At 46.6% G+C, this 71,889-nt stretch overlaps 1 protein-coding gene across 6 annotated transcripts; it reads right to left on the bottom strand.

Moving 5' to 3' along the window:
• Window positions 1-22,452: 22,452 nt before the first annotated feature.
• On the bottom strand, window positions 22,453-70,934 carry GMIP (GEM interacting protein). 6 transcript variants are annotated; one of them, XM_050924769.1, is made up of 21 exons: window positions 70,795-70,934; window positions 51,410-51,503; window positions 49,728-49,794; window positions 44,786-44,849; window positions 43,120-43,245; window positions 42,648-42,712; window positions 41,770-41,880; window positions 40,265-40,345; window positions 39,422-39,610; window positions 38,488-38,625; window positions 35,572-35,762; window positions 34,240-34,364; window positions 33,020-33,106; window positions 32,758-32,856; window positions 32,040-32,179; window positions 31,471-31,659; window positions 30,873-31,010; window positions 30,094-30,290; window positions 28,862-29,150; window positions 25,689-25,809; window positions 22,453-25,053 (listed from the first exon to the last, which is right to left on the bottom strand). In XM_050924769.1, the coding sequence occupies exons 3-21, from the start codon at window positions 49,782-49,784 to the stop codon at window positions 24,722-24,724; spliced, it is 2,739 nt and encodes a 912-aa protein (XP_050780726.1). In that variant the 5' UTR covers window positions 49,785-49,794; window positions 51,410-51,503; window positions 70,795-70,934; the 3' UTR covers window positions 22,453-24,721. The 6 variants fall into 6 exon arrangements, with proteins under 6 accessions (XP_050780726.1, XP_050780724.1, XP_050780729.1 ...); XM_050924767.1 differs by lacking the exon at window positions 70,795-70,934 and adding an exon at window positions 68,029-68,239; XM_050924772.1 differs by lacking the exon at window positions 49,728-49,794.
• Window positions 70,935-71,889: the final 955 nt, after the last annotated feature.

Genomic DNA, 71,889 nt, shown 5'->3' with positions numbered 1-71,889 from the left:
CAGTTAGGCCACCATGAAGTAGTTGGCGGCAGACCCAAGTTGGAAGAGCTGGGATAATCATAATGAAACAATTATTGGGACACTGGTGACATCAAGGCTGTAAACCAAATTAAATACTTTATTGCAAATCAAGGGGGGATTTTTATCCCAAGAACACTGGCAGATCTCCAGCTCTGGACAATGCATGGGTGATCCCCTTTGCCTTGAGGGCCCTTTAACAAGACTCAGCTCTTCTGATAGGCTTTTCCACAGCAGTCAGGGTGTATGCTGAGTGACATTCCAGACATGCTAGTTCTGCAAATGTTCTTTTCTTTAAAGTGTTGTAAGTACTGCTGTAACACTGACAGACCCTGGTTGTCGTCGGGCAGGATTGAACCTGGGGCTTCTGGCACTTAGTGCATGAGCCTCTACCACATGAGCTAAAAGCCAACTGGCTGTTAGCCAAGGCTGTAGAGCAGACTCATTTTCCCTCCCTCCCTAAGTGGTCTCAATGCCATGACATGGGACAGAACCCCACACCCAGGTGGTGTGTGGGTTACACAGTATTTCATGAACAGTTTAAAAAAAAACAGGAACAGCTTGGGGGTGAATTTAACCAAAAGTACAAACTCAGAATCCTCCAATTATAAATGGTCTGCCCAAACACATGAAAGAGAAACCTGTTTTACTGAGTATTTACATGTTGGAGATACACCTGGAAGCCTGCTGCTTTCTTCTAGACAGCTATACATCTTAGGGTGTTGTCTTGTTGTTTCTAAATAATTTTTATAATCTGGTGCTTCCTAAATGGCCTTTCTTCAGAAACCATGTTTACCCTGCTAGCATTTCTGCTTTGCATACCGAAGCACAATAAAAAAAATATCAGAAAGGTGTGTTCATTGCAAATTTCCTCCAGTCCATAATGATGGAGATGAGCCAGGATCTGGAGTCATCTTGCTCTCTAAAGAGAAGGAAGGAAGTCCGCAAACCAAGCAACAGCAGAAACAGTGTAGCAGACATGCCAAACCAGCGGAGAAAAAAAAACAACAACGCAGAAGATGGGCTTGTTTTTGGCTTAATTGGCTTGTGAGTTGCTTGTTGGCTAGTTTCTGGCTTGTAGCTTTTTTTGGGGGGATCACCTCTTGGCAAGCAGGGGCAATGGGGGGCAAGCAGGGGTGCACAGCAGGCCTACCACAGTCCCAGGCTGCACGCTGGGAGGAGTGCGGGGAATCTAGTCACAGAGGGTTGGGGTTCTTAGGGATTGGCTTGTTTCAACCTTGATTTGAAAAGGGATTAGCTTGATTTTTGGCTTATTGTGAAAGTCAGGGTGCTTATTTACCACATGAAAGTAGTTATATGTGCAGAACGTGGGCTGCTCTGGAGAAAACATTGCAGCTTGGAATCCTAATGTGGGTAGGGTGACCAGATAGCAAGAGTGAAAAATTGGGACAGGGCTGGGGGGTAATAGGAGCCTATATAAGAAAAAGACCCCAAAATTGGGACTGTCCCTATCAAATCAGGACATCTGGTCACCTTAAATGTGAGACCCTCGGTAGCTTTGATTACATGAAGAGGTAGGGGGAGTGGGGTGGGAGCATGTCTTGTAAATTCCATTGCAATCAGCAAAAACTACCCAGCATGACTGGTTTTAGTTGACCTGTCAATGTCTCATGACAACAGAGCCACACCTTGGACATAGACCTGAAGAGTATATAAGGGTCAGGAGTGTGTTTGAGGTCCCTCCCGTCTGTGTCCACAAAGAGTTTTCTGTACAAAGAACAGGACCATAGGAATTAGACTGGCTCACACTATGTGTCCAGGTAGACCTCTGGGGGCTTGTCTACTCTTGAAAGTTAATTCAGGTTTGTTTAAAGCACAATAGCTATTCCTGAATAATGCCATACATGGACACTCTTATTCCAGAATAAGAGTGCCGTGTTCCTGTTTAGCTTGACCCAGTTTCAGCTATACCAGAATAAGGCACTCTTTACTCTTACCCACAAACGGAATTATTCAGTACTAGTACAATTGCAGAGTAACTCCAGGTCTAGACACACAGTGACCAGGGCCAGTTCCTTCATAGAAAGGTGTAAAGATATTTAAGAACTCAGTGCTCTGGCTTTTATAATACAAACTAATATCATAGACCATGTATTTCTCTACTCCCTTTGTCAGAGTCTCTTAGACAATAGTTAACCAACCCTCACAAGCCGCTCTGTGAGGCAGGGAAGTCTTATCCCCACTTCGCAGATGGAAGTTGGGATTTTCAAAAGGAACCTGACTCTTGAAAATCCCAGATGACGAAACTGAGGCATGATGAGCTCAGGTCACTTACCAACGTAAGTAAGGTCTATGACAGACCCAGCAAAGAACCCAGCTCTCCCGACTCCCACTCCTGAGCCCCAAGGCCACTCTTCTTCCCAAGGGCTGCATTTGAAAATCTTCCACCAGTTTCCCATCATTTGTGCAAGCTGTAGTACCTACAGGGCTCCAGCATTTTCAGCTAGCACACTTGAGATCCTCGTTTGCACCACTGCTAAAAAAAAAAAAAAGGATGCAAAATCATTTAGTGTAGACAAGGCCAAGAAGACTAGAGGGACATTACAGTCTGTTCCACAGATTGCACCATTTTAGGCTGATGGATTATTCCGGTTTCACTGGCTCAGGGCAGGTTTTTAGTATGTTATGTAGTTTTTCCCCATAGCCTACACAAGCAAAGCCGCTCAGTCAAGAAAGGCACTCAGTAACCTGATCTCAGAGTGGACTGCAGAAGTGATCACATTCTGGTGCCCAGCAGAGAACCGGTGGAGAAATGTTTCCAAAAATAATAGATGTTTGTATCCTTTTTATTACTCTCTTATTTTTAAAAGCAATGTTAGTTGTTTTAATAGATTTTTGCATTTTCAAACAACCTTAAAATCAAGATTTTTGTTCAACCCTCATAGCTGTGATTGTTCCTGTTCATGGCAAACTGCAACTACTTACCACCGAACCCCTCTCCTGGAATCCTAGGAATGTTGGAAATCTCCTGTAAGAGACACCCCCCCACTACAACTCTCTGAAAATAACTGCTCAAATGAAAGCTTTCCAAAGTCCAATGGCCCTGGGATTCCCAACTCTAACAGGAAGTCACAAATGCTCCTTTCCTCCTTAGGATAATAGCCAACCTTTATATCACCATCCATCTGAAAGTGTTTTAAAAGTATGGGAATCACAGCATCCATTATCATTGAAATGCAGCTGCCTCTGGGGTGGAACACAGTGTGATGCAGTAGGGACTGTCTGTGTGGGGAGTGGGAGAGCAGGGGAGGACTTTAGGGGATGGACGATGCCAGGGCCTGTAACCTGAGCTAGGTAAGGGAGGGGAAAGGTCAACACCTTTGCCCGGGAAGGGGACAAAGGAAGGGAGTGGCAGGAGGGAAGCAGTTTGAGTTTGGGCTTGGGGCTGTGTGGGCGGAATTCAGGGTATCCTAGCTAGGATCCAAGCACCCTGAAAGCCCAGAAGGACTCGGTGGAGGGGTCCTGACTGTGCCTGCAAGCTCTGCTGTAACCTGTGTTCCTGTTGTCCAATAAACCTTCTGTTTTACTGGCTGGCTGAGAGTCACTGTGGGTCCCAGGAAGAGGGGTGCAGGGCCGGACTCCCCCACACTCCGTGACAACTGGTGGCAGCGGTGGGATATACTGCACCCCGTGGACGGCGCTTCCTGCAGTAAGTGACTGGGGAGCAGTAAAACGAAGGGGTGGTTAACCCCTGGGAGTGTGTGCCCAGTGAGAAGGACTTTGCAGTAACAGGGTCCCCCGGGGGATTGCAGCGAGCGGTCCCAGGGGTGGAGGAGTCTGCAGCTCGACCCTGGCAGAGAGGTGGTGACCTCAAGAAGGGCTGGTGCACTAGGGGTCCCCCTGGAAACCGTGGGGAGCGGCGAGCACCCCGGCCTGTGAGTGGTCAGCAGGAAGATGTATGCCAAGCGGCGCAAGTGTGACCTGGTGGAGCTGTGCAAGCAGAGGGGGCTGCACCCAGGGAGACGCACCAAGGACCAGCTGATTGCCCAGCTGGAGGAGGGAGACCGCATGAATGAACGGAGCCCTGTCTCTGAGGGAAGCAGCCGAGCAGATGCAGTGCAGGCACCAGTGTCTGTCCCCGCTGGGAGTGGTCAGCCGGCGGACGAGGGCTTCCCGAGACCCCCCCTTCCTAGGCGTAGAGGAAGGGCGGGGAGGAGCCCAGTGTATACCGAGGGCACCGTGACACCCCCGGCCAGCAGGGGATCTGCCCGGCGAAGCCCACCCCCCAGCAGGGGATCCTCCCGGCAACGCTCGGCATCCGTGGAGCGGATGCGGCTGGAATATGAAAGGGACCTGAGACGGGAGGAGCTCGAGTTAAAGAGGCGAGAGCTGGAGGAGAAGGCGAAACAGCATGAACATGAGGAGAACCAGCGTAAACATGAGGAGAACCAGCGCCAGCGTGAGTGGGAGGAGAAGGAGAAACAGCGTAAACATGAGCTGGACCTGGCCCGGCTGAGGAGCAGTGAGGCTCCGGCTGCGGTGAGTGAGGGGGGACCCAAGCCTACAAAGAGCTTTGATAAGCACTTGCTGCCCCGGCGTAAGGAGGGGGAGGACATAGATACCTTCCTGACGGCCTTTGAGAATGCCTGCAAGCTGCACAGGGTTGACCCTGCAGACAGGATCGCAGTTCTCACCCCTTTACTGGACTCCACAGCCGTGGAGGTGTACAGCCGACTGAAAGGGGCGGAGGCAGGGGACTACGAACTGTTCAAACAGGCCCTGCTCCGCGAGTTTGGGCTGACTCCTGAGATGTACCGGAAAAAGTTCCGGAGCCAGCGTAAAACCCGTGAGGTCACATACCTACAACTGGTCAACCGGGCGCAGGGGTATGCTCGCAAGTGGACAGCTGGGGCCCAAACTAAAGAGGACCTGCTTGACCTATTCATACTGGAGCACCTGTACGAGCAGTGCCCGTCCGACCTGAGGCTGTGGTTGATGGACCAGAAGCCGGAGAACCCGCAGCATGCAGGCCAGCTGGCCGACCAATTTGTGGACAGTCGGGCAGGGGATGGCAGGGAGGAGTCTCGAAGGAGCAGGCCTGCCTCAACGCAGAGAGAGAGTCAACATGGGACCTCCCAAAGGGGGCCTATGGAGAACCCCCCCAAAAGGGGAACATCCAGCGGCAGGTCCCTCCGACCCACTCAAGGGGACCCACGAGATATGGGCTGCTATCGCTGTGGCCAACGAGGTCACATACGGGCCCAGTGCCCCAAGCTCAGGGACAGACCAAGCAGACCCAACCCGCAGAGGGTGGACTGGGTAAAAACCCAATCGGAGGAGGGGCTACATTCCCAGGAAAGGGGGGTTGGCAACATACCACCTATGGATGCTCCCGGTTCCGGGTTTTTGGTTTACCGGGTGGGCGCGGGGCTGCCCCTCTGGAAAGAGTGCATTGTTTCCCTGGAAGTGGATGGGAGGAAGGTCACTGGGTACTGGGACACGGGCGCAGAGGTGACGCTGGCCCGGCCCGAGGTGGTGGCCTCAGATCGGATGGTGCCCGACACCTACCTGACCCTGATGGGCGTGGGCGGGACCCCATTCAAGGTACCCGTGGCAAGGGTACACCTGAAATGGGGGGCCAAGGAGGGCCCCAAAGATGTGGGGGTACACCAATATTTGCCCACTGACGTGTTAATGGGAGGGGACCTTGAGGACTGGCCTAGTAACACCCAGAGTGCCCTGGTCGTGACTCGTAGTCAGAGTCGGCAAATGGCACTGCACCCCGAAAACAGGGAAGGTACTCGACCTGAGGTGCAGGACCCTAACTCAGGGAGTGGGGAACGCCCAGGGGCACGGTGCAGAGAGGCTGCGGCCTCAGACCCAGCCAGCAAGAGAGAGCCGGTCCCCATTCCTGTCCCAGCTGCTGAGTTCCAGGCCGAGTTGCAGAAAGATCCCGACTTGCGGAAGCACAGGGACCGGGCTGAACTTAGTGCGGTACAGACCATGAGGAGAGGTTGCAAGGAGAGGTTCCTGTGGGAGAAGGGGTTCCTGTACCGAGAATGGGCTCCCCCAGGGGAAGTAGAGTCATGGGGGATCAGGAGGCAGCTGGTGGTTCCCCAGAAGTTCCGTCACAAGCTGTTGTACCTGGCCCATGACATCCCTCTCGCAGGGCACCAGGGAATCCGGCGCACCAGGCAGAGGCTGCTACAGAACTTTTACTGGCCTGGGGTCTTTACCCATGTCCGACAGTACTGCCAATCCTGTGACCCCTGCCAGAGGGTGGGGAAGGCCCGGGACAAGGGGAAAGCGGCTTTGAGGCCTTTACCCATCATAGAAGAACCTTTCCAGAAGGTGGCCATGGACATAGTGGGACCTCTCAGCAAGATGACCCGGTCAGGGAAGAAATACATCCTGGTGGTGGTGGATTTTGCCACTCGCTACCCCGAGGCGGTGGCCTTGTCCTCTATCGAAGCAGACACAGTGGCAGATGCGCTGCTGACAATTTTCAGCCGGGTGGGGTTCCCCAAGGAGGTCTTAACGGACCAGGGGTCCAACTTCATGTCGGCCCTGCTCCGGTCCTTATGGCAGAAATGTGGGGTCCGCACAACTGGGCCTCAGCGTATCACCCCCAGTCCAACGGGCTGGTAGAAAGGTTCAACGGGACGCTGAAGATGATGCTAAAAACATTTATGAACCAGCATCCGCAAGATTGGGACAAGTACTTACCTCACCTGCTGTTTGCGTACAGGGAGGTACCCCAGGAATCTACCGGGTTTTCACCTTTCGAACTGTTGTATGGAAGGCGGGTGAGGGGGCCCCTAGACCTGATGAGGGACGAATGGGAGGGGAAGGCCTCTCCCGAGGGAGAGTCAGTGGTGGAGTATGTCCTGACCTTCCGGGAAAGACTGGCCGAGCTCATGGGCCTGGCCAGGGAGAATCTGGCCCGAGCCCAGAGGAAGCAGAAGGTCTGGTATGACTGCACGGCCCGGGCCCGTGCCTTCGCCACCGGGGATCAGGTGATGGTTCTCATCCCCGTGAGAAGAAACAAACTCCAGGCCGCCTGGGAAGGGCCCTTCAAGGTTATCAAGCAACTGAATGAGGTAAACTATGTGGTGGAGCTGTCAAACCGGGCACATCACCGTCGGGTGTACCATGTGAACATGATGAAACCATACTATGACAGGGGGAATGTGGTGTTGGCCGTGTGTGGACATTGGGAGGGGCAGGGAGATGACCCCTTAGTGGATCTATTCCCTGGGACAAAAGCTGGTTCCCCCTTGGAGGCGATTCCCCTCTCTGAGCAACTGACCCCGGGCCAGCACGCTGAGATCAGAGGGGTGCTGCATCTGTACCGACAGCTGTTTTCCAACCAGCCTGGACGCACTAATTTGACTGTCCACCGGGTGGAGACGGGGTCACACCCCCCTATAAGATGCTCCCCTTTTCGGGTCACTGGTAAAACTGCCCAGGATCTTGAAAGAGAGGTCAGGGACATGCTGGCTTTGGGGGTGATCCAGCCATCTTCCAGCCCTTGGGCCTCGCCAGTAGTGCTGGTTCCCAAGAAGGATGGGTCAATCCGGTTCTGTGTGGACTATCGAAAGCTCAATGCCATCACCGTATCTGATGCCTACCCTATGCCCAGGCCTGACGAGCTCCTAGACAAGCTGGGAGGTGCACGGTACCTCACCACTATGGATCTTACCAAAGGCTACTGGCAAGTGCCGCTGGACGCAGATGCCAGGCTGAAATCGGCCTTTATCACCCCTCTGGGGCTCTATGAGTTTTTGACCCTGCCCTTCGGCCTCAAGGGAGCACCGGCCACCTTCCAGCGCCTGGTGGATCAGCTACTGAGGGGGATGCAGAGTTTTGCCGTGGCGTATATTGACGACATCTGTGTCTTCAGCCAGACCTGGGAGGACCACGTGTCCCAGGTTAAACAAGTCCTGGACCGACTCCGAAAGGCTGGGTTAACAGTAAAGGCTGAGAAGTGCAAGGTGGGGATGGCTGAAGTATCTTACCTGGGCCATCGGGTGGGGAGCGGCTGCCTGAAGCCGGAACCAGCCAAGGTGGAGGTGATCAGAGACTGGCCTGCTCCCCAAACCAAAAAGCAGGTCCAGGCCTTTATTGGGATGGCGGGGTACTATCGAAGGTTCGTGCCCCACTTCAGTGCCATAGCCGGCCCCATCACTGAACTGTGCAAAAAGGGGAAGCCAGACAAGGTGATCTGGACTGAGCAGTGCCAGGAGGCTTTCCGGGCGCTGAAGGAGGCTCTGGTTAGCGACCCAGTTCTGGCAAACCCAGATTTTGACAAACCCTTTATGGTGTTCACCGATGCCTCAGACACGGGACTGGGGGCGGTGTTAATGCAGGAGGATGAAAAGGGGGAGAGACACCCCATCGTGTACCTGAGTAAGAAGCTGCTACCCTGGGAACAAAGCTACGCGGCCATCGAGAAGGAATGCCTGGCCATGGTGTGGGCCCTTAAGAAGCTAGAGCCATATCTCTTTGGGCGACACTTCACCATGTACACCGACCACTCTCCCCTGACCTGGCTGCACCAGATGAAAGGAGCCAACGCCAAGCTCCTGAGGTGGAGCCTGCTCCTGCAGGACTATGACATGGACGTGGTCCATGTGAAGGGAAGTGCCAACCTGACAGCGGATGCGTTGTCCCGGAGAGGGGACCCTGAACTTCCCCAGGTCACTGGGCAGAGTGACCCCGCTCAGTTCAGTCTCGAAGGGGGGAGAGATGTGATGCAGTAGGGACTGTCTGTGTGGGGAGTGGGAGAGCAGGGGAGGACTTTAGGGGATGGACGATGCCAGGGCCTGTAACCTGAGCTAGGTAAGGGAGGGGAAAGGTCAACACCTTTGCCCGGGAAGGGGACAAAGGAAGGGAGTGGCAGGAGGGAAGCAGTTTGAGTTTGGGCTTGGGGCTGTGTGGGCGGAATTCAGGGTATCCTAGCTAGGATCCAAGCACCCTGAAAGCCCAGAAGGACTCGGTGGAGGGGTCCTGACTGTGCCTGCAAGCTCTGCTGTAACCTGTGTTCCTGTTGTCCAATAAACCTTCTGTTTTACTGGCTGGCTGAGAGTCACTGTGGGTCCCAGGAAGAGGGGTGCAGGGCCGGACTCCCCCACACTCCGTGACACACAGCAACTATTTGCCAGAGTACAACAGCACTGCATGGCAGTTTAGGACGGGAAGTGACAAAGAATGGTATGCCCAACTGTAACCTTATCTGCAATGGAAATTTGCTTCAGTTCCAGCAATCAACAGCCTCCCATTGCTGTAGTTACTCCAGGACAAAATCCCAAGGAAAGATGTGATTAGAAATTGCCTTGCCTGCACTTGGGGTTAGCACTGCTATAGCTGCATCAGTGGCTGGGTTTTGGTGGCTAGAATCAGGACAAATTCCCATTATAGACAAGGCCTAAAATTCCAGGGGGAGTGAAGTTCAGCAGAACATGATCAGTCCAGACTGGAATCCAATCAAGATGACCTTGTTAGAGAAACTGTTGAAAGCACAAGGAATAAATGAGCACGAGAATGGACTGGACTGGACACGAGTGACTCAAATGCAGCTAGATTCCTGACCCAGCACCTTGTGACGTCTGTTAGGTAACTACCCTGGGAGTGATTTGAAAAGGTGCAGCAATTTAATAGCACTTTGCACAATTCCTGGATACCCTGGCACCCTCTACGCAGAAAGCATTTGTTCTGCAGCATCTGAGAGGAAACAGAGCAGGGACGGAAGAGAGGGTTATTAGTGCAGCTGTTTTGTTTGGAGACAGGATGGTCCGGGACCCCTGCACCTCTCCTCCTGATTCACACAGGAAGGAGGAGATTATCCTCTAAGGGAGGAGGCATTTTTGCAAGCAGATGCAGCTCTTTGGAATAGGAGGGTAGCCTGGCCGCTGCGTGATGTCATGTTATGGGAAGCCACATTAAGGTTAAACTCAAGTTGAGTCACTGTGTTTATGAAACCGGACTCGGCCTCATTTTTATCCGAAGACAATTTTATCTGGCGCTTTGCACTATTGTCAATACAAACAAAACGAGGTGGAAGCTCCCTCCCCACAAGCTGCATGTGGGCAGCCCTGGCACCGTCTCCTTTCACAGGAAGGCTGCACCCTGCTTCGCTCTGGACGTGGCTGCAGCCCCAGGAGATGAAGGCTCCCTGTTTAGTTTGCACTCGCTGGAAAGGAAGGGAACCACACGCCTCAGTCTTTGCCTTTATAGGAATTCTCACTGAAAACCCATTTCCCCCAGGTCTCTGTTCAGTTTGGAGTCAGATGCCTGTAGCTTATGGCTGGAGAGTCACAAGAACTGTTTAGCATGCCTTTCTGCTTAAGTCTGGAAATAAAAAAACAAAACCAATTCCCAAAGGCCTCCAGCTTGAGGCTACGTGGCTACAGCAGGACTGCAGCTTTATCCTGAACAAAGCACCTAACTCTAACCCAAAGTGACTTCTTGCACCAAATTGCCTTAGGGCCAAATCCTGACCTCTTAACTCAGGCAATGCTCCCGGTGAAACCAACAGGATCTTTGCTTGACTAATAATAATACCTTGTTCTTATATAACACTTTTAATCAGTAGATCTTAAGCCACTTTACAAAATACCATTATTCCCATTTTATAGATGGGGAAACTGAGGCACAGAGCGGTGAAAATGACTTACCCCAGGTCACTCAACCAGACAGTAGCAGAGCCAGAAACAGAACCTCGGTCTCCTGAGTTGGAATCTAATGCTCTAGCCACTATACAGCACTGCCTAGTGTACAGATGTAGACTTCAGGATCTGGCCCCATCAGTGGCAGGTTTCACTAGCACGTGTCAAAACATTTCACAGCATTGCCCACTCCATGCTATAGCCCTCTCCCCACTTACAGGGCAGGCATCAGGGGGCTGCAGCAGGGCAAGAGCCTCACCACAGCATCTGCCTGGAAGCAAACATTTTACAAAAGGGTTTGGAGTCCATCATGAAACCTTCTCACTTGGGTCCTAAGGTTGCCAACCCTCCAGGCTTCTCTTGGAGTCTCAACGAATTAAAGATTAATCTTTAATTAAATATTATGCCATGTGGTGAAACCTCCAGCGATTCGCCGAACCAAAATTGGCAACCCTATTGGGCCCTGATCCTGTAATTGGATCCTCGGTGCTTGGTATAGGGGTCTGTTCCAGAAGATCCAAATGCAGGAATCAGGGTCCAAGGCTTTTTGTTTTTCACAAGACAAGATTTCCAGGGGGCAGATTCTGATCTCCATAGTACATGGAGAAAGGCAGAGTTGTGTTAGCGTCAATGGAGTTACTCCATAGCTGAGACCTCATCTGGCCCTGTGACATTTAGGGTTTTTTAATAAAAAGTCAGTCTGTCACCTGGTTTGCAACTCTCTCTCATTCATTTTTACATATTTGGTTCTTTTCTGTGCCATTTTGTTAACATTATACTCTTATAAGCTTTGACATCAAGCATTTAGCCCTTTTCCAATGGAAAATAAACGTAATCATAATTAAAAACATTACAGATCAAGTCATTTTCCCTTTTTTTAAAGCTTTTTTTGGGCCACAAAAAAGCTCTGATTTTTACCCTGACAAACACCCAGCCTTACTTATAACTAAGCCCTTCACGTCTGGAGAGTAGGAAGCCTGCCAGTTGCATTTACGGAACTGTCATATATTAAAAATATTTAAATGTATTTTAAATTGGTTTAAAGGGCAACAAAGCTGACGGTAATGCAGGCCCTCACTGCTAAATATCTCAAACTGACTGTTTAGGCACAGACTGAATTACAGCTCTACAAATCTTTTTTTAAAATAAATGATAGAGGAGGGCAGCCAGTGCTCTGAAAGTATTCCAGCCACAAACAGTTGATCTAAATGCCCAGACGTGCACATTTAATTTAATTTGTTCCAGATTTCCTCTGTTGCATACACTTGACTTGTGTATATTAAGGTGTGCAACACCCAAGGGCGTGTCTGGGCCATGTTGCAAATTAAAGGGCAGAAGCAGATTGTCAACCACTGTCTGAGCATTCAGTCCAGTGAGCACAAGTCTTCTAAAGTTTGAAACGTGCAAGGCTTGGCGAAACATTTGATATTCATATATTCAGCGAATTCATGCTCCTGCTCTCTCTGTTGCTACAAGCCCCGTTGGCTCCATGTGTCCACAAGAGAGGAATAAATCACTATAACATAAAGCTTAAAAGAAACAAAAACAAGTATAGAAACCACATCATCCATTTCTGTGTTTTTTGGACCCAACAAGAAATTCGGAGAAACACTCACTTTCCACTGCATCTTCCACCCAGCACACTTCCTCCTCTGATCTGCTAGAAGATAGTTAAATGTTCTGTTCTAATAAATACAAAAATAAAATGATAACACTGTCAATATATTGCATTCATATAACACCCTGCAGGATCCCAAAGTTGGTTACAAGCTAATATACAAACCATAGCTACAGATCACTTCACTGACCACTGAAAATATGTGGCCACCTCTGGTACGAAAGACAGCAACCATGGGCGGCTCCAGGCATAAGCACGCCAAGCGTGTGCCTGGGGCAGCAAGCAGCGGGGGGCGCCCTGCCGGTCGCTGTGAGAGGGGCAGGCAGGCTGCCTTCGGGGGCTTGCCTGCAGGAGGTCCACCGGTCCTGCAGTTTCGGCGGCAATTCGACGGCGGGTATGCTGAAGCCATGGAATCGGAGGACCGCCCGCAGGCATGCCCCCGAAGGCAGCCTGCCTGCCGTGCTTGGGGCGGCAAAATACCTAGAGCCGCCCCTGACAGCAACACACAGCAGCGCTACACAACAGTTTAGGACAGGAAGTAAAAGTGAATATTGTAACCAATGGAAACTGGAGGAGTAATTTAGGGAGGTAGAATGTAATTTCTTGAACTGGTATTTGCTAGAGCTAAGGAACTTGAAACCAAGAAAGCATGGTGCATAAGAGTGACATTAGCAATTTTTTTTAAAAGGTAAAGGGACAAAACTACACATATACCAAGTACCGCATCCCGCATTACAGTTATTTCTACATCTGTTACCTGGCATAACACCACTGCCCCTTCTTTGGGCACCTAGATGTAACTTGGAAATTGAGAACTGATCCACCACAGTTCATGAGCTCTGCAGGAATTGCAGTGCACAGAGACACATCTTTGTGTAATCCTTTGGCAGTGCTTAGGACCCTGGAATGGATTCCGCTGAACTCATGGCTGCAGCAAGAAGCCTGTAGAAGTTTATTACACTCATTTCAAACAAGTCAATAAATACATTTAAACATCAAATAGAAAACATCTGGGCTTACGTATTTTACTGTAGAGGACATTCCACTTTCTTTAATAATTGTAACAGCTTTTGAGAACCCCATTTCCTTCCCACGTTACCCCCATATTCTCCATCTTTAAACTAGAGAGAACAACATGCCCCTGTCTCAATGCTGAATTGGGCTCATTTAGTTCACATTTGCAGAATGCTTTAAGTTCCTCAGATGGGAGGTGCTAAGTGACTGCATCATCCCTGAATCTGATCCTGCTCTAGCCACACTGAAAACTGAGAACTATCACTTAGTTCCTCTTCACATCTGTAGCCTGCAGGGAAAATGAAACTGGAGCAAGTTGATGCATTTCCCAGGGAGATCAACTAAAGGAGCATCCCCATGTGCAAGCTCCAAGATGGGCAAAGAGCAGACACAACACAACACATAAAAGGATTAATGTATCAAACTGGCAAGCTCGGGGCTGCTATTGGTGGTACTGGGTCAAGGGTTCTCAAACTGGGGGTCAGGGCCCCTCCGGGGGTCACAAGGTTATTACATGGGGGGTCATAGAATCATAGGCTATCAGGGTTGGAAGGCACCTCAGGAGGTCATTCTAGTCCAACCCCCTGCTCAAAGGAGGACCAATCCCCAGTTGTTGTTTTTTAAAGCCCAGTTCCCTAAATGGCCCCTTCAAGGTTTGAACTCACAATCCTGGGTTTAGCAGGCCAATCCTCAAAACACTGAGCTATCCCCTTCCGAGCTGTCAACCTCCACCCCGAGCCCTGCTTTGCATCCAGCATTTATAATGGTGTTAAATATGTAAAAAAGTGTTTTTAATTTATAAGGGGGGGGGTCACACTCCGATGCTTGCTATTTGAAAGGGGTCACCAGTACAAAAGTTTGAGAACTGCTGTACTGTTGCATTCATTACTTGAGAGGATTTGGCCATTTGCTGGGTATTTGGGGAAATGCTTGTGAATTCTGAAATATTATATTTGGGCAAATTATTATTTAATGAACTGTGGCTGCATCCACACAGATACCATGGATGTCAGGAAGGACTGAACCCAGGGCATTCATGACCAAGGATGAAAGTCACCCCTGTACAGCACAAACCTCAGGTACTCCTTAGCATTCACTTGCTTACCGTGAAATCCAGCATACTAATACACACCATAATAATCAACTTCACTCCGTCACTGGGTACAGTGGAGTCACCATTAGAGACTGACTCATCTTGGCCAGCCAAGATGACAGAGTTAAGATTGCTGGGTGTAAATGAGACTTACAAAAAAATCACAACACCCTAGCAGTTCGTTTAAAAGAGTAACTCTGTTAGCTATGAATACATAGCAAGTTTGACTGGGACAGTGCATTACAATTATTAATCCAAAATGCATTTTATAAGTGTATTATTTGTTATCCATTAATCCCCAGTTTTAAACACATCAGACATGCACCCAGAGAGCAGAGTCAATACCCCATGAGTCAGGTGACCAGACACACATCAAGAATAGTGATTAGTCAAAGAACAATTTTCGAGAGGCTGGAAATTATTTGCATGAACTATCTGGCAAAGTATGAATAAGAAAGTCTGGATCAAGTTGTAAATTGCTTGCAAAGAGAAAAAAGGTCGACATTTTCAATGCACATTCAGCATGATGCTGTACCTTTGGAGCCAGCGGGAGGATTGCCATTTATTTCAATAGGAGCAAGATCATTATTCCACAGCAAATAATTCAACCAGCTCCTGCAATAACCATTTAGCCTTGCCCACAGACTTCTAGCTATAGTGAGAATCAAATATCCCTGGGAAGAAGAAAGTGTTCCTGCTGTTCTAATGGGGTGCTAGGCGGACTAAAGGTCTTATAAAGACTTCTAAGATTTTCTCTTTTGTGGCAACAGTAAGAGAGCTGAGTCCCTCATTGCCAAAGAATCCACGAGGGAAGAACTGCTAACTCTTTGTCTCTACAAATAAACAAAGTGAACGCTGCAGTTGGCACCTTAGCTAAGAATCTACCACCATCTGAGTATTTAGAAGCCTCAGCTCTAATGTTCTAAGTTCACCTTTATTGCAGGAGGAAAACCTTCTGGGACATAATGTTACATTAATGTCTCAATGTTAGGATCTTTTGTGCAGGACATTCTCATAGGCGTTTTAAACATATCCTAGGGAGAGAAGAATATGGGGGGGATCCCCCATTTCTTCTTCCTTACCCCTCATTATTGCTTATTGCTACAACAGTCACCCAAAGGTGGTTGCTCCCTTGATCTCCTTCAGGTGTTGAGCTCTGTTTCTGAAAGCAGAGACACCAAGAGATGATGAAGGTTAAGTCAGCAAACTCTGACTGAGTTTCCCTGATCCTGCCTCAGTTAACTCACCGATGCGCCTTCCAGAACAGGAGGCAGAGCCTTCATTTATTTAAAAACAAAATGCCAAATAATAAAGAACAAAGCAGTAGGCAGCAAGACCATGAGAAACTACAAATAAAATCTCATTCTGAAGTGTTCCTGCCTGCCCCACTTAAGCTGAGAGTGAAGAGGGAAAGATGGTGACATTCAATCTGATGCTGAGACATTTAAAACTGGACTGGAAAAAGGGTGGCCCTGGAGAGGACCTTGTCTGGAACACTCCTGCAGTGGCTCCTGGCAGGAGAATGTGATTTTCAACCAAGCCTAAAGGATTTAGGTGCCCAATTTTAATGAAAGTGGGTGGCTAAGGCTCCTTCAAAAATCCTGGCCTACATGCCCTGCTAGATCCTTCCCATCTAGCTCTAGTTTCTATGGGATTCTGTTACTGGTTTAATGTATGTGACTCTAGTTCAGTGGTTTTCAACCTCTGGTCCACACACCCTAGGGGTCCTCAGACTATCTCTAAGATTTCCAAAGGAGTCTGCAAGTACATTTGAAATTTTTGAGGGGTCCATAAATGAAAGAAGGTTGAAAACCACTGGTCTGGTTGATATTCATGGAAGATGGAAATGTGTAACTGAGGGGAGGATTTGACCCATAACCTACATTTTTCTGCTGCACACAGCAGCTATTAATGGAGTATTAAGTTTAAACGGTCATTAATCTGCATCAATCATGCACAACACAAAAATACTGATCCCAAAGTCAAAATAAAACAACACAGGCCCTTTTTGGTAACAGCTTGTGGAGTTGCTTCACATTTACACTGGTTTCAATGAGAGCAGAATTTGGCCCTCTAGGTAGGGGAAAATAGATTTAGGGCTTGATCCTAGACCCACTAGAACCAAGGGAGGGAGTCCCATTTATGCAGTGGGTGTTTAATCTGGGCCCCAATGCACTCACTCAATGTCAATGGCAGAGGGGAGGGGGAGAAAACTCAGATTTCCAGGTGAGATGTGTAAAGAGAGGGAGCCAGGTGTCTGGGGGACATGGGAAGTTATACCTGCCTAGCAATATGGTATTATATGGGTAATTAACTTTATCTGAGCCAGTTACTACCTCTTTTCCCTTTCATTGGAAGATTTAGTAGTTGACATTTGCTGAATATGTCAAGACATTACTGTGTTGGGGGTTTGGGGGAAGGGGAAATGTGCCAGGCAGAAGTGAAAAAAATATTTTACTATTTGCTGATAAAAACCCTCCCTCCCATCAGAGCAGGAGTCAGTAGCCAGGAATAGGAGCCCAGGGTCAGGAACCAGAGTCAAGGGTCAGAGCCAGGTTACCTGGAACACTGCAAGGCTGGAACAAGCAGCTAACAGACAGGAACAAAGGCTTTGAACAACCACCACTGCTCCTGCTGCTGGGTGTAAGCTGATCCGTGGACTCTTCTCACCAATCAGGCAGGGTAGCCAATTAAACAGGCCACTACAGGCCAGCTGCACTGGTTAGGTTGCCAGGAGACTGTGTTTCCTGGTTCCTAACACAAAGTCCCAGAACTATGGCCCTTTTTGGTAACATTTCACCTTATAGTTAACCTCACAATTTTAATGGATAATTGAATTTTCCTAATCAGGTTCAGTTTCTTTAACCCAACTGCTGCCTCACAATGATGGTGCTAGGAGGTTCCCAACCTGGAATCAAGGTCTTCAGTTGTGAAACCCTCAGGCCTTTAATTCACTTTGTGATAAGAGGGTCAGTGAGTATTGCTGAGACTCAGAAGTGTCTTCATTGGCTGGATTAGGGGATTGCATTATCCTGAATTAATATTGACTGATGAAAAGAAGCTCAAAGCAAGAGGTTTGTTTCTTGATGGTTTGGCTGATAAAAGTCTCCTTGGTAAGGTTACTAGGGCTTTACCTCCCAGTGATCTGTAAATCTATTGTAACTGCATCCCCTAGGCACCAGCTCAGAGCCACAGGGTCAGAGAGCAGCTGCCTTGCAAACAGCTAGCAACAGAGAAGCAATAGCAGCAGATAGGCCAATACACAAGGGATTCTCTGCCTGTGCTTTGAAGTGGGAAGTGAGAATGAGACCTGGCTAGGGACAATTCCACTTCATAGACTTACCCAGGACTGAGTTCTGTGGCACCTTATAGACTAACAGACGTTTTGGAAAGCTCATGCTCCAAAACATCTGTTAGTCTATAAGGTGCCACAGGACTCTGCTGCTTTTACAGATCCAGACTAGCATGGCTACCCCTCTGATACTTATCCAGGACTGTGAATTATGCCCTGCAATACGCACTTGAGGACCAGTCCTTTAAAGTAGAAACAAGGCACCAAAGACATGAATGAGTCTGGGGGCACAGTGCTTCCCCATGTGAATTAGTTTGAGCTCTTACATTTCAACTTCCAAGAACAAAATAAATAAAATATTAGATACATCTGAAAAAAACAGAGTACACACCAGGACACCCCAGGCCCCCAAGCCTGCTGGCCCAGAATATATTTCCCTGCGGCCTCAACCATTGATGCCTTCACAATCAATCTAGTTGTTAACACAGTAAGACCTCGAAATGCCCCTTGCAGCCATTGCTGTGTTATGTAATATGTTTCAAAAAACAATGTGTTTACAAAAGACAAATCTTCGTGCCTTAATCAGAACTCCACCACACTGGGGAAGAGACTTCCAACACCGCCCTCGGGATGCTGTTCCCTAGTGAGTTCAATCTCTCTGTTAGGAAATGGTGCCTGTGATATCTGATTCAGCCTGGATTTTCCATCACTCCATTTCAAAAGCAGTGGTAGAATAAGAGCCTCTCACAGCCCCTGCTGGAGTCCTGTGAGAGGTAAATCAAGGCAGAGGATGGGCCTCAGTCTCAAAGGAAAAGAAATCAAATACTCTGCCTTCTCTCCCCAGTCTCTGCTGGGTTGCAATAAAAGTGTGACTCACCAGAAAGCTGTGGAAGATGGAAATGTGTGGCTTGGACTCAGTCACCTAACCTGGGTCAGTATCCACAATCAAGGAGGCCTAACACTAAAAATACAAGCACTTAGATATCACAATGAAAGGGATGAATGGATAGATTAGCTAGAATGATTTTGGACCCTTCTTTCTATCTGGGAGCCTGTCCAACTGTGTGCAGACCCTCTCAGATCCCCAGTGAGAGGCAGCTAAGTTTAATTAGAAAACTCTTCTCTGGGGCAACATATTTAAACTGAGTGACTCATACTGTGAGGGGGGGATATGAAGAAAATGCCTGCATGTGGCAGTGATTACAGCTAACTGGTTTAAATTATGTGGCCTGCAGCTGGCAGTTGAGGGGGAATGCACAGCATCTTCAGGCTACCTTTGGTCATGCATTCTGCTTCCTGTCTGTGCTGGAAAGGCTATTGCAATTAATGCTCTAATCTTCAGGTTTGTTAGCTCAGAGTAATGCTATGGGGGATGGGACTGGAATGACCACGCTTCTTCGCACCCCACAGGGAGAAGAGGCAAAATACCAATTTAGATGCTTCATTGTTTGGCAGTTGGATAGTGGGGAAATGTGGGCAGGATCTTTTTTTTTTTTCTATTAATGATTTAAGATGGAAACCTTGAATTTAGATTAATTTGTCCCCATGGAATCAAAGCCTAGAGATCCCTGCAGCATCCCTACAATATACACATGGCTACCCTTCATTCCACTGCATCTGTCATGGGTCATTTGCGGCTTGTTTCTTGGTTACACTGAATAATGAAGAAACACAGATGAGCTAGATTTTTGCCCCAAAGGCCAAGAGACAGTCAGCTCCTCCAGGCCTTTGTTTGTGACCTCCATTCTTTAACTTCATGCAATCTTGAGGAAAATCATGAATGGTGTGGAGAAAGTGAATAAGGAAAGTTTATTTACCCCTTCATGTAGCACAAGAACCAGAAGGTTTAAAACAAACAAAAGGAAGTTCTACTTCACACAATGCATAGTCAACCTGTGGAACTCATTGCCAGGGGATGTTTAGAAGGATAAAAATATAACTGGGTTAAAAAAATAATTATATAAGTTCAGGGAGGGTTGGTCCATCCATGGCTATTAGCCAAGATGGTCAGGGATGCAACCCCATGCTCTGGATGTCCTTAGCTTGTGACCGCCAGAAACTGGGACTGGATGACATGGCATGGCGTCCTGTTGTGTTCATTCCCTCTGAAGCGTCTGGCACCAGCCATTGTCACAAGACAGAATACGGAGCTAAATGGACCATTGATCTGACCCAATGTGGCCATTCTTATGTTCTTAGGGATCATTTCCCTTTATTCCTGTAATTTGATCAGACAGAGAACAAAGACATGTGTTTGGGGATTCATATCATAGACACATCACAATAAGAACTAACTGCATCTCCAGGGATGCTAACTGGGAAAACTTAAAACATCATGGAGTGAATAGCTTTTTAAATGTTTCTCTAAGGCATACAGCAAACCCATCACAAGTGAGAAAGATTTGCCTGACTGTCCATCCATATTGACGGATTCTCCCTCCACGTATGAGAGGCTTGGCAGTGCTAGAGCCCTGGATGGAAAGACAGCCCTGACAATGATTACACTGAATAAATACCAGCCCTGCAGAAAGCAGTGAGTAATGTGGATTTACTAGAGAACAGTGAGCACATTTTCCCAAGCAGCATTTTTGTATTTATTGGAATGCCTGAGGAAAAGCAGAGGGTATAGCTGGATGGCAGAAATCGTACTCTTTCGATTAGGGAAAGGCTTCAAAACCTTCTCTACAAGGAGTAGCATATGCATCAGCTCCAGTAGCATATGCTTTTTCACACAATGCCCAAGTAACCTGTGGAACTCACTGCTACATGATATATTTGAGGTCAAGAGTTTAGAAGGAAAAGGTTGATCCCTTAAGAATATGTGCCGGCTAGTTATGCTAGACTATCTGTTTAGCCTTGTACTTAGCTGTGACACTGAGTGCCTTTTCCAGACCTGAGGAAGAGCTCTGTGTAACTTGAAAGCTTGTCTCTCTCGCCAACAGAAGATGGTCCAATACAAGATATGACCTCTCCCACCTTGTCTCCTAATGTCCTGGGATCAACACAGTGGCTACAACAACAGTGCATATAAGGAAAATCTTCGACATTTAAAGGGATAACAAGAATAACCAGCATTATAGCATGGATTAAAAATAACCAAGACTTGTGGAAGGGCCATAAAGCCTCCTTTATCAGGGCAGGAGCCTCAACATCTGTCAGGAGGGCACTTCCCCTGGGGGCAGATTATCCCATCGCTGCCTCCTGAAGGGTTCCTGCACTTCTGTCCAAAGCAGCTGGTTTTGGCTACTGTCAGATATGTGATACTTATCTAGTTGGACTCATAGGCACCAACTTTCTCCGGCGCCAGTGGGTGCCTGTGCCTCCCTGCCGCCTTCCCCCCCCGGCCACACCCCAACTCCACCTTTTCCCTGCCCCTGGCCCTACCCCCATTCTAACCCCATCCCCAAAGTCCCCGCCCTAACTCTGCCCCCTCCCTGCCCCTATTGGATCCCTTCCCCAAATCCCTGCCCCGGCCCCGCCTCTTCCCCCAGTGCACCGCATTCCCCCTCCTCCCCCTTCCCTCCCTGCCCCACGAATCAGCTGTTTGGCGGCACAAGTGCTTGGGGGGGGAGAAGCAGGATACAGCGGTGGGCTCACGGAAGAGGTGGAGGTAAACTGGAGCAGGGGAACAGGGCGGGAAGCTGCCAGTGGATGCTGAGCACCCACCAATTTTTTTCCACGGGTGTTCCAGCCCCGGAGCACCCAGGGAGTCGGCGCCTATGGTTGGACTCCTGGGCTGGCAATTCCCATATTCCCAGAGAGAGTGAATCTTCAAAAGCTGTAATAGGAGTCTAGGGAATTGTCTGTATTACTGTCAGTGAGTCTGGTGAGATGGCTTATCTTTCTGGGTCTAGCATTTGGGTGTGCCTCAGTTTACCCATCTGTAAAATGGATTAAATTGTACTGACTTGCCTTTCCAAAGTACTTTCAGATCCTAGAATGGAAAGTACAAAATAGAATAATTTAATTTGTTAAAAATAAACACTGCAGTCAGAAGAGCTGTGTGTGTTAGGAAGTCAGTATGAAGTAGTGCAGTAGAAAGGCAGCATTTGTTCAGAGCAGCATAGGCAGCCAACAGACACATTAGCTGCAGGGAAATAGACCACTAGCAGTCAAATGGTCATGTAGACTCTTGGGTGCCATCCGGTGGACACATGAGGGAAGGGCCTTAGCTGGAGTTAATTGTCAGCTCCATTGAAGTCAATACAGTGATGACAATATACATTGGACGAAGATATGTTCCACAGAGTCCATGTACGAATTTGCTCAGTGACATATTTTCTAGATTTAAATCCTGCCACGATCAAAATGGGTTTAACGTGTTAAAATATTGTTAGATCAAAAAACTGTCTGGGCAGATGTGAGCTGCCTCGTGGCTCTTGTTTACTGGAATCTATTTGACAGATTTGCAAAGTACAGAATTCATAAGGTGCAGCCTGATGGCAGCCTGTACATGTCACACAGGGGATCATAGCTCAGACTGTAGATTTAGCCTCTTGCTCTCAGGGAAATGGTCTAGGAGGGCTGTGGAGGCAGCACCTGATCCTGTAAAATTCAATTCAAATGTGAGGCAAGAAAGGAAAATCTGGGTTACCTTCCTCTTCCAGCTCTTGCCAAGTGTCTTGACTTATCTGTGTCAGTCCCTTAGATGGTGAGCTCTTCAGCATAGAAACAGTCTTTAATTTTGGCTTATAAAGGGTTGAGGGCACTGTTGGCACATACCACATAATGCTCATTTAACAAACAAACAGGACATAAAGAACTTGTAATAAAGTTCCCTAACACTTACTATGGAAATGAATTTTATTAAAAGATAATTTAATACTCAAGAATACAAAGCAACATATTAACATTAAATACACATCTCTTGAGGCACGATGTGGAGTGAGTGGGTGATTTTCCCCATTTTCTGGCCAAAGCTCTACAACTGCTGTGAGTAAATCCTTAGCGTTTCTTTTAGGATCTTGTTAAGAAACAGGAACAAACAAAAAGATCAGGGATAAGGCAAGAGAAAAAAGAAGGTGGCCAACTTTATCAGAAGAAAGAGAGAGATGCTGAGAGATGTAATATTAGCATTAACCATTTGCCTAACGCAGAGGTGGCCAACCTGAACCTGAGAATTTACCGATGTACATTACCAAAGAGCCACAGTAATACATCAGCAGCCCCACATCAGCTCCCCTCACTCCCCCTGCAGCTCCCAGCACCTCCTAACCATCGGCGGCCCCGACAATCAGCACCTCCCCCTCCCCCTCCCTCCCAATCAGCTGTTTCATGGGGTGCAGGAGGCTCTGGGGAGGAGAGGGGGAGGAGCAAGGGCACGGCAGGCTCAGAGGAGGGGGCGGGAAGGAGTGGAGTGGGGGCAATGTCTGTGGCAGAGCCAGGGGTTGAGCAATGAGCACCCCCGGCACATTGGAAAGTTGGTGCCTGTAGCTCCAGCCCCGGAGTTGGTGCCTATACAAGCAGCTGCATATTAACTTCTGAAGAGTCACATGTGGCTCCGGAGCCAGAGGTTGGCCACCCCTGGCCTATGGCTTCCTAGTTCAGACATGAGTAGCTCAACAGCTGCTCACTACTGGAGAAATTCACCCCTATGCAAAAGTAGCTTAAATGGGCGGCTAGTCCTTGCACTGCCCTTTGAACAGGGATGAATTTTACCCGGTACATAACCAGAAACCAAGAAAATCCATATCAGTGGATCACAGTATGCACTCTATTACTATAAATCACCCCAAGTAGCTACTCATCATTTTATTTCACATGTGTCAGTGTTAGCTCATTACATAAAACCCATGTATTCATCTGGGTCCTAATCTTGAGATCTTTACTCAGACAAAAGTCACATGGGCTTAGTTTGGTTCTGACACCATCAGAATAGGGCTCCCTGGTGAATGATCACTGTGCATGTGGGGGTCTCTTATTGTGATCCTGAAATGGAAGATGTTGAGACCCACCAAAATACAGACTAGTCTTGCTTTGGATTAGTGAAAATGTGCGCTTCTATAATGGGTTCAAGGGATTATGTTTGTGACACAACAGTCAGAGATGCTAGAGAGTGAGGGGTCTGTTGGAAAAGCAGAGAGATGGAATTGAGATAAAGTAACATACTGAGGCTGCTCACTGGATGGCACAATCTCTTCTCCTTCCTAAAAGACACATGATTTTATCTGTTTATAGAAAAAAGAAATTGCAGCAGTGGAAGCCCCAAACCATGTCAACACACACTGCTTCACTGGATTTGTGCTGAAAAAATGAGGGATGTTGTGAACTAAACAAATCAATGGAGGTCTGTAGCTTCAAGAAAGTGACCATTTGTGAGTGTTTCCTCCAATGGCCTGATCTTTACAGTCATTTCCTCTTTGCCTAGGTGTCCACAGCCAAGTAATCGGTGCTCTCTCTGTACTGCTTCACACTGGGCTAAGCTATGTATCACACACAACCCATCCCTTGCAGAAAAACTCCTGGCACCAGTCACAGATGTTTGCTTTCCATGAACAGAGCTTCTGGACTTATTTCTGAATGTTTTTTTGGAGTCTGCTAAACAGTAAAAAAAGCAAATTCTGGGCTGACCCACAGCCTACTGATAATTCATAGCAGAGGTCTTTCCTGCAAGCTCCATCTCTAACAGAGATGCTGGAATTGGGTCCTCATCTCATCCCCTTCTAGGGTGACCAGAAAGCAAGTGTGAAAAATCAGGACAAGGGGTGGAGTGGGGGGTGATAGGAGCCTATATAAGAAAAAGACCCAAAAATCAGGTCTGTCCCTATAAAATCGGGACATCTGGTCACCCTAGTCCCCACCATTCAGCAGGCAGCACTTGGCGGCAGTGCAGACCTGTCTCACTTCCAGCAGTGCACTCCTCATTGTTCACAAAGGTTTTCCTGGGATGGTGTCCCCAGGTCAGAGTTTGGTTCAGGTTCAGTGCAGTCTGTGCTTGTCCTTTCCAGAGAAACTTGAGGGGACCCTGTGGAAGTACTGTTAGTTTGAAACTTGGAGACGATCCTGGCAGTTTCCTGGGTGATCTCAAAATGTCTGAGTTGCTGTTTTCCTCCAGAACGTCACTGCAGTGTGCTGGTCTCTGGTGAGCTACTCCTGCTGCTGCCTTTCTTCTCCAAGACTTCCTTCGTCAAAGGGCTGCAGTCTGCAGGATTGCCTTCTGCATCAACCTCCATCAGAGGGCTTGACAGAGCAGCAGCCATCAAGGACAAGCTGGAAGATTTATGAATGATTGGCCTCATTTTGGCCTGTGCCGCTCGAGGATACTTCACAGGCTGCCGGCTGAAGTACCCCCTGGGTTGCGTGCCTAGAACTGAATCAGAATCTGGATCTGGCTTTTCGTGCACTGATTCCTCAGGATCCTCCAGCTCAGAGCCGTCATTTCTATTCAAATCTGAACAAAACATCAGAGAGTATTTTAAAATGAGGTTGCCCCTTGGCCTAGAGCAGTGGTGGGCAACCTACAGCTGTCGGATCGCAGGTTGCCCACCACTGGCCCAGAGCATGCGGCCTACCTAATGTGACAGATTGGACAAGTACAAATCCCTGTACAAACACACAAGTGGAGGCCACTCCCCTGTTTAGTGCTGGGGACTGAGCCTCCTCTCTTAATGCTGGTGTAAATCAGGAGTAATTTCAGAGACATGGTGTGAAATAGGTGCAAGTGAGGGGAGATCAGGCATTGCATTCTCAAGCCTGTGAATCCTGCCTACAACACCTTAGAGAATCGACTCTGGTGGGTAACTGTAGGCCTCCTGGCCTCTAGCAGCTGGGCTTGTGAGGAGTGAAGGAAAACCTCTTCCTGAGAAGGGCTCATAATACACTGAAACCTGGTGGCATGCTAACCCAGTGGCAGTGAAGAGTGGGCTGCCTAGATGGAGGAAAGTGGCAGGGTGATGCCATGCCTTACCCCATACACAGGGACAAATGCAGAGACAGGCAGACATGGAAGCTGTGAAAGTTCAGTAAACACAGATCAAGCCAACCCAAAACCTGCTCCATGACCATGTGCCCCTGCTTGACATTTACCTAGGGGATCTGTGCTCAGGAGACTGTGGGTTCCCTCCATTGTCAGCTCATTGATGGCTTCACTGGAAGATGACTTATCGGACACGTAGCCCTCATTTGAATCATGCTTGAAGGAGAAACTCTGTAGGAAAAAGCCAGGACTGTGAACCTGTTTCGACAGGGCTCTCCTTTCAGATTAAATTGTGATATGCAGTTCCCTGAGTGCTGCAGTAGCCAAGGGAACAAAGCTAATCGGCTAATGGCAAAAATATCTTGATCTCCATTTCAGCTTGCCAAGTGCAAAACCACAGTGCTAAAGCTGGCAGGCTCAGCAAGAGAGGGAGAGGACTCTTAGAGCTGGGATTAGGACCCCGTTTTACTGGGTGCTACACAGACACAGAGTGCGGGACAATCCCGCCCTGAAGAATCTAACTAGAGAAAGGCTGTGAGGTGAAACAGTGGGGAGGTGATTTGCCCAAGGTCACACAACTGGTCAGAGCTGACAACAGAACCCAGGTGTCCCAAGTGTCAATTTAGTGCTCTGCCCATCGAATCATACTGCCTGCCACAAAAGGCACCTCAGGAGCAGGTATTGCTTTCTGGCAGGAGAAACAAGACCTGTGCTAAGGTTTACATCCATGTATCCTACACACTATTAAAACAGACCCTTTTAGAATGATTCTGCCTTGGAATTATGGGGAGACCAGGTTCATTCCCTGGGTTTATGGCATCTTCAGAAAACCCTGCATGGACGCGCGGCCCCATTATTTAGAGCCACCTGTTCCTTATGCTCGATATAAATCAGGAATGATCCAACGAAAAGCTTAGTGAAGAACTGATTATGAAAATGGCACTAAATTCATGTGACCTCCCTGGTTCCCTCTGGATAGGTCATGATGCACAGCATTAAGGGGCAGCAGTCACATTATCTGTCATGGTGCAGCCTTGCTCAGCGATTCCTTTGCTGGTCCTTGTGCAGATGGACAAAGTGGGGGGAAGCAACAGAAACATAACCATTAATTACAGCAAAGTAATTACTATTAGATTGAGCCTGAGATGGCTGCTACAGTGGGGCCCGAACATCATTGCTCTTATGAGCCCAATTCCCCCTGGAAGTCAGTGGGAATTTGTTCAAGGATTGATCAAAATCCTCACAATTTGGCTTTACCATTATATTGAGAACTCCTATAAAACTTAATTCTCTCCCCACCCCCACAATAATTTTTGACCTTTCCTGTAGAATTTAGTAACCATCCCTGCTGTAGAATTATATAGGATGGTGTGACAGGGCATCTGCCCCACACTGACCCTGATAGGGTTAAAACCCAGCCTGAAGGGCTACAAGGAAACAACCTATTAGGGCGGTGGTTGCACAGCTGGACCAGCCAATCAGAGCCCAGCCAGCCCATATAAAAGGAAGCTGTAGGCAGTGCAAGCCAGCCTGCTGCAGGAAGCCCAAGGGAGGGGACTGGCTTCCTAGAGGGCTGCAGAAACTAGTACCGTGAACAGGGCTGCTAGGATTTGCAGGCCCTGGGAAGAGGGTGAAGGAGCCAGAGGCAGGAGCTGAAGGTTCTGGAGAAGTGGCCCAGGGATTTGAGAAAGAAAGGAGGGGCAGCAGGAATCTGTTATTTACAGGGTCCCTGGGCTGGGACCCACCGTAGTGGGTGGGTCTGGGTCCCCCTCTCCTCCCCCAACTTGCTGCTGAAGAAGTGGCCAGGCTATGGACTGTCAAATGGCTGTGAGGAGCGGCTAGATTGTTGCAGGAGTCTCCTGGAAGGGGGAACCTGGATTATGACATGGATGGAGGGCTGTGCCACAAAGCAGAGGCAGAGATTGGAACTGCAGTGGGTCTGCAGGTGGAGACCAGGACAGGAGAGCCACCACCACCGGAGGGCACACCTGCTGACCAGAGCTAATTCCCAAAAGGCCAACAGGAGGCACCAGTGTGGTGAGTGACCCTGTGACAGATGGTTTTAAAAAACAAAAACTCTGAACTATGGAAAGGGGATCATTCTCTATTATATTCAGTAGGTTTTATTAGATTCATCCCTATTAAATTACATTGGATTTTTCCATATGGGGAATGGAAGTCAGGTGCACTGTTGGATCAATATCTGCTTTCAGCTGGGATCACAGTCCCTATCGTTCCCTTAGGCCTCAGTAACTGGGAACCATGGGAAAAGCAGTACCACTGCTCACCAGATACGAATGTAGCTATTCAGAAAAAGAAGCAACATACTCACTCACATTTTTTAGCTGAGTTACCTGAGGCAGAGAGAGGGAAAGTGACTTTCCCAAGGTCACAGGGGGAGTTGAAGCCTGAATGATCAGTATCTGTCTCCCCGTCCTGTGTTCAGGCCACCAAGAAGGGGTGTGTGTGTGTGTAACACCCCTGACATCACTCCCAGGAGGTATTGCCAATTACCTCACATTTTAAAGTGCTTTGAAGAGGAAGGGTGCTAGGCATTATTGTGAGAGAAGTGTCAGGCAGATGGGGAGGGCTGGAGAGGTGCTTAGCACTCAGCAGCACAGAAACACAGCCTATCTAATAAAAACAAGGAGTCCGGTGGCACCTTAAAGACTAACAGATTTATTTGGGTATAAGCTTTCATGGGTAAAAAACCTCACTACTTGATCTGAAGAAGTGAGGTTTTTTACCCACGAAAGCTTATGCCCAAATAAATCTGTTAGTCTTTAAGGTGCCATCGGACGCCTCCTCGTTTTTGCAGATACAGACTAACACAGCTACCCCCTGATACTTGACAGCCTATCTAGCCACAGCTGAACTATGCCTCAGAGGGAGGCAAGCCCAGCAGGTCTGGGCGGGGAATCCTGCTGTATCCTTTGCTATTTATACAATCATCCGTTCCACGAGGTGTAAAACTATCAACTGAGAGACACAGCAACATCCTGAGTAATGTAGTCTAGAGAAACCCACATCTTTTCTGTAGGAATCAGACTCTTTAAAATGTGCAGCAAAACATCATTCACAGCTGTCTGGGGAGCTGCTGAGGGATCTGTAGCTTGGAATTGCTTCCAGTTCTCCCATTCCACAGGAGTTGCCCATCTGCTCTTTGCTCTCTGAATAACCCACAGATGCCAAGTGGCTTCACTTTCTGTAAGATCCCGTTTTCCTCACTAATCCAACTCCCTGTGACTATCACAGGGCCCAGTTCAGTGTCTCCAAGCTGTACCTCTGTGGTCACATCCTGGGCTTTCTCAGTGCTCTGTTTCTCCTCTTTGTCCTTCTCTGCCAAGGCTTCCTGCAAAGTGTTTTCATACAAAGACGGAGGCAAGTCATCCATCCCAAAGATCCTCTCATAGCTCAGAATGAGAAACTCCACAATCTGGGCCTGATACCCAGAGTCTACGAGGCACGACATGGAGACATCGCACCCTGAACCGGGTCGGATCAGCGTCGGCCCAAAGATTATCCCCAGGTTGTTGGGAGACATCTTGTTCTCTTCGTATCTCTGAGCCACCCTGGGAAAGGAAAACATCATGGTTAGGGGCTTGTCAGCCCCATTGCAGTGAGTGGGAGGGATGGAATGGGTGGTTAGTGGGGGAGATGATGGCACCATTTCCTGGTACAGATATACATCCTGACCCTGGCAGGAGCTGGATGTGTGAGGGAGGTGGACACGGTTCTGGTTTCCAATGCTCAGACTCCACTGTGACCCAGGAAACTGCTCTGAGCTGGGTGAAAAGTCCAGCTCTAAGGGAAGATGCTTGGTCAGCACTGGATGAAAGGAGCTTGGGGCCACAGGCCCATGTCTCCCATTGCTCTAATGGGAATTCTGGCTCTGCACCTGGTTTAACTGTGAAACGTCGTCAGTTAAGGAGCGGCCAGACAGCTTATCTGGGCCTTTTCCTTCTCCTTTGTTGGGAGCTGTGAGGGTCTCGCCTTTCTTCTGAATGAGCTTTTCCCTCCTCATGGCAGTCCCTTTGGGTCTAACCCTGCCCTTTTGCTAGCGAAGGAGGCTACAGCCATTTCTGCACTTCAAGCTGAGGGTGTAATTCCCAGCTCTCATCGAGTTAGTGTACTAAACACAGAATGTGGCTGTGGCAGCGTGAGCAGTAGTGCAAATGGCAGGAGAGGCTAGCTGTCCTGAGCCAGTGATGCCAGACCCATCCTCCGGGCAGCTGGCCCCTCCCGCCACTTGTGCTGCTGTGGCTACATGCGGTTTTTAGCATGCTACCTCAAGGAGAGCTAGCTCGAGTATGTTTTCTCAAGCTGGAAATTATACTCCAACTCCCAGCATAGATGTGTTCTAAGAGCTTCTTCTGGAACTGACCTGCCACTGTGCCAGATGATCCTCTGGGGAGCAAGATCTCTGCAGCAATCTCTTTGCAGCACTAGCATCTAACAGACCCCCAACCCATCCAGGTGATACTAATCAGCAAGTCAGCCACTTGTCCCCGTCACCTGTACAGATGTGCAATGAGGTGTCGCAGGGTGTTGTAGTTAGTCCCAGGCAGTTTGCTCAGCAGGTCCTTCATGCTTTGAATGGGATCTGCTGAGAACCCTGAGCTGTCTCTCTTCCCTTCCCCAGGTCTCTGCAGGTCCTTGGCAAGTGCGATGAATTCATCATAGAGTTCATACAGGAGCACTGGCCCTGACAGCTGTGGTGAGATGAGGGAGATTGTGTTACTGCAGCCTGCCTATTTGATGCTGTAGGGAAAGTCCCATGAAGGACCTTTGCTGGTGTCAGTGGCCCCGCAGTCCTGGCCCCCTTCAGCCGCATGTTCCCAGGCTCAAACCAACTCTTATCCCCATGATGTGCAGGCAAGTGATTGGCTCCCTGATTTCACATGAACTTCTAGGGCCTGCAGAGAAGGCCCAGGCCTCATCAGAATTGCTGTTCACATGAAACTAATATTTGGGGAATCTCAGAAATAACCCAGGCCTGCTACTGCTCAGGGAAGCGCTGGGTCTCATCTGCCCTTTATCACTGCAAGCCATGAGCCCCAGTCACTCCCATGGCACCAGAGAAGGTGGAAGTTAGGAGATCAGTACCTGGAATTAATCCCTGATTCTACAGGAAACAAACAGACATTAACACATCCCAGTGCCTCAAAAACCCAGCTGAGAGCAAGCCAGGAACAGGGATTGCCATCCTCCCAGAGATGCACCAGAAACTGAAGCCAGGAGCCTGCAAGTAACCAGAGACTGATCCTGGCTCCTCTTGGGGATTTGCTACCCACCTCCTTCAGGAAATGCTTCAGGACGCCAGTGATGTCATGGGGAGAATGTTCTGAGAGCTCCACAAGCTCCCTCCCGTTTTCAAATGCCTGGCAGAGCTTCTCCACCCGGGCCTTGGCTCCACTTATGCGATAGATCCCCTGCATTATTGAAATGGGGAAAGGTCAAGGGATCCTGGTTAGAGAATCTGAGAAGAGTGGGAAGGGGAGGGGACCAGGAACTAACAGGACAGCTTAATTTCTGCAGCTAAGGCCAAGAAGGGATGTGACATTGTCTTTCTCTCTGTGGACAGGAAACAAAGGGTGATGTGCAGAGACTCAGTACCAAGCTACCCCCATGATGAGGCATTAAAAATACCAGAGCTAGAGGAAACTAGAGAGAATTTTAATTAGTCTGTCTTGATGCCAAGTGACCTGTGCCAGCTGCCCAGGCCACCATCAATGGTTCACTGGGGAAAACCCCTTTGTGAAGTGCCTTGAGACAAAAGGTACCAAGTAAGGGCCTAATGTGGTTCCTGTCAAAGTCCACGGGAGCGTAATCCTGGTCCCCAGCAGGAGCAGGACCAGGCCCTGTGCTGGAGTCTACCCCAGTGCTGCTCACCTGCACTCCGAGGGCACGTGCCTCGATTTCTGAGGTGCATTTCACAACTATGAACGGAACCTCTTCCGGGAAATCCCGAGGGACCTGTGTGAAGTCGATGCCAAAGAGGGGCACTCGGCTGGGCAGCTTCTTGTGGCCACAGGTGATGAGGAGGTTCTCCAGGCACTTTCTGTGGCAGGTCAGGTAGCACTGCAATAGTAAGACGATATTGCAGTTAGACACTAATTACAGTTCAGCAAGGACCACTCCAGAAGCTGGGGAAAGTATGTCCCGCTGGGGCACATCACAGACTCTCCCTTCTCCTGTTCCCTCCATTCACTGTTCCATATCTCTCTGCAAAAGCGCCTCATTGGGAGATACATTCCCCTTTGCCTCCCTTTCCTCAGCTGTTATGGCAGAGCACCCTGGGGTGAGGGACAGGGAGATGGTCATGCACTGAATTATTGGCCTCACAGAGGGGGGCCCATTCACAGAGTTTTGCAGGGGAGACATGCCTGCAGTGAAATACCTTACACAGGGGTCAGGGGGAGCTGATTATCTACAGTCCAGGGTGTTCTGAGCTTTCTCACCTCTTCACACTCCGTGCCACTGACCATAAAGGTTTCACACTCCCTGCACTTGGATGGACCCCGCAATTTCCGCAGCCGGTGGGTCTGTGCTGCACTTGACAGACAGATGTTCTTAAACTGACACTGGGATGATCCATTTTCTGGTGTAGTAACCATGTAAATAACAAGGAGACATTTCAAAAAGTCACTCATGCCATCTAGAAATGCCAAAGAATTAGCAGCCCATTTCTCTAGACAGCTGGGCAGATCTCTTGTAGTGCTATCTATTTGAGATGATAAGGGGTGCTCAACGTACTGACTGCTGGTTATTGACTAAACTGGAGGGGCCTGAAATAGAATTTGGGACAATGCTGCCAGTCATAACTGAGTAGCAGCAGCACTACTATACTGAGGTTCAGGGCTGGAATACCATTGGGGGTTGTGGATTGGGAGGGGCATCAACAGAGCTGCTGGGGGGAGCCCAGGTTTGGAATAGTAGGGGCCTGTTTTTTGGGATTGAGGAGCGTCAGCAGAGCTGTGTATGTTGGGTGGGGAGCCCAAAGCTGGAATAGCAATGGCGAGGCTGCAGATCCAAATTGAGGGGCATCAGCAGAGCAGTATAGGGGTGTGTATGGAAAGCTCCCTTTCATAAGCATAACAGAATGGGGGAGCACGAGGGACACAGGCTGCTCTCCTACTGTTTCTTTTTATCAGTCACGCAGGTTTCTTTATTGCTTACCACTGTCATATGTTTGACATGAATCTCTCTCTTCAAAATCATCCGAGGAGGACATGGCGCCTGTGGATGAAGCTTTTAGCAACTTCCTACTTTGGTGCCCTGGAGACAAGAAGGCAGGTTTTACATTATACAAAATACAAGATGTACTTTATTTATGTATTGCACATTATAGAAAAAATAAAAAAGCTCCAAATCCACATTTAATTTCTATTGAAGTTTTTTGTTAGTATGAACATTAGGCAGAAAGTGCCATTCTTCTCACCTGGGCTAGAGGCGGGAGAGTCCAGGGACCGGGATTCGCAGCTCCCACCCAGGCTTTCTGTGTCACTGTAGAAGGATTTGTTTGCACCTGTAAAAGGCGAGGTAAATGAGACGGACCGACTAATGTCTCCACAGCAGTTTCTAAATGAACCTATGCTCATTTGCTGGGTTCTTTACTCTTACTGACAATGCCTCAAAACAACTGACCTTTCTGCTAATATCTTTTAAAACAGAAACACAGAGGCATGATGAGAGCCTGATAATCCAAAGAGCAATCTGGAGGCATTTTTGCTGAATCATGTCATGCTTTTTAAAGACCTTTTGTGCCAGAAAAGTTTAATGACAATTATTTTCTACCGTAGTGAGATGATTTCTAAAATGTCTTTGAGAGAAATTGTGAGATGGTGAAATGGGGTATTAAACCTGCAGTGAAATGCGATGCTCTGTGGAAAGAGGATGTAAAATTTGAGAATACAATATACCATTCAGGGGACTGAGCTGAAGGAATAACAAGAGAAGGCTTACTGGCTGCATTGCCCATCACAGCCCACTCTAAGGTAGTTTTCATATAGAGGATGGTCAAGCATGAAATCAAACATGGGGTTATAAAATTGATGCTCCATGTAAAGGGGTCTGAGGGTACGCAGGATGTCCCCAGTCCCCAGACTGCCAGAAAATTCATAAATGTTTTCACAGGACAGAGAAACAACAAGTTTCAGAAAAAAATCTCCATTACAGGTCACATACCAGGAGATGAATAAGAGCTTCCAATGCATTCGAGCCATGAACCAGCTTGTTTGTACCTTTATTAAAATGCTATCAGGCTTATGTACTATGCAAATAGACTACACCTGCCTTATCCATGATAGAATCTCCTGGCTAAAGCTCAGAACGACTTTCACAGCTGACTTTTCCTTTTGGAACACACCTGTTGTCTAAGATGCATTTGGATGGGGAGTGAATAAAACCTGACATTTTGTGAGATATAAGTAAAATTTTCTGATTCAATCAGGGAACAAAATTTCATGAACCTGAATCCCTTTCCCTAAAATTGTAGCAGCGAAACCACACACAGTCCCAGTCTGGAGACAGCCCTGGGCTCTGACTCCAGAGGTTGTTAATAACCTAACCTCTCCTTGCTACTCTTGGCTATATACATATATGAATCAAGCAGCAGTGACACAACAAAGAGTTAACTTTTCCTTGATAAATTAAACCTACTTTGTTCACTGTTTGTGGAAAACTGCTTTCCTGATGCATCTTCTGCAGAAGTGCTCAGATCAACTGCAGAGGATGAGATGCAGGAGTATTGCACTGCATTCTTTTTTCTGCCACTAGGAGGAGACCTGAGAATGAAATACACAGAGAGACAAGGTAGATGAGGAAATATTTCTTATTCAGCCAACTTCCTTTTGTGAAAGAGACAAGTTTCTGAGCAACACATATTTATTCAGGTCTGGGACCACCATGAATACAACAATGCTTCAAATGAAATACACAAGCAGGGGGCATTCTATGTTTTGTTTTTTTTAAATTGTCTTTCATTAGTTCAACTATTATTGCCCCATAGATGTTCAGAGTGCTTTAGAGACATACAAGATGACCAGGTCCTTGCCTCTGAGAGTTTACAGGTAGTTGTAGGCTGGACTTTTCAAAGAAGCCTAGGGAAAGTGCACACCAAATTGACAGTCAATACTAAGAACATAAGAATGGCCACACTGGGTCAGAGCAATGGTCCATCAAGCCCAGTATTCTATCTTCTGACAGTGGCCGGTGGCAGATGCTTTTGAGGGAATGAAGAGAACAAGGCAATTACTGAGTGATCTATTCCCTGTCGTCCAGTCCCAGCTTCTGGCACACAGAGATTTAGGGACACCAGAGCATGGGATTGCATCCCTGACAATCTTGGCTAATAGCCATAGATAGACCTGTCCTCCCTGAACTTATCTAATTCTGTTTTGAACCTAGTTATAGACTTGGCTTTCACTCCATCCCCTGGCAATGAGTTCTGCAGGTTGACTGTGCACTGTGTGAAGAAATACTTCCTTATGTTTGTTATAAACCTGTTGCCCATTAATTTCAATATAACTAAGTTTAATATAATTTCCCTTATATTTTCTGTCTACAGGAAATATATAAATACGGGTAGTTTGGAAATGAAACATCATACATATGAGATAATGAAGATCAATACATTAAACAAGTGGGAGAAATAACTCCTGACTTGGGGCAGACAGCTGGACCAAGTTACCCTTGTGCAGGCCCTAACACTTACTGATCATCACAAAGAAAACAAATGATCTTTGGGAGTCTCTTCTCTGCTAATATTAATGGAAGCTATGCAGAGGCTGGAGAGAACAGACCCTTTTGGGCTTTGGCTTGTGGTACTTCTCAAAGTTATCACCTAGCCCACTCCAGGTCTTCTCAGCATTAATAACCCTGCAGCATCACAGGTGACTTTATAGCGTAAAATGCTTTAAATGAGTCTTTTTATTCAGCTTATTATATATTTCAAGCCCTGGAGCCACCAGCTCTGGTTCTACATTTCTTTACCTCTGCCCTGCAGGAATAAATGCTTCAAATTCAAACACCTCCATGGGGACCTCTTTCTTCTGCAGCTTCTGAATGAATTCCAGATATTTCTCACCCATTCTGTAGGGCTTGCAGTACTCAGTCATGTTCTCGTACCCCACTGGAATCTTCTCTGCCTGAGTCTGCTGCAACTTGAACATCCTCAAGGTGACCTTATGGAAATCCCAAAAAGCATGAAACACCCCTCGAACTAGGTGACCCTCTCTTTCCCTTGAATCTCAGCTGTGTCCCCCAGGTTCTCAGTTCAGTTTGTAAACAAGGCTCTTGCACAGGCGCCACACTTTCCTGCTTATTGAGAGAGCTGCCTAGCATTTTAGTTTCACTTTATTAATGAAATTACACAAATAATTGCACTTAATTTAAATAAATCTGCATACAAGCCTATTAGCCAGTCAAAACACAGACCCCTACCCCATATCCAGCTGCTATAGGAACTGTACTTCAGTCATAGTCATTGGTAAAGCTGGTGAGGGCTCCTCTGGGCAAGCCAAGAGAGGACTTCACCTCTTCTATGCTGAATCATATACAGGATGAGCTTTGCTCACTGGCTCTGAGCTTGCTCTCTAGCCTCTGTTTTTGTCTCCACATCATCTGCCACCAGATTCAGCCTTGTCCCACAGACTCCCCTGATAGAGTAGGAGATTTGTGGTCACTATAGCTATGTATGGGACCACTGATCCTTGCAAAGTCAGCACTAAAACGATGCTCAGGCCTGGTCTACACTATGCGTTTAAACCGAATTTAGCAGCGTTAAACCATTTAACCCTGCACCAATCCACACAACGGGGCCCTTTATATCGATATAAAGGCCTCTTTAAACCGGTTTCTGTACTCCTCCCCGATGAGAGGAGTAGCGCTGAAATCAGTATTGCCATGTTGGATTAGGGTTAGTGTGGCCGCAAATCGACCATATTGGCCTCTGGGGGTATCCCACAGTGCACCATTGTGACCGCTCTGGAAAGCAATCTGAACTCAGATGCACTGGCCAGGTAGACAGGAAAAGCCCCGCAAACTTTTGAATTTCATTTCCTGTTTGCCCAGCACGAAGCGCTGATCAGCACGGGTGGCGATGCAGTCCCAAATCCAAAAAGAGCTCCAGCATAGACCGTACGGGAGATACTGGATCTGATCACTGTATGGGGAGACAAATCTATTCTATCAGAGCTCCGTTACAGAAGATGAAATGACAAAGCATTTGAAAAAATTTCCAGGCTATGATAGACAGAGGCCACAGCACAGTGCTGTGTGACAAGCGTAACGGAAAGCCAAAGAATCAAATGGATGCTCATGGAGGGAGGGAAGGGGTACTGAGGACTCCAGCTATCCCACAGTCCCCGCAGTCTCCGAAAAGCATTTGCATTCTTGGCTGAGCTCCCAATGCCTGAAGGATCAAAAACATTTTCCTGGGTATTTCAGGGTATATGTCGTCAATTTACACCCTTCCCGCCCCCCCCCCTCCCGGAAAGAAAAGGGAAAAAAAAACGTTTCTCGCCTTTTTTCAATGTCATCCTATGTCTACTGTATGCTGCTGGTAGATGGAGTGCTGCAGTGCTGAACACTAGCATCCCCTTCCCAGTGGCAGATGGTATGATATGACTGCTATCCATCGTCATCAGCCTGTGAGTGCTCCTGGCTGGCCTCGGTAAAAATGGGAATGACTCCTGGTCATTCCGGACAGATGGTACAGAACGGCTGGTAACCGTCCTCATCATAGCAACTGGAGGCTGAGCTCTATCAGCCCCCACCTTTCATGTCTAAAGAAAAGATTCTGTACTGCCTGGACTATCATAGCAGCTGGAGGCTGCCTCCCCCTCATTTTATCTCACTAAAAAGTCAGTGTTTCTTATTCCTGCATTCTTTATAACTTCATCACACAAATGGGGGGACACTGCCACGGTAGCCCAGGATGGTTGGGGGAGGAGGGAAGCAACGAGTGGGGTTGTTGCAGGGGTACCCCCTAGAATGGCATGCAGCTCATCATTTCTGTGGGATCTCTGGGGCTCTGACACGGAACGGCTGTGCTCTCTGGTTCTCTAGTACACTTGCCCCATATTCTAGGCAGGACTGACTCTATTTTTAGACAAAACATAAAGAAGGGAATGATCCGGGGAGTCATTCCCATTTTTGTCCATGTGCCCCCGGCCGACCTCAGCGAGGCCAGCCAGGAGCACCCATGACAGCAGCAGATAGTACAGAACGACTGATAACCATCGTCTCATCGCCAGTTTACAACGGCATGGCAGACGGTGCAATAGGAATGGTAACCGTCTGCTACCTTGCAAAGGCAAATGAATGCTGCTGTGTAGCACTGCAGGGCCGCGTCTGTCAGCAGCATCCAGTACACATACGGTGACAGTGAGAAAAGGCAAAACGGGCTCCATGGTTGCCATGCTATGGCGTCTGCCAGGGCAATCCAGGGAAAAAGGGCGCAAAATGATTGTCTGCTGTTGCTTTCACGGAGGAAGGACTGAGTGACGACATTTACCCAGAATCACCCGCGACACTGTTTTTGCATTGGGATCTCAACCCAGAATTCCAATGGGCGGGGGAGACTGCGGGAACTATGGGATAGCTACGGGATACACCAGCTACGGGATAGCCACAGTGCAACACTCCGGAAATCGACGCTAGCCTCGGTACATGGATGCACACTGCCGAATTAATGTGCTTACTGTGGCCGTGTGCACTTGACTTTATACAATCTGTTTTACAAAACCGGTTTATGTAAAATCAGAATAATCCCGTAGTGATCTGGGTTCTGATTGCTTGAGAACCATCACATTAATTATCTGTATAGTAGAGAAAGATCAGGTGGCTCTATCCTGAATGATGACTTCCCTGTGACTGGAGCAAGTGGCACAGCAGTGTCATACTCACCCGTGTCAGCACCTCATCTCCTTGGTAAATGAGTTTCCGGATATGGGAGACAATTCTCTCCCGCACCTTTTCCAGCTCCTGCCGACGAGAGTTGGCATCACTGATGCACATCTTGTAAGAAGCTTCTGTTTCCTGGACCTGGGTGCAGCAAAATAAAGAATGAAGAAGCAGCAATGCCAGGCTGGGAACCCTGGAAATCATGGGCAGGCGACCACAGTGCAGCCATGAGTGGGGTGACACGTGATAACACAGAACACAATGGGAGATGAGCTGAATGGGGCTATCGGCTTGTTTGTTAAGCATTTATGTTAAGTCTTAGTGCTGATTTTCAATACTTTTGTTGATACATTTAAAAAAATCAAAGATAGGACAAATATTTTTGTGAAAAATTAAAAATTTCAGTAATAATTTTTCATGAAAAAAATTGTTTTGGAAAAAAGGCCATTTTTAAACAACACAAAATTTTGCATTCAAAAATTTCTGGTCATCTCTAATCAACAGGCTGCAAACTCTCCATAAGGCTAGTGTATTCAAAACCCGTCTGTGTCACTGGAGCATTCTGCATTGCTCTGCAGCACATTCAGTTGTAATGCTAGGTGTTCAGCCTACTGGGGTATCTAGCCCAGCATGGCAAAGCCACCGAGCAGTGAATATTCCTCTTTACATGAGGAACAGGCTAGTCAGGGTCCCAGACTCTTCTGGGCACAGGTGCCTTTGTGGGTGCCAAAAATGGGAAAGAGCAGAGGGTATCCAAAATGATTAAAGGCTGAAAACTCAAGACCTAGCCCTGATCAACCCCACATCCCAGCAGCAAAGGATTAACCTAGTATCTTCATAATATTTTACTCAGTGTCCAATATTACAAGTGGCTTCTAGTTCATTGAGCCTGTTCCCCAGTTATCTGTATAAGAGAGACGTGATACAACCCCATCACCTTCACTTGTGCCTCCTCACGAGAGCGGCGCCGTTTCTCCAGCTGCTTGTTGGCGCTGCCAGGGTGGGTTGCTGCTATGCTCTGGTACTCATCTTCTGCCTTGGCACTCAGCAGCTTGGCTTTCTCCAACTCCTCGCAGCGCTGTATGTAGTGAAGGCGGGACTTGCGCAAGGATGCCAGTGAATCATTCTGGAATCCGAGAAGGAGGGCGTTTAGGGCACATCGTCAGGCTGGAAGGAGACTGAGTCCACAAGTCTGCTAGCCATAAAAGCATCTGTTTTGTGGATGCCGAGTGTCACTTACTCTAAGGCCAGTGCTAGCCAGCGTCACACTGTGGAGAGGACTCTATGCAAGCATCACTTACAATACCAAGGAGTAGGACTGGAATTTGGCATCTCCTGGCTCCCAGCGCTGTTCTCACTCCTCCTGACCACACTGCCCTGACTCATCACCATCTTCATTGCACACCTCCAACTAATTATTTACATATTAATGATGATTGTCGTTAGGCTTTAGAGCATATACCCCATTGAGATGGATGGATATCACTATACTGCAATTAGACACTCACAGCTGGCCCATGCCAGCTGGCTAAGGATCATGGGGCTTAGCCTAAGGGGATGTTTAATTGCAGTGTAGATGTTAGGGCTCAGGCTGCAGCCCAAGCTCTGGGACCCTCCCACCTCGCAAAGCAGTGCAGGTCAGAGTAAAGGGTTCCCAGTACGGCTGCTGTTAGCACTTCTCCCTACATGTTCTGAGAGGCCCCATGTTCTCAGTGTTCTGGGCCTGTAGCTGTCAAGATGGCCTGGATCTCTCACCATTTTCCACCTCTTAGTCTCTTACCATTCTTTTCTGTTCCTTTAGCCACTGATCTTTGAATTCTTTCCGCCACTTCTCAATTTCATTTCTCTTGGCTGTGAGAGGCTGCAAGGGAATAAAGGTGCAGGTGAAAACAGCTTAGTTATACTCTAGCTCAGCCAGAAACTATTGGGCTTGACACAGACACCACTGAGAGCCCTATGTTAGACAGGAAGTCCCATGAAATGGTCACAATGGTCTCTTCTGGCATTAACATTTCTGAGCCCCAAACGTGATCCCTCACCTTTTCTTACAAAGGCTGGGGCTGGAGCTGTTTAAGGATCAGTGTCAGGATGCTAACCCTACCCCTCTACTCCTGCAGCCTCTTTTTCATACCCACACCCCTAAAGGGTTACATTAAACCAAGTCACTTCATGTCATCAAGATTGAAAGAGGGGAAAGTCTGCAGCACCTGCCCTGCCTCAGCCTGAGTAACTGGGCAAACTAGCGGGGAGGCAGAAAAGCTCCTTCCAAGTCACTCAGGGTATGTCTACTCTGGAATTAGACACCCATGACTGGCCCAGGCCACCTGACTTGAGCTTCAGGGGCTTGGGCTATGGGGTTGTTTAATTGTGGTGTACGCGTTCTGGCTGGGGCTCCAGCCTGAATCTGGACATCTATACTGCAAATAAACAGCCTCATAGCCTGAGCCCCAGAAGCCTGAGTCAGTGGGCACAGGCCAGCTGTGGGTGTTTAACTGCAGTGCAGACATACTCTGAGCTGCTCTGCAGCTGCCACTGCAGCCTAAAGCTAGACTAGGTTCCAGACTGAGTGTGTATCTCTCTCCCTCCCTCGCACACGCGCACCATTGAGAGGAATGATGGAGTAGGTACAGATACTCCCAGCCCATTTAGCTCCCAATGAGCTGTTACACACAGATATGCCAGGAATCCCTGCAGAGTGGAGCTCCATGCTATAGTATATGATCCCCCTGCACAGGTCCTGGCATCCTGCCAGTTCAGCAGAACAGAAACACTCCTCACATGAATGGAAGAATGGGCAGGATGGGCCGCAGTGAGGTTCTGCTCTGGAAAGGGACTGTGTAAAGGCCCTGTGTTTGTTGCCTCCCAGCAACTCCAGATCAAATGTGTGCAGTTCTCTAGTAAGAAGGGACTGCAGATTCCATCTGGCCCCTGAGAGGCAAGCTGGGGTCTTTCTGGCTCTCTCACCATCACTGTTGACCCGAGGCAGCTGAGATACCATATAGATGCTGATCATAGAAAGGTGGAGAGAGACATGGTTTGAGGACAGCACCGGCTCTGGCAGCTGAGACTATGACATCAGAAACCAAAGCTCTCAGAATGCTGCTCTGTTGGGAAGTAACTTCCCTTTTCCAGAAGCTGGGTGTGGACTTCCTCCCCTTTTCTCTCAGTCAAATCAGAGAGAGCATCTAGCTCCCAAAAGATTAATGGGCCATTGAGCTACCCTGGCTGCTGCCTTTGGCTAACCAGTGAGATTAAACTGTCTCACCTAAGCAGGAAATACAGTACCTGGCAGTATTCTCTCAGCTGCAAAGCCCCTGCAGTCTCAATGGCTAAACTCCCAATCCTGATGTCATGTTCCAGGACCATGGTATAGAGCAGCTGGAGTGGCATGCAGACCTGGAGAGTGTGCATTGGAAATACCAGGTAGTCACAACAGCGTCTCCAGGTTAAAAGTGTTTTTGCTTATTATGAGCTGAAATGGTCCATGTTAATTACAGCCGTAACAAACACATACTGCACATCACAAAGCAGCATCAAAGGGAGTTTTTATTCTATGTTCCACTCCTTTGACATATTAAAAATGCATCCCTTTGTCTACTGCATAGAACAATCTTTGTTCCCTTTATAACCATATGGAAGAAAAAGGAAATTGTCCCAGCTCTGAGAGCTTTATTAACTATACTATGACAATTAATGCCAGACAGAACTTTTGGAAGAAATATAAAACCTCCTGCTTCATTATTTAAACCAATCTCTAACTATTAGGCATTAGGATGAACTTTCATAGGAAGCAGATTACCCACATCTGCCTACTGTGCAGTTGCTTGCACCTTCCCCTGAAGTTTTGGTATTGGCCACTGGCAGAGACACGATACTGAGCTAGATGGATAATGGGTCTGATCCAATCTGGGAATTCCCACGTTCTTATGTTATGTCAGCCTTTAGAATATCCTTAATGCCCTTGCTTAGGCTTGTACACGGCAAATTACTGAACTTCTTTGCAACATTGTGCTTTTAACAAATAGGAAATTGTGTCCTATAGGCCTCAGCATGATTCAAAACAGAGCTGATTTGACTCCATGAGTGATGTATACACAGTGGCACAATAAACCCTCTTGTACAGTGAAAGTAATCCAAGAAGGAAAGTCCCAAAGAAATTTTACCTGTTGTTTAATGGTAGATTGACCTGATTCTGCTATCTTCACAATGCTTTTGGCAAACTCTATTTCTGTGAAAGGGAAGAACAGGTTAGTCTCTAGATCTTCAGTGGCAGGAGGATGTCTCCCAAGAACAGAGGTATTGCTCAGCCAGTATGTGATTTGGCATCATCCTAGAGAAGGTTCTAGGACTAGAAGAACTTGTAGCCTAGCCTTTTCTGCTAAGAAATGATTCTTCATTTTAACATCTGGTTCAGATGCAAGTTAAAGGAGTAACCTTTCACCTGTTCCTTGTTAGCTTATTTGAATCCACTACTGCCTGCAGTAACACCCCCCACCACTGGCTCTGCAGAGAAACACCAAGCTTGGAGAGTACAAGGTCTTAAAGCTGGCCCTACTTCACCCTTATGCAATGAAATAATTTGGTATCAGAAATGGAAGCAGAGGAGAGATTATGGTTTCCACTAATGGGACTCACCATAATTCAGGCGTTTATCAATCCAGCTCAGCAGTTCTTTGACATATTTACACCACGTTTTGGCATATTCAAGGGCTGCATCAACACCACCTTCGCATTTTATCAGCATCTCATCAGCCTCTTCAACTGCAAAAATAAATCCAGATTCAGAAGGGCTTCAGAGGACAGGCAGAGGCTTCCCCATGGTGAATCTCTCTGATATCTTGGCTTGTGCCATCTTCAGATAACAATAGGTCATAGAAGATCTTTCATGGAACAACAAGGCTAAACTAGCCTATTTCACAGCACTCTCCAATCTCACATCAGCTCCTCAGCACAGCCATATGAGTTTGAGGCAATTTAGATGCATTTGGTCCCCAATAAAATGGTTTATTAAGTTTACTTTTTGTAAATTAGAAGCCAGAGCCCATTGTGTGATGATGCTTGGAGTGGCGAACTGCAGTTATGCTCTTTGAGGATGCTGAGACAGACTCACAGCACTGAAATCAGCAATTCTGAAAGAACTTCAAGCGAAAGTTGTCATCACATAGATTAGAAAATGGCTTCTCTTCAATGCAAGATTCTCATGAGGGGAGATGTGGTTTTATATGGGACTTTATGATGCCAGTGATGAATACAGAACTGATGAGTCTATGAAAAGTGAGCAACAACAGCATTTCAAATTCAGTAACTGATTTTAAATTATTGGGCAAATATTTATTGTACTAAAAATTGACAGGCAGCTATAGTAATATAGTGAATTAATGTGTCAGTGCTCAAAAGTCAAAGTCAGTGTATGAAGGTTGGATGTTAGTGAGATAACAAGTGAAAACGTGTAAACAAGGGGCTCAGAGGAGGTATGAGGGTTGTTCACCACACGCTTTCCTGGAAAGGGTTAATATAGATTAAGAATGGGGCTAATTAACCCAACAGGCCACAGCTGAGGGGACTCAGGTGGCTAAGTAATCCCCTGACTACATGAGGCAGCCCATATGAGGAGGAAGGAGCAGGGTTGGGTCTATAAAGACAAGTAGCCCGCAGTTACTCCCTGGGAGTAGGCAGTTGGGAGGCTGGCAAGCTCCGAGAGAGGGAAGGTAGGAGAAGGTTCAGGGAAAAGTAGCAAGGTCTATGAGGGAATAGACTTTAGTTGCTGATTAGAGGGTCCCTGAGCTAGATCCCGGAGAAGACGGTAGGCATGGTTCCCCTACCAGACACTGAGGCAGTGGCACCAGGGGCGGTGAAAGGGAAGACTTCCTGAGACTGCTGGTGAGAAGGGACTTTGATACACAAGCCTGAAAGGGACTGGCTGGAGGGCTGAGTCATGAAGAGGCAACTCCTGGAGCAAGAGAGAGGCTACAGACCAGCCAGAGGGGATGGAGAGATGATGTGTAAGTGTAGAAAGGGTTGTTGGCCTTGCAGAGCTAATCCCCAGAGTGGCCAAGAAGAAGTGCCGTCCTGGTGGTGAGTAGAGCACCCCATCTCATGGGGTTATAGGGAGCCCCAAATAGGCATATGTGACTATATTCATCTCTGCTGGAATCTGCCATGACCATATACGCTAATTGCAACCAGGGGACATCTGAATTGTACATTCTTTTTCATAGGTGGGGTACAAGAGCCAATGACAGAAAATGGATCAACTATTCTTGAGTCATCTATATATTTTACTTTGCTTCTCTTAAGTTACCTGTGATGTTTGTCTGCACCTGCCCCTCCAAATTGCTTTTGCTCTTGTAGAAACTTTCATCCACCTATAAAACAAAGAGGAAAAATATTATCCAGATGTTTAGAGGAATTTACCAAGAGCTGCTCTTAGAGTCTTCTTTCCTGGGAAGTTTTATGTAGTGAGGAAGGTGGCCAAAGACTTGATAGAGGGCTACTGGCATAATATAAAACTCCACAACTTACAGAAATGTGGGGGACTCTAACAGGGCGTGCATACCCGCACTAGGACTGCAGGGGTTAATGCCTCTCTTTAGGCTGAGGAGGCCTCACCCCTGCTGGAGGCCAGGTATAAAAGGGAGCAACCCAATTCATTTGGGGCTGACCGCTGGAGAGGAAGGAAGTGTGCTGCAGACTCCTGATGAAGAACTGCTCACACTTCATGACACAGAGGCCAGCCAGATGGCAGTGACCTCCAGGCTCCAGATGCCACAGAGGGAGGAGAGACGGGGGGAACCCTGAGACCCCAACCTACAGAGAAGCAGGTAGGAAGTAACCCAGAGAGCCTTTGCAGGGAGGTGGTTGGAGACCCAGAGACTAGCTTAGTGTGCTTCAGCTGGATCCCCGCTGAGCTGGTGGCAGGCAGCCCTGCCACTGACAGGGCCCTGGGTTGGGACCCAGTGGAGAGGGAGGGCCCGGGTTCCCCTATCCTGGCCACTGCCCACCCTGGAGTGGTGGTCTGCCTCACCAGCCCTACTGATTGTGAGGGCCGCTCTACTGACTTGAGCCGCTAGGCCGCACAACCTTGATTGTGAGGGCAGGTAGAGTGACTTTGGTTGTTAGGCCACATTACTCCAAGACCCAGAGGGGTTGTGCAAACTTGCCCATGGGCCTATAACAACCTGTGCCCCATCCCAAAAGGGGATGAGGTGTGCACGATCCGTGACAGGGACAAATATGCTTCTAACCCTGTTGGCTCTGGAGAAAAGCCTGAAAACATAACATGAGTACAGCCTAAAGGCTCAGAAACCTGAAGGCAAATAAAAAGAACCCCAAGTCTATTTTTAAAAAATCTCATGTTTTTTCATAGATTTGTAGAAATTAAGGCTAGGAGGGAACATTAGATCATCTAGTCTTAGCTTCTATGTGTCATTAAATTGCACTGAGACAATAATTTGCACTACATTGATGACATCTTCATCTGGACCCATGGAAAAGAAGCCCTTGAGGACCATGATTTCAACAATTTCCATCCCACCATCAACATCAGCCTAGACCAGTCCACACAAGCGGTCCATTTCCTAGACACTACTATGCTAATAAGCGATGGTCACAAACACCACCCTATACCGGAAACCTATGGACCACTATACTTACCTACATGCCTCCAGCTTCCATCCAGGACACACCACAAGATCCATTGTCTACAGCCAAGCTCTAAGATACAACCGCATTTGCTCCAACTCCTCAGACAGAGACAAACACCTACAAGATCTCTATCAAGCATTCTTAAAACTATAATGCCCACCTGCTGAAGTGAAAAAACAGATTGACAGAGCCAGAAGGGTACCCAGAAGTCACCTACTACAAGACAGGCCTAACATAGAAAACAACAGAATGCCACTAGCAATCACCTTCAGCCCCCAACTAAAACCTCTCCAGTGCATCACCAGGGCCTGATGAAATGCATCCTAGAATACTCAAGGAGTTAATAGAGGAGGTATCTGAGCCTCTAGCTATTATCTTTGGAAGGTCATGGGAGATGGGAGAGATTCCAGAAGACTGGAAAAGGGCAAATATAGTGCCCATCTATAAAAATGGAAATAAAAACAACCCAGGAAACTACAGACCAGTGTTTAACTTCTGTGCCAGGGAAGATAATGGAGCAAGTAATTAAAGAAATCATCTGCAAACACTTGGAAGGTGGTAAGATGATAGGGAATAGCCAGCATGGATTTGTAAAGAACAAATCGTGTTAAACCAATCTGATAGCTTCATTTGATAGGATAACGAGTCTTGTGGATAAGGGAGAAGCGGTGGATGTGGTATACGTAGACTTTAGTAAGGCATTTGATATGGTCTCGCATGATATCCTTATCGATAAACTAGGCAAATACAATTTAGATGGGGCTACTATAAGGTGGGTGCATAACTGGCTGAATAACCGTACTCAGAGAGTAGTTATTAATGGCTCCCAATCCTGCTGGAAAGGTATAACAAATGGGGTTCCGCAGGGGTCTGTTTTGGGACCGGCTCTGTTCAATATCTTCATCAACGACTTAGATGTTGGCATAGAAAGTACGCTTATTAAGTTTGCAGACAATCCCAAACTGGGAGGGATTGCAACTGCTTTGGAGGACAGGGTCAAAATTCAAAATGATCTGGACAAATTGGAGAAATGGTCTGAAGTAAACTGGATGAAGTTCAATAAAGACAAATGCAAAGTGCTCCACTTGGGAAGGAACAATCTGTTTCACACATACAGAATGGGAAGAGACTGTCTAGGAAGGAGTATGGCAGAAAGAGATCTAGGGGTCATAGTGGACCACAAGCTAAATATGAGTCAACAGTGTGATACTGTTGCAAAAAAAGCAAATGTGATTCTGGGATGCATTAACAGCTGTGTTGTAAACAAGACATGAGAAGTCATTCTTCCGCTCTACTCTGGGCTGGTTAGGCCTCAGCTGGAGTATTGTGTCCAGTTCTGGGCAAAGTATTTCAAGAAAGATGTGGATAAATTGGAGAGGGTCCAGAGAAGAGCAACAAGAATGATTAAAGGTCTTGAGAACATGACCTATGAAGGAAGGCTGAAAGAATTGGGTTTATTTAGTTTGGAAAAGAGAAGACTGAGAGGAGACATGGTAGCAGTTTTCAGGTATCTAAAAGGGTGTCATCAGGAGGAGGGAGAAAATTTGTTCACCTTAGCCTCTAATGATAGAACAAGAAGCAATGGGCTTAAACTGCAGCAAGGGAGATTTAGGTTGGACATTAGGAAAAAGTTCCTAACTGTCAGGGTAGTTAAACACTGGAATAAATTGCCTAGGGAGGTTGTGGAATCTCCATCTCTGGAGATATTTAAGGGTAGGTTAGATAAATGTCTATCAGGGATGGTCTAGACAGTATTTGGCCCTGCCATGAGGGCAGGGGACTGGACTCGATGACCTCGAGGTCCCTTCCAGTCCTAGAGTCTATCAATCATCGAGGATCTACAACCTATCCTGAAGGACAATCCATCACTCTTACAGATCTTGGGAGACAGGCCAGTCCTTGCTTACAGACAACCCCCAAACCTGAAGCAAATACTCACCAGCAACCACACACCACACAACAAAAACACTAACCCAGGAACCTATTGCCAACTCTGTCCACATATCTATTCAGGAGATACCATCATAGGACCTAATCACATCAGTCACACCTTCAGGGGCTCGTTCACTTGCACATCAACCAATGTGATATATGCCATCATGTGCCAGCAATGCCCCTCTGCCATGTACATTGGCCAAACCGGACAGTCTCTACGCAAAAGAATAAATGGACACAAATCTGACATCAGGAATCATAACATTCAAAAACCAGTAGGAGAACACTTCAACCTCTCTGATCACTCAGTGACAGATGTTAAGGTGGCAATTTTGCAATAGAAAAGTTTCAAAAACAAACTCCAAGGAGAAGCTGCTGAACTCGAATTAATATGCAAACTAGATACCATTAACTTAGGTTTGAACAGAGACTGGGAATGGCTCGGTCATTACACTAATGGAATCTATTTCCCCATGTTAAATTATCCTCACACCTTCATGTCAACTGTCCAAAATGGGCCATCTTGATTATCACTTCAAAAGTTTTTCTCTCCTGCTGCTAATAGCTTCTCTTAATTAGCCTCTTACAGTTGGTATGGGTACTTCCACCTTTTCATGTTCTCTGTATGTATAAATATCTTCTTACTGTATGTTCCATTCTATGCATCTGATGAAGTGAGCTGTAGCCCACGAAAGCTTATGCTCAAATAAATTTGTTAGTCTCTAAGGTGTCACAAGTTCTCCTGTTCTTTTTACAATAATTTGCATTGACTAAAGCAATTCTTTTGAGTTTTTAAGCAAAACTTTTTGCTGCCTGACTCATGATTTTTGAACACTTTAGGTTGACAGCACTGCCATCTTGTCGGACCTTTTGCATAGCACAGGTCCTAGAACTCTACCCAGTGATTTCTGGCATGGAGGAAATTACTTTTCCTTAATCAGCAAGAGTGAATCCAAACTGCATGTACCTGAAAATTCCATGAAGTATTATCTGTTCTTTAGTCCCCAAAATAAAATTAGTCTCACTTCTCATTTTCTATTATATACAGGCTCTTCTAACAGTGCTGGGCAACCTGAAGCCTGTCAGGGTAATCTGCTGGTGGCTTGTTTACATTGACCATCTGCAGCTCCCAGTGACTGCCATTCAACATTCCCAGCCACTGGGAGCTGCGGAGGGCCCATGCCTGCAGACTGTCAATGTAAACAAACTGTCTCATGGCCTGCCAGCGGCAGGGTCAGCTCCAGGTTTTCTGCTGCCCCAAGTGCCTCCCCTCCCAAAAAAAGCCCCGGCAGCGCAATCGCGCCACTCCACTCTTCGGTGGCAATTCGGCAGCAGGTCCTTCGCTCCGAGAGAGACTGAGGGACCCGCCGCCAAAGACCCAGACGTACCGCCCCAATAGTGGCTGGAATGTTGCCCCTTGGTATTGGCCGCCCCAAGCATCTGCTTCTTTTGCTGGTGCCTGGAGCTGGACCTGGCCAGTGGATTACTCTGACGGGCTGCAGGTTGCTCACCACTGTTCTAACACCATCACTGTATCTGTGCATCTAGCATCTCTCTCTCTCTCCTTTGGTAAGAATCCTAACCAAGACAACTTCATTTCCTTTGCTAGAATAAATGTTACTTAATAATATCTCTATTGAAGAGGGTTGTCTCTCTTCACTTACCGGGAGCATCTCACTTTCTGGGGTCAGGTCTGTGCTGTCTGTGTCATCAATGAACATGTCAACTGTCCTGTAAAGTAAATAAACTGATTAAATAATAAAGACTTAAAGCTGTCTTGGAAGCTGCAGAATGCAGGACTAGAACCATGGCACTTAATTTACTGCCGAGCCCATTTTTTCTGGGGTCTAAAATGCAGAATATGACTAGGAGAGAGGTCAATCTATAACCAGCTGGTTTTTTGACCTGGCTTAGTCCAAATAATTTATATTAGTTAAGAATCTAACCAGAAATGATAATTGTAGCCTTTAGCAGAGTTGGGGGATCCATGTCTCAGCTGAAGGTAGTCATTAGAAAGATGCCCAAATTCTGCTCTGTTAAACCCATTTAACCTCAATTGCTTCCCTAGGTTTCATGGATGTAACTGAGACCAAGCTTAAGGAGCATACATAAAGGAGTGTTTATAGTGCAACTATAGCTATTGCACACCCAGCTGAAGCCATCAGTGGGTGTCTGTGCCTATCCAAGAGTTAACTAGAGCAACAGAACAAACATGCCCAGCAGAATGAACTCTCCACCTTTTAGAGTAGCAGCCGTGTTAGTCTGTATCCGCAAAAAGAACAGGAGTACTTGTGGCACCTTAGAGACTAACACATTTATTTCAGCATGAGCTTTCGTGAGCTACAGCTCACTTCTTCGGATGCACAGAATGGAACACACAGACAGGAGATATTTATCCTGTCTGCATCCAAAGAAGTGAGCTGTAGCTCACGAAAGCTCATGCTGAAATAAATTTGTTAGTCTCTAAGGTGCCACAAGTACTCCTGTTCTCTCTCCACCTTTTATCTGTTTGAATTTTAACTGAACTATTGTTATAATCCCCAACATTTAATATGCTACAAAGCAATAGAGATTCTCAATAAACCCTTCTCTGCCACCTTATCTGCTTTTGCAATGAGCCTCCCTTCACTATTTCATATGGATTTCTTTTACAAATTAAATAGCTTTATTTGAGATAGTACACTTCGTGGGTAAACATAAAACATGAGAGAAGACAGACATTTCCTTCAGTGTTTGATTACATAATATAGGGCCAAGTGTGGAATTTACACTAGTGAGCACTGACTCACACAAGTAGCCCCATTCACTTCAAGTGGTCACCATCACAGGTGAGGATTCCACAATCAGGCTCAGAGTGTGTGTGGATTAAGGTGGAAAGAAAAGATCTTCAGAGCAGAGACTGTCGTTAGCTCTGGACAGCACCTAGCACAATGGGACCCTGAATCAGGTTGGCCTCTAGGTGATACTACGAGATACATATTCAATGACAATAACAAGTGGGCCAGATTCTACTCTCACTGGTGTAAATCCAGAGCTCCCTGAAAACATCCTCAGAAGACACCTCAGAAGAAAGGCAGGTGATTGATAGCCTAGGAAGCCTGGAAGATAGTAGTTAGTAAAGTAAATCTAAATTATAGGCAGCAAATTTCTAATCTAGAGAAAAAGAAGCAGGGAGGGGACTCTAATTTTTCTAAACATGAAAATGATATTAATAAGCAATGGAGGTAATGAGTCACAAAGAACATATAGAGTGACTGTGTAAACACTGTAAAAGAAGGAAAGGGAAAAAGCAGATATGGATGGTTAAGGCCCCATGGAACCAGTCCCATCCTATTTGTGTACATACGCATTTCCAAGCGAGATTTCTAAGGCATCCAGACTCCGGAAAATCTCACTGTAACGCTTTTTGTTTTCAGTCCCTCTCACTTGATGGTTGAGACCTGGAAGTAAGTAGGAAAGAGAAACAGTTTTGCTAAAGAAATCCCAAAGGGCCTGATCCAATGTTCACTGACATCACTGGGAGACTTGTGCATTGCAGTGGGCTTTGGATCAGGTCCAATATACAGAGAACGAGCTAAAATAAATGAGAATGGTGAGGTAAATAGAAAACCATGGTGGGCTGACAGTGGGGTGATAATGGGAGGCCACAGGTGGGAGGAGATAAAATTGTGGGGAAACTGGACATTTTCCAAGGCTGCTTGGGTGACCGAGCTCCTTGGAAATAAGAAGCCAGATCCAGAGTCCACTAATGTAAATAGGAGCCTTTCCACCGGCTCCAACGGGCTAGGGAACAGGTCCAAAATCAGATAGGTAAATTAGCAAGAACTCTTTTGAGAATAGGCGCTGAACTGAAATAGCAGGAGCATTGTGAGTCAGTGCTAATGTGCATTGGAGCAGCATGTGTGAGAAGCCTGCACATAGTACCTGTCTGCACTACACTTGGATCAAGTTAGTAATTGGCCTCTACTTTGGACCTCAAGTCTTGTATATCAGTTAGTGGTGCATATGACTCGTAATGTGCATTGGCAGAGGGGTGTGTGTGTAACTGCAGATTGGGATCAAGATGCATGGGCAAGGCAGAGTTGTGGAAGTTGTTCATTGCTTGAACAACACATACTATCCTGTGTTGCAATGTGTTGCATATAGTAACCATTTCTCAATACCATACACGCTGATTTCTGGTGATACTCTAGCTGATGAAATACTATATCTGCTTTATTCCACGACAAGCATTCATAACACAACAATAAATTCCTGCCACTGATCTTCCAAAGGCCTGAGTATATTCTGCCAAAAATTGCACAAACAGACAGGTGGTCGTGAGCACATATGTTGTATGGAGGATGTACAGTAGGCAAATCTTGCTTCCTACTCAGATACATTCAGTTAGGACTATGGACAGAAACTAGACCTGTCACTGCAGAAAAGCAAGGGCATTTTTAAAATAGAGAACTAGGCATATTTGGTATAAACAGAAGTGAACTTCACTCTTTTCTTTTTTTGGCCCCCCTGACATTCCAGGAAACAGGATGTGGTTGACCTAAATCAAGAGTTGCTTCACTTGTAGCTGAGAAGTGCAGTCAGTGAGCAAGCTCTTGCAAATGTCAGTTAATGGTGCTTGATGGAAAAGTCAGTGTCTTGTCTTGTTAATCTGACTACAACTGGTCTGTGTCCCAGCTGAAATATGCAGATTTTCAAGGCAGGTTTTTATTAGAAGGTTGGTTGCTCTGGCAGCTCCTCAGTGAGGAGTGGACTGTGGAACCCATACGCAGCCCACATAGTAAGGTCCATTGCAGAGCCACACTGAAGTCCAGGGAGTGGGGAATTCTGCCTATCAGAACTCTCCAGTGTGCAGGAGGAAGGCACCTACTGTTCTGCCCCTCCAGGGTTCCTGTATACTCCCCAGTGCAAACCAGCCTTTTTCCTCCTGCTGATACAAAAGGAGATGGGGTCATGCCCTGTTCCTTTCCTCTCAGCCTTTAGGGTGGTCTGTGCCTGCAAGATCACAGATAGATTGTGAGACTTTCTTTAAATCTGAAGCACAATTGTCTGGCAGGAAGTGAGGAGACTGTGATGGTTCTGGACAGAAGCTTTACAGCGAAGCAGAGAAAGACAGAGCAGCTTTAGAGATAATCTTGCTTCCATATTCTAATAAAGCTCCTGGGTCAGGTGAAAGTGACTCTCTGTCTGTCACATTGTGTCAGAGGCCAATTCATTTTAAAGAAGCATCATTAACCGTAAAGGAAAAAGGCCAATGCAGCCTACCCCAAGCCTATCAGTTTGGCGGGTCATGGGAAAGCCTGTGTTAAAGGAGCATGGCCACTTTCCAAGCTGCAACGAAGTTCAGCACAGTGCAGGCACCTCTTCTATGCAATGGAGCACAAAGATGAGTTTATAACTTTTTTGCTTTTGCTGAGCAAAAAACTGAGTTTAATGGTGACATCATTCTTCAAAAGTCTGAGCATTTCATCCCAACAGGGAATGTAACCCAGGAGTGGGTCTGCTTTTACCGAAGGCCTGGAGGAAGTGTAGAGGTCATTTGAACTTGCCTGCCAGCCTCATGAGAGAAATTAGAGCTGATTAAAATCACCATTGATGCTAATACACCATTGTAAATTGTATCCTACTGCTTGCCCAGTTACCTCTCAGTGGTCCCACATCCAGCCTGTGACTTCCATGTCATGAAAGAGGAACTCTTCAAAGGTGAAAAGTCTGATCACCTATAGCAAACCTACTGTGGCCCTGCAAGTACAGTCGAGTTACATGTTGGCAAGGTTACATGAGTAACACTAGAGCCTCCTATAAAATGCCAGGAGTGAGCCCGAATGTCAATGAGTGGCCCCAACAGAGAGTCGGACCTAAAATGCAAGGTAGAATCATGTTACTCTTGCAGAATGACCAGAAAGAGACAACCCAAAAAGTCTAATTTACACAGCTTCATCTGTCCCACCTTGGGAATTGTGAGCTAGACCACAGCAAAGAGAAGGGGCACATCTATCTCACGATCATTGACTTTTTTTTTCCTAGACTTATAGAAATTCCGCTCCTCACTAGACCCACAACTCAATTGGTCATAAGAGCATAAGAATAGCAATACTGGGTCAGAACAACAGTCCATCTAGCCCAATATCCTGTCTTCTGACAGTGGCCAATGCTAGATGCTTCAGACCATGAGAACAGAACAGGGCAATTTATCAAGTGATTCATCCCCTGTCCTCCAGTCCCAGCTTCTATCAGTCAGATGTTTAGGGACACCCAGAGCATGGGGTTGTATCCATGACCAACTTGACTAATTGATAGAATTATCCTGAATGAACTTATCTAGTTCATTTCTGAATCCAGTTATACTTTTAGCCTTTACAATATCCCTTGGCAATGAGTTCTACAGGTTGACTGTGTGTTATGTGAAGAGCTACTTCCTTATGTATCAGAGGGGTAGCCGTGTTAGTCTGGATCTGTAAAAGCAGCAAAGAATCCTGTGGCACTTTATAGACTAACAGACGTTTTGAAGCATGAGCTTTCGTGGGTGAATACCCACTTAGTCAGATGACATGCATCTGACGAAGTGGGTATTCACCCACGAAAGCTCATGCTCCAAAACGTCTGTTAGTCTATAAGGTGCCACCGGATTCTTTGCTGCTTCTACTTCCTTATGTTTGCTTTAAACCTGCTGCCTATTTATTTAATTGGGTGTCCCCCTGGTTCATGTGTTATGTGAAAGTGAATAAGGAAGTGTTATTTACCCTTTCTCCACATCATTCATGATTTTATAGACCCCTGTCATATCTGCCCCTCGGTTGTCTCTTTTCCAAGTTGAACAGTCCCAGTCTTTTTAATCTCTCTTCATATGGATGTTCTGTCATATGCCTAATCATTTTTGTTGTCCTTTTCTGTACTCTTTCCAATTCTAATATCTTTTTTGAGATGGCCTGACCAGAACTGCATGCAGTATTCAAGGTGTGGGTATACCACAGATTTATCCATTTCCTAACGTTTCCTAACATTGTTAGCTTTCTCTTGTGTATGCTGCACATTGAGCAGATGTTTTCAGAGAACTATTCACGATGATTCCAGGATCTTTCCACAACTGGTAATAACTAATTTAGACTTCATTTTTTATGCACGACTGAGATTGTTTTCTAGTATGCCTTACTTTGCAATTATCAACATTGAATTTCATCTGCAATTTTCTTGCCCAGTCACCCAGTTTTATGAGATTCCCTTGTAACTCATTGCAGGCTGTTTTAAGATTTAACTATCTTGAGTAATTGTGTGTAGTCTGCAAACTTTGTCACCTCCACTGTTTTTCTACATCATTTGAGTATGTTGAACTGCACTGATCCCAGGACAGATTCTTGGAAGACCCCACTATTTACCTTTCAATGTGCAAATTGACCATTTATTCCTAACCTTTGTTTCCTATCTTCTAAGCTGTTAATGATCCATGAGAGGACCTTCCCTCTTATCCCATGACTGCCTACTCTGCTTAAGAGCTTTGGGTGACGGTAGGGCCGGCTCCAGGGTTTTTGCCACCCCAAGCGGCAGAAAAAAAAAAAGCCGCGGTCGCAATCGGCGGCAATTTGGTGGTAGCTCCACCGTGCTGCTTTCTTCTTCAGTGGCAATTCAGCAGCAGGTCCTTCCCTCTGAGAAGAACCCACCGTTGAAGAGCCCGATTTGCCACCCCTTCCCCTTGGCCGCCCCAAGCACCTGCTTGCTGAGCTGGTGCCTGGAGCCAGCCCTGGGCGATGGACCTCATCAAAGACTTTCTCAAAGTCCAAGTACACTATATTCAATGGATCACCCTCATCTACATGTTTGTTGACACCCTAAAAATTCTAAGATTGGTGAGGCATGATTTCCCTTTGCAAAAGCTGTGTTGACTCTTCCCTAACATAACATGTTCACCTATGTGACTGATTCTATTCTTTACTACAGTTTGAACTAATTTGACTGGTACAGCAGTTAGGCTTACTGGCCTGTAATTGCCAGGAACACCTCTGGAGTTTTTTTTGTTTTTTTTTTTTAAAATCAGTAACACATTAGCTATCTGCCAGGCATGTGATACAGAGTCTGATTTAAGTGACAGGTTACGTACCATGGTTAGTTGTTCTGCAACTTCATATGAGTTCCTTCAGAACTGTTGGGTGAATACCAGCTGGTCCTGGTGATTTATTACTGTTTGGTTTATCAATTTGCTCCAAAATCTCCTCTCACTTATCAACCTGGGATAGTTCCTCAGATTTGTCACCTAAAATGAATGGACCAGGTATGAGTCTCCCTCATATCCTCTGCTATGAAGACCAATGCAAAGAATTCATGTAGCTTCTCTGCAACAGCCTTGTCTTCCTTGAGTGCTCCTTTAGCACCTCAATTGTCCACTGGCCCCACTGCCTGTTAGACAGGCTTCCTGCTTCTGATGTACTTAACAAAAATGTTGCTGTTAGTTTGTATCTTACTAGTTGCTCTTCAAATTCTTTTTGGCCTTCCTAATTATATTTGACTTGCCAATGTTCATGCTCCTTTTTATTTTCCTCAGTAGGATTTGACTTCTAATTTTTCAAGTGTCTTTTTGTCTCTAACCATCTCTTTGCTCTGTTTAGCCCTAGTGGCATTTTTTGGCCCTCTTACCTTTTTTTTTTTTAATTTGGGGTATACAGTTAGTCTGAGACTCTATTGTGGTGTTTTTAAATAGTTTTCATACAGCTTGCAGCCATTTCACTCTTGTGACTGTTCCTTTTAAATTTCCACCTTAACTTGCCTCCTTGTTTTTGTGTAGTTCCCATTTTAAGTAAAATGCTACTGTGGTGGGTTTCTTTGCTATTTCCCCTCTACAAGGATGTTAAATTTAATTACATTATGGAAGCTATTAGCAAGCACTTAAGCTATAGTCACCTCTTGGACTACGACTAAATCAAGAATGGCCTGTACCCATGTGTGTTTCAGAACTAGCTGATCCAAAAAGCAGTTATTAATGGTGTCTAGAAATGTAGGTGAATGAACCGGTGATGGTGTGGCTGATCTGGTTAGGTCCTGTGATGGTATCGCTGGTGTAGATATGTGGGCAGAGTTGGCATCGAGGTTTGTTGCATGGATTGGTTCCTGAGCTAGAGTTACTATGGTGCGATGTGCAGTTACTGGTAAGAATATGTTTCAGGTTGGCAGGAAGCTCAGGAACCAATCCATGCAACAAACCGGTTCATTCACCTGCACGTCCACCAATGTAATATACGCCATCATATGCCAGCAATGTCCCTCTGCAATGTACATCGGCCAAACTGGACAGTTGCTATGGAAAAGGATAAACGGACACAAATCCGATATTAGGAATGGCAATATACAAAAAACCTGTAGGAGAACACTTCAACCTCCCTGGCCACACTATAGCAGACCTTAAGGTGGCCATCCTGCAGCAAAAAAACTTCAGGACCAGACTTCAAAGAGAAACTGCTGAGCTTCAGCTCATCTGCAAATTTGACACCATCAGCTCAGGATTAAACAAAGACTGTGAATGGCTTGCCAATTACAGAACTAGTTTCTCCTCCCTTGGTTTTCACACCTCAGCTGCTAGAACAGGGCCTCATCCTCATTATCTCTAGCTTGCCTGCATATATATACCTGCCTCTGGAAATTTCCACTACATGCATCTGACGAAGTGGGTATTCACCCACGAAAGCTCATGCTCCAAAACGTCGGTTAGTCTATAAGGTGCCACGGGATTCTTTGCTGCTTTTACAGATCCAGACTAACACGGCTACCCCTCTGATAGAAATTTTCTCTGTATCTCGTCCTGAGGTGACATGTGCCCAGTCAATATGGGGAGAGTTAAAACCCCCATTATTGGGTTTTATGTTTTTGTAGTCTCTACTCTTCCTAGCATTTCACCATCACCATGCTGGTCAGGTGGTTGGCAGTATATTCCTACTGCTATACCCTTGTTTTCAAGCATGGAATTTCTATCCATAAGATTCTTTGGTACTGTTTAGATTTAATTAAGATTTTTATTATATTTGACTCTATGCTTTCTTTCAAAAATAGTGCCACTGCCCCATCCGTGTGACCTACTCAGTCCTATATATTTTGTGCCATGGTATTACCGTGTCCCATTGTTTATTCATTCCACCAAGTTTCTGTGATGCCAATTGTAGCAATATCTTCATTTTAATACCAGGCACTCCAGTTCATCCATCTTAGTATTTAGACTTCTTGCATTTGTATATAAGCACTTATAAAATTTGTCAATATTTAGTTGTCTGCTTTCATGTGACATAACTGACAGGAACTCATTTTTGTTTGATTGTTGCATCACTTCCTATTGCACTTTATCAACTTCTATCCTCTCCTTTTTACTAGGATATACAGTATTCCCTTTAATAAATCCTCCAGAGATGTGTCCAAACCATGTGCTTCCTCCATACCTGTCCACTTTCCTCCAGCCCTTAGTTTAAAAACCCCTTTGCTGGCATGTACAATTAAAAAGTTGTAATCTGGTTCCATTTTGGTTTAGGTCGAGCCCATGCTTCCTATATAGCTCGTCCTGTCCCAAAAGATTCCCCAGTTCCTAATAAACCTAAATCCCTCCTCCAAACACCATCTCATCCAAGCACTGAGATCCTGCAGTTCCACCTGTTTCACTGGCCCTGCATGTAGAACTAGAAGCATCAGTGAATACAACCAGAAGTGACAGACAAGTTAAAAGGCCTCTTTTCTGATTTTGGCATTCTGGGAGAAATAGTCACTTCATAAAGTGAGGCACAACATATCTAACAAATCATCTGAAATTGGAAAAATTAGTCACAAGCTGTCTTTAGGAATCTAACATCCTAATTAGTCTTGTTTTTTCTTGAGTGGTCACCTTCCTTTCTCCTTTATTTACAGAGTTGTAGATATAAAAGATACTGTAAAACAGGAGGAAGTGATTCATCAGTGTGTGATCTACAATGGTGATGGGCAAAATTATAGATTATGCTTTTGAAAGTGAGGATTGATTGCAAGGGAATATAAAATAGAAATAGCCTCAGTCACTCAGGTTCCTTCACTGTATTTAACATTAAAATTTCAATTTAAAGCAGAAAGAAATTGGATTTAAGACATTTTCCTGTCCTAGCAAATGCCAGCTCCATTAAGCAATCTGTTGTGTACTCAAATCATTCATTAAAAGGGATACAGATAGGCATTGCTATTGGATAAGAAAGGGACTATCTGTCTTGACCTGCTGTCAGCCTCCAAGTGGCCTTTCAGCACATAGAATCATAGAATATCAGGGTTGGAAGGGACCTCAGGAGGTCATCTAGTCCAACCCCCTGCTCAAAACAGGACCAATCCCCAACTAAATCATCCCAGCCAGGGTTTTGTCAAGTCTGACCTTAAAAACCTCTAAGGAAGAGGATTCCACCACCTCCCTAGGTAACCCATTCCAGTGCTTCACCACCCTCCTAGTGAAAGTTTTTTATCCAACCTAGATCTCCCCCACTGCAACTTGAGACCATTGCTCCTTGTTCTGTCATCTGGTACCACTGAGAATAGTCTAGATCCATCCCCTTTGAAACTCCCTTTCAGGTAGTTGAAAGCAGCTATCAAATCCCCCCTCGTTCTTCTCTTCTGCAGACTAAACAATTCCAGTTCCCTCAGTCTCTCCTCATAAATCATATGTTCCAGCCCCTTAATCATTTTTGTTGCCTTCTGCTGGACTCTTTTCCCCCACTCCTCAATTTTTCCACATCCTTCTTGTAGAATGGGGCCCAAAACTGGATCCATACTCCAGATGAAGCCTCACCAATGTCGAATAGAGGGGAATGATCACATCCCTCGATCTGCTGGCAATGCCCCTAATTATGCAGCCCAAAATGCCATTAGCCCTCTTGGCAACAAGGGCACACTGACGCAGATCCAGCTTCTCATCCACTGTAACCCCTAGGTCCTTTTCTGCAGAACTGCTGCCTAGCCATTCGGTCCCTAGTCTATTGCCGTGCATGGAATTCTTCCGTCTTAAATACAGGATTCTGCACTTGTCCTTGTTGAACCTCATCAGATTTCTTTTGGCCCAATCCTCTAATTTGTCTAGGTCCCTCTGTATCCTAGCCCTACCCTCCAGCGTATCTACCACTCCTCCCAGTTTAGTGTCGTCGGCAAACTTGCTCAGGGTGCAATCCACGCCATCCTCCAGATCATTAATGAAGATATTGAACAAAACCGGCCCCAGGACCGACCCTTGGGGCACTCCACTTAATACTGGTTGCCAACGAGACATGGAGCCATTGATCACTACCCGTTGAACCCGACAATCTAGCCAGCTTTCTAGCCACCTTATAGTCCATTCATCCCGCCTATACTTCTTTAACTGGTTGGCAAGAATACTGTGGGAGACTGTATCAAAAACTTTGCTAAAGTCAAGGAATAACACATCCACTGCTTTCCCCTCATCCACAGAGCCAGTTATCTTGTCATAGAAGGCAATTAGGTTAGTCAGGCATGACTTGCCCTTGGTGAATCCATGCTGACTGTTTCTGATCACTTTCCTCTCCTCAAAGTGCTTCAGAATTGATTCCTTGAGGACTTGCTCCATGATTTTTCCAAGGACTCAGGTGAGGCTGACTGGCCTGTAGTTCCCCGGATCCTCCTCCTTCCCTTTTTTAAAGATGAGCACTACGTTAACCTTTTTCCAGCCATCTGGGACCTCCCCTGAATACCAAGAGTTTTCAAAGATAATGGCCAATGGCTCTGCATTCACATCCGCCAACTCCTTTAGTACTCTCGGATGCAGCGCATCCAGCCCCATGGACCTCTGCTCGTCCAGCTTTTCTAAATAGTCCAAAACCACTTCTTTCTTCAGAGAGCTGGTCACCTTCTCCCCATACTGTGCTGCCCAGTGCAGCAGTCTGGGAGCTGACCTTGTTCGTGAGACAGAGGCAAAAAAAAGCATTGACTACATTAGCTTTTTCCACATCCTCTGTCACTAGGCTGCCTCCCTCATTTAGTAAGGGGTCCACACTTTCCTTGACTTTTGTTTTCTTGTTGCTAACATACCTGTAGAAACCCTTCTTGTTACTCTTACCATCTCTTGCTAGCTGCAACTCCAAGTGTGATTTGGCCTTCCTGATTTCACTCCTGTATGGTTGAGCAATATTTTTATACTCCTCCCTGGTCATTTGTCCAATCTTCCACTTCTTGTAAGCTTCTTTTGTGTTTAAGATCAGCAAGGATTTCACTGTTAAGCCAAGCTGGTCGCCTGCCTATTTACTATTCTTTCTACACATCGGGATGGTTTGTTCCTGCAACCTCCATAAGGATTCTCTAAAATACAGCCAGCTCTCCTGCACTCCTTTGTCTTTCATGTTATTCTCCCAGGGGATCCTGTCCATCAGTTCCCTGAGGGAATCAAAGTCTGCTTTTCTGAAGTCCAGAGTCCATATTCTGCTGCTCTCCTTTCTTCCTTGTGTCAGGATCCTGAACTCGACCATCTCATGGTCACTGCCTCCCAGGTTCCCATCCACTTTTGCTTCCCCTATAATTCTTCCCTGTTTGAACAGCAGGTCAAGAAGAGCTCTGCCCCTAGTTGGTTCCTCCAGCACTTGCACCAGGAAATTATCCCCTACACTTTCCAAAAACTTCCAGACCAATCTATTTACATGCCTCAGGGATCCCTGATAAAGGAACTTCACCCATTTAAACATAAGCTACTTGTGTTAACTTTCAAGGCTCTTCATGGCCCATCACCAGTCACAGTCCACTGTTGCAAAAAAGGCAAATGTCATTCTGGATGTATTAACAGGAGTGTTACATGTAAGACATGGAAGGTAATTGTTCCTTTCTCTTTGGCACTGGTGAGGTCTTAGCTGGAGTGCTGTGTCCAGTTTTGAGAATCGCACTTTAAGAAAGATGTGAATAAATTGGAGAGAATCCAGAGGAGAACAACAAAATTATAAGAGGCTTAGAAAACATGACCTATGGGAAAAGGTGGAAAGAATTGGGCATGCTTGGTCTACAGAAGAAGACTGAGGAGACACTATACAAGTTTTACGTTATATGGTTGTTGTTAAGAGAACAGTGATCAATCTCCAGGGTCAAGGGTAGGCTCAGAAGGAATTGGCTTTACAGCAAGGAAGATTTAGGTTAACCATTATCCTTTCTAACTAAGGATAATTAAGCATTTGAACAGCTGTCCTAGAGAGGCTGTGAAATCCCTATCATGTGGTAGTTTTAAAGAACAGGTTAGATAAACACCTGTCGGGATGGGTCTAGATATACTTAGTCCTTTTTCAACACAGGGGAATGGACTAGATGACTTCTTGAGGTTCCTTCCAGCCCTATATTTCTCTGATCGTCTCTCTCTTGCTATCAAGATGTCAGTTCCCACCTCCAGTTGCCCCATGGTGCCAGCTTCAATTAGCCACTTGTTAAATTTTCAAACGTCATCTTCATGCTTTCTCCCATGTTGCCCCTCATAATTTGAAGTAGCTCCTCAGAAACATCTGCAAAGCTACTTCATTATACTTCAAATCACTCTTTAAAACTCCTTTACTGTAAGCCTACAAAAAAAATTGACAACAGTTAACGCAATGGGTGCATTGAGGCTACTGACCAATATTGTCTTGCTGCTTTCTAGCACTTCCACGTCCGTATGTTTTTATTCACCTTTTGTCTCTTATTGTAACCTCTTTGGGGCCAGGACTGCCTGGTTCTGTGTTTGCACAGTACTTAGTACAATAGGCCTCTTGTCCATTACTAAAAAGAACAGGAGTACTTGTGGCACCTTAGAGACTAACAAATTTATTTGAGCATAAGCTTTTGTGGGCTAGAACCCACTTCAGTGGATGCATGCAGTGGAAAATACAGTAGGAAGATATATAGATATATACACACACACACACAAAACATGAAATAACGAGTGTTACCATACACACTATAACAAGAGTGATTAAGGTGTTAAGAAAAAACTTTTTCTCCTCCTGCTGGTAATAGCTCACCTTAACAGATCACTCTCATCAGAGTGTGTATGGTAACACCCATTGTTTCATGGTGTGTGTGTGTGTGTGTGTGTGTGTGTGTGTGTGTGTGTGTGTGTGTAATCTTCCTACTGTATTTTCCACTGCATGAATCCGACGAAGTGGGTTTTAGCCCATGAAAGCTTATGCTCAAATAAATTTTAGTCTCTAAGGTGCCACAAGTACTCATCTTCTTTTTGCTGATACAGACTAACAGGGCTGCTACTCTGAAACTTGTCCATTACTGTAACTCCTAGGTACTGGTACTACTAATCCATTAATATGTGTAGCCATAAACTACCTTGAGTCTTATGAGAGATCTTAACACTGTATAAGTAAACAAACACACTGGTCAGTACCAAAGAAGAAGAGGAGGAATAATTTTTCACAAAGAATACTTGTTCTGGGAAAAAGAATAGTGGGATAAGGGTGAAACAGGATAAATGTCATTTAGATACTAGAATGATAATGTGTTACTTTTCTGTGATACCTTCCATCTGAGGCCCCCAAAGCCCTTCACAAATATTACTTAACCCCATAACCCTCATGTGAGGCAGGGAAATAATTATCCCTCTTTTATAGTTGGGAAACAGACACATCAGGAGGATGATCAGGGAGTGCAGCAGTGTGGTAGCAGAGGGATCATGGTGCAGTGAGGGCCTTCATGGAGAAGTTAAATAAGTTTATGGGGAAGAAAGGTCTTTCATGCCTGATGCAGAAGGCTGAAGTAGATTTGTGAAGTTTCTAGCATCCCTATTATCTAGTATATTCTTGCACATTCAGGGTATAGGAGGGGGCTCTGGGCTGGGGAAGGGGGTTGGGGTGAGGGGTTTGGGGTGCAGGAGAGGGCTCCGGGTTTGGGTGGGGGGCTCAGGGCTGAGTCAGCGGGTTGAGGCACAGGCTTACCACGGGGAAGCTCCCAGTCAGTGGCGCAGCAGGGCTAAGGCAGGTTCCCTGTCTGTCCTGGCTCCATGCTGCACCCTGGAAGCAGCGAGCATGTCTGGTTCCTAGGCGAGGGGGCCAGGAGGCTCTGTGCGCTGCTCTCACCTACAGGTACCACCCCTGGGTCCCATTGGCTGTGGGTCCCGACCAATAGGAGTGTGGAGCCAGTGCTCAGGGTGGGAGCAGCATGCAGAGCTCGGTGCAAAATTGGACCCCTGGCACCCCTAGTCTGCTCCATCACTGTGACTGAGACAGTAATGAAACCCTTCCAGTACCAACTCTGCATATTGGTTTGCAACATGCAGGCTCAAGAAAGGGGACTGCTGTGTTAGGCTAATGCAGGGGCACAGCTGTCCAACTCTCAAGAGCTAGAGTGAGCAAAGGCCTGTCACTCTCCTGGCCTCCAGAGATAACTAGACCAAGAGTCATCTGATCTATGTCGACCCTGCAAAAGGCCCACTAGCCTTGTTCTCCATTTGTTCTTGTTGTGGCAAAGGTAGGCTCCCCCAGTAGTGGGTGTGCAGAGCAGTATGGATATTTTTAGAAGGAGAAGTTGTTGCTCTGCAGAATGGCAGAAGCACCATTTCCCTTTCAGCCACTGACGCCTCATTTCACAGTAAGTGCGTTTTCTCAAACCCTAGAACAGCTGATTCTTTGGTTTGGTACCAGCCTTCCAGAGTCTGTGGCTGCTGCAGGAATTCCCAGTGGTGCCTGCCTCTTTCCCTGCTCTTGATACTGATCACAGCCGCAAAGAACTATTATTATCTAACAGATCACTTTTCCCTTTGGCTGCAATACAGTTTGCAGAGCTGGCCCAAGCACTCCAACTGCACAGGGCCTCAGTTCTCAGTCCATGTTCATCTTTTAAGTATCACTGGGAACTGAAGCTGTTCTCCACATAAGGATATATGAATCTCGGGGCAGTAACTCAAAGTCCACTGTTTGCACTGCAGAGTCTGATCCAAATTTGACCAAATAAACTAGTCTGAAGCTCTCTCAAGTCCTGCTACACTCCTCTGTGAAAACGTCTCTATTTTCGGTAACCTAGACATCTTCTCGCACCTCATCGTCCTATTATTAACAGAAAAAGCAGCTCAAGCTGCCACTTGTCAGAGGGAAGACTGAGTTGAAGTTCAGAGAGGAGACAAACAGGACCCTCCTTAGGATTTTTGGGGCCCTACACAGTATTATTAAACTGGTGGCCCTATGCTCCCCAGACAGAGCCTCTTACCTCAGTGTGTCGAGAGGGCAAAGCCCCCCCCCCCCCCTTTACTGACACACACCGAGCTTGTACATAACAGATGCTGCGGCAGTGGCTCATGGTGGGCTTTGTGCTGTCACATGGGGGCTGCATCTTGCCAGAGCCTATGGCCCTCCTGCAGCCCCTAGCCGCTCCTGGGTCACCACGAGCATTTTGACAGGAAGTACCAAGCAGTAATAACAATAATAATACAAGTGTGTGTGTGTTTGTGTGTGTGTGAGACACACTGCATTGGGGGACTGTGACTCGTGAGTGTATGTGGGTGTGAGCGCCAGGGTGTGTGTGTGTGTGTGTGTGTGTGTGTGTGTGTGAGAGAGAGAGAGAGACATGAGCACACTGTCACTTCAAGTCCCTCCTGCCTTCCCCCGTGAGGCCTGTCTCCCCCTGCCCCTCCCGCTGACTCACATCGAAGTTGCCCTCCTCCTGTCCTGGCCCCAACCTGGCCCCCACCGAGACCAAGTGGTGCAGGCAGGCCAGGTCCAGGGAGGGACGCCGCTCTGGGTGGCGGTGGGCCAGGCCGCTGTGCTGCCACTGACCGGCCATGCTACTCTGAGCTCGCTGGGGTGGCAGAGCCTGAGACTGGAGTCCTCAGCTGGTCTGGTAGGGCCAGGGAGAAGCCTGTCAGCCCAGCATGGGGGTGGGGCTGGAGAAGAGAGGATTCCAGTTGCGGCCTGCGAGGGGAATCGTGCCCCAAATTTTCATGTGCCCTATGCAGCCGTGTATGCTGCGTATGCCTAAGGGCGGCTCTTTTTCTCTCCTGCTGATAATAGCTCACCTTAATTGATCACTGTCCTTATAGTGTGTATGGTAACACCCATTGTTTCATGGTGGGTGGGTGGGTGTGTGTGTGTGTGTGTGTGTGTGTGTGTGTGTGTGTGTGTGTGTGTGTGTGTGTGTGTGTGTGTGTGTGTGTGTGTGTGTGTGTGTGTGTGTGTGCGCGCGCGCCACTATATGCATCCGATGAAGTGGGGCTGTAGCCCATGAAAGCTTATGCTCAAATAAATTTGTTAGTCTCTAAGGTGCCACAAGTACTTCTGTTCTTCTTGCAGATACATAGTAACACGGCTGGTACTCTGAAACCTTACAACACAATGCTTCACAGATTTCTTGGAAAAGTCAGAACCAAACTGTTTTACAGACACAGGACCATTTCCTACAATCTCCTCCGTATTTCTCACATTCTCCACCTACTTTCATGTGTGCATCACCCCAAGCAAAAGCACTAAAGCAAATCATACATAACTGATAGGAAACAGAGGACTGGCAAAGTCAAACTTTGTCAACAAGGGGTGAGATACCTGACATGAGTATAATATAGAAAAAAAAATTATTAGACAAAATTTTACTCCAGTTCCAGGAAGGAGACAGCCCTTTTAAGATACCCTTAGGTCCCAAGCCTCTGGGGAGAGGCCACGATGACAGATATGGGTGTAATACAGAGAAATATTGAACAGTTCTGCAGAAATTCAAAAAGCAGGCAACTTGGTCAAAAGATAGGTAACACAGCTAATGTGCAGTACCCAGAGTAATGTCAATACTACATCATAGTACTCTGCCCTTTACTGAGGTATTCAAAATGCTTTACGAATGTTAATGAACTTAGACTCACAACCCCCCCCCCCATGAGATCTTACCTATCAAGGTCCCTATATGACTCCCAGTACCTGTGGTCAGTATAATTAACCCAGTTTTGCAAACTGGGAAGTTGAGGCAGAGAGAGAGGTGACATGAGACATTCAAGGCATCACAGAGTCAGCTGCAGATATTGTAATAGAACCCAGGAGTCCTAACTCCCCACCTCCTGCTGCAACCACTAAACTCCCTCTCTTTCCAAAACTATTTGGGTCAGGCTTTCAGTTGCATGGAATGACACTGGGTTGCTGGCTAATGTTGAATCAAATACTTGTGACAGACTTGGCATTTTCAGGCCGTTTCCCATCAGGCAGAACTGCTCCTCTCTAGTAAAAGCAACACACACACACCCCTCACCCTCAAATAACAACAATCAGCAATACTAGCATGTTATACCACAAGGAGCATTTTTTTTCACCCTAAAGATCTCTTCATACTATTAATGGTCAAAAAGTCGCTATAGGCTCAAAATGCTGCTGAAATCTTTAATGGTGGAAATTGAGCACGTGTGCAATCGCCTGTTTGCAAAATAAAAATAAGGTAATTGTTCCATTCTTTTCTCTCTCTCTCCAATTAGCAAAACTTTGTCTCCCTGAATGGGAAGTCACCTGGAGTGTTGTGTTTGGTAAACAAAGCTGGCTTATTTTTTTTTTTTTAGTTAGAAAAAAGCATGGTGAAACCTTGAACTGGTTATTTCTGCACTATTGAAAATAGGAAAATGCCATTGGGCCTGAGCATGTTTATTGCTGAGGAAGAGACTCTTAAAAATAGGGGTTACAACAAAAAAAGTTTGAAGAACCTCAACCCAGAAGAGTGGCACTGTGTACTGCAGGAGACACATCCACATTCTCAGAGAGAACTCTGGAGCCCGTGACTCCTGACAATGGAGGCTCTGCATTCTTTTCTCTTACAAGAGTCTAGTTTCCACTACAACTAACCAACAGCTGCATCTGGCGGAAAGAAAGAGCTGTATTAAAGCGCATGGAACAGGCCAGGTCTTCGTGAAAAGGCAAAGACACGGGAATGTTAGTTTACAATTGATCTACCACAGCCTGCTAGGCATTTCAGACTGACACAAGAGATGGCCCCTATCCCATAGAACTTACATTATAAAAACTTCACAAAGTTATTTCAAATGCCATCACATACCACTTGGTTCAGGGTCTCCCATGACTGGGTCTTCTGTGTTTTGGTCTTCTGTGTTTTGGTCTGAAAGCAGCAGGGTCCCAATTTACCCAGCTCTGAATCGCAGCCAAGCTGAATAAAACACAAATCCTTGACCAATTCTGATGTTATCAGGTTATCCAGAGAGTCCATATGAGTCGCATGCTAAGAGAATTGACAGAGAAGCCCTGGTCTAAGTGCAGCCGCTTTAACCAATCTACTTCCTGCAGACACATTTCCGTGTAAGGAAACTGTCTGCAGTGTACATTTGTTTGATCGTGCAGTTTGCATACATTCAGATCTGTCTGTGAGCAACAAAGAAGGGCCCATTTTACAACTCCGTTGGCTTCAGTGCCTACAGCAGCACAAACTCTCACTGTTCTGAGTTCTTGTATACAGATAACCTTCACTGTCACCCCAGGAAAACATAACCCACAATTCCAAACTCCTGGGGTATATGAGTCTGTGCACATTTATGTGGGAACATGCAAGTGGTACTAGATGCACAGTGAATGTGGCCATTGGTTTAAAAGACTCTTCTTAAAATATTTCAGCAGAGCACCATGTAGCAGCACTTATTCCAGAATAATATATTCAGTCACACCAAGAGAAGAGGGATTGGTTTGGGACAGCAGGAGAATAGTAGAAATTGACCAAAACCCCACACTTATCTGAACCTCTTGTTCCATTTTTTGGTGGTTCGGACAAACTGGAACTGAGACACTCCCCGCCCCATCCCTCAAGATTTTGGTTTTGCAAAACCCAAACCTGACCAAGTTTTTTCAAAATTGAGCTCTGGTTTCCCCAGCTCACCTCTAATATGACACAATCTGCTCCTTGCTCGAGTCAGTATTTCTTAGGGTAAGTTTACACTGCAAGCTGGGGGTATAATTACCAGCTCAAAGAGACACACCCACACTAACTCCAGTTGAGCTAGCACACTAAAAATAGGCTAGCCACTATGGCTCAAGCAGCAGGAGTGGCTAGCCACCCCAAGTATGTACCTGTCCAAGCTAGGCATGTACACTCTAGGCATATACCTGAAGGAGCAAGCCGCTCCTGCTGCTCATGGCACTTCAGCCATACTCTATTTTTAGAATACTTGCTCAAGTGGAGCTAGTGTGGGTATGTCTCCTCGAGTTGAGAGTGTAATTCCCAGCTCAAAGTGTAGACACACCCTAAGACCCATGAGGAGGTTTCTCAGATTGAAACCCATCTTGAAGACAACTAAGCTTCGCTTTAAGTCTTTACATCAGGACTGGATGTCTTCCTAATAGACATGCTCTAGATCATTAGCAAGCTATTGGGCTTAATGCAAGAATCACTGGGTGGAATTCTACGATCTTTGTGATGCAGGAGGTCAGACTAGATGATCACAAAGGTCCCTTCTGGTCTTAAAACCTATGAATCTCACAGAAACACTTATATGTTTGAAAACCAGTGACACAGGAAACGTAAGACACATTTATTCAAAAACTATGGATTTATCTACATAAAGTAAGTTGTGAACTCTAGGGTTCACCCTACAGTCAGAGTAAACGTCAGTGGCTTCCTCTGCAATTACTGATCATAATAGAAAGGTGAACCAGGCTCATGGCATAAACACAAGTCTCTCATGCTTGCCAGTGAAACAATTCATTTTCTTTCATTGACTTACAAATAATTATTTATAAAAGACACAGTTGTTTGCTCTATATAACCAGAGAAAGGCTCTTGCCTATAACTTCAGCCTCTGTCAGGTGCCACAGATTGCAAACACAGGTCTGCAGCACTGGTGAGTGATAGCCATACCTTCACACCACTGCAGGGTTGGACTTGAGAACTGCAGCCAATATTTCACAACCCGTGGCTACATCTGCTGACTCAGTTGGGTCAGATGACAGCAAACTGACCGGACACCACTTAATTTTACAGCTTCCTGTTCCTGCACCACCTTTTGTCTGAGCAACTAGTCTCCTAGGCTGGTTGCTGCCCAGACCCCCTGGAGAACAAACTCCTGTTATCCAAACCAGTCTTCTGACCTGGTTGTACACTATCCTGACATGCCCAAACCTGGATCTGCCTGCTACCTACGCTAACCAGACTGCCCCTGACCCTTGCCTATGCACTGATTACCCTCCTCCCCAGGGGTGGCTCTAGGCCCCAGCACGCCAAGCGTGTGCTTGGGGCAGCATGCCGCAGGGGGCGCTCTGCCAGTCGCTGGCAGGGAGGCAGGCAGGATGCCTTCGGTGGCATGCCTGTGGAGGGTCCGCTGGTCCCGCGGCTTTGGTGGACCTCCCGCAGGCGTGCCTGCGGAGGGTCCGGTGGTCCCGTGGCTCCAGAAGACCCTCCGCAGGCATGCCTGCGGGAGGACCACCAGAGCCGCGGGACCGGCGAGCAGCAGAGCGCCCCCCACGGCATGACGCCATGCTTGGGGCAGCAAAATGTCTAGAGCTGCCCCTGCTCCTCCCACCAACTAATGTCCTGGCTGCTGAACTTGCTGCACCAAGGACTATGAAACTACCCCTCCATAATCTTTCAGCAAGGCCTGGCTGCTGACGACCATGTGCATCAACACGTGATCAGCAGCCTTCACCTCAAACCTCATGGCTCTGCTTGCTCACAGCAGGCCATGACAGCATCCCAGGTTCAAAGGTGTTTGAATCACAATAATAAATACTCTGTTTTTTTAGCTTTCCTCGTGAATATGAATTGATAGCTGAACCTCAGAACTCGGGGTTGTCAGACTAAGGAAATTAAGGGACTTATTACCTGTGCTCCCATGAGTAATACATGCTAGAACCAATCGCTTCTCCACTTTCCATAGTAGGCAGGCTATATGCCACCTGCGTGATGAGGTAACCAGACCCGATGAAGAAGTTCAGAGCTGCTCACTTATTTCTATTCATGTGGCTGTTTCTGGGTGGGTATAAAAGAGCACCCTGCAGCTATGAGCATGAACGTTATTGGTTGCGAGCTTTAGGGTAAGTGGTGTTGACAAGTTTCTGTGGTTTAAAATGCAGAACTGTGGACACAAAACATTTAATTTCCTCTAACTCATCAGCCTTCTTCCTTGTTCTGACTCAATCTTGTGATCCCTCTCTCATTGGGTTGTCTCTTCAAGACCAATACAGTAACTAAATTCCTGGGTGGGAAGCCTGATCCAGAGTCATTGTGACAATGTACAATGCTGGTTGGAAAAGCAGCTGTCGCAAGAACTCCAGAATTTTTGTTGCTTGTGGTTCACAGAAGCCACAAGAAGCATGATTTTCCTTTCACCCCTCTCTGCCAATTGCTATGGTAATACAGTCCCTTAGAATTCTCACTGCAGCTGCATCATTGTTCCTGTGGCAGCCTCTTAACCACAAGTACAGAACCCTGTCTCTCCTACCACATACACTACCCACAAAGACTCAGGATTATAGCATTGCTGGAGGACTTATGAGACCTAAGGCTGCGGCAGCATTTCCATCCTAAACACCTATCTTTTATAAATATATAACCTAAAAAGAAAATTACCTTTTGGCTTGAAATTTTTCAGTCCTATGTGAACTTTGTGTGTTCATTATTATACAGCTACAGAAATGTCTGTCATGTTCTTTGGGGTTTGGAATTGTTTATATACTGGTAATAAAAAAAAATCTAGGTGACATTATGGGTCTGAATCTCCTCACATGCACACTGGAGATACTATATTGACTTCAAAGGAGTTTCTCCTGGTTTACGTCAGTGCAAACAGCAGAAGGAGAAAGAGCATGAAAAGCCAGGTTACAAGTTATGGAAGGGCTTGGCTGGATACATGTGTGTTGCTGCTCACCAGCTGCTTAGGCATCATCTGCACAAGATAAGCCTAAACCTCAACATTTG

The sequence above is a fragment of the Gopherus flavomarginatus genome, chromosome 16 (genome assembly GCF_025201925.1).
Source record: "Gopherus flavomarginatus isolate rGopFla2 chromosome 16, rGopFla2.mat.asm, whole genome shotgun sequence".
Classification (NCBI taxonomy): domain Eukaryota; kingdom Metazoa; phylum Chordata; order Testudines; family Testudinidae; genus Gopherus; species Gopherus flavomarginatus.
This window is presented reverse-complemented; position numbering and strand designations above follow the sequence as displayed.

Excerpts from the sequence above, each read along its gene's own strand:
- GMIP (XM_050924767.1), bottom strand. The coding sequence starts at position 68,050 with ATGGGAGACCCTGAACCAAGTG. Across the intron at positions 31,660-32,039 it reads GTGGCACGGAGTGTGAAGAG|TGCTACCTGACCTGCCACAG; the intron begins GTGAGAAAGCTC and ends TTACTATTGCAG. Across the intron at positions 25,054-25,688 it reads CCTGAGCACAGATCCCCTAG|ATTTGAATAGAAATGACGGC; the intron begins GTAAATGTCAAG and ends TGTTTTGTTCAG.